General features: G+C 44.0%; 1 protein-coding gene across 1 annotated transcript; it reads right to left on the bottom strand.

Moving 5' to 3' along the window:
* Nucleotides 1–27,646: 27,646 nt before the first annotated feature.
* Nucleotides 27,647–62,495, bottom strand: LOC146188650 (uncharacterized). Its single transcript, XM_084603870.1, has 7 exons — nt 62,478–62,495; nt 56,562–56,714; nt 52,111–52,160; nt 41,470–41,651; nt 34,243–34,359; nt 32,171–32,340; nt 27,647–27,749 (listed from the first exon to the last, which is right to left on the bottom strand). The coding sequence occupies exons 1-7, from the start codon at nt 62,478–62,480 to the stop codon at nt 27,669–27,671; spliced, it is 756 nt and encodes a 251-aa protein (XP_084459996.1). The 5' UTR covers nt 62,481–62,495; the 3' UTR covers nt 27,647–27,668.
* Between the last annotated feature and the right edge of the window lie 9,594 nt (nt 62,496–72,089).

Below are 72,089 nucleotides of genomic sequence, written 5' to 3'. Positions count from 1 at the left end.
GCTAGGCGGTAGCTACCAACCGCGGCTTAACTCCCGCTCCCTCCTTGAGGGAGCGTACAGCCAAAGTTACGTCATCCCAACGGGTTGATCATGCATGCTCCAATAAATAATTTATTTCAGATACTCGCCCTAAGATAAAACCATAATCTATACCATTCTGTAGCCGAAAAAAAAGGCTGCTAACGGAAAGTAAACTTTGGAGGACACAATTATACTCCTGTTTCCAGCAGATAGCGCGACAAAGGTAATGATTTCGGTCTGAGAATCTATTTCCAAATTAACTTCGGCTTACAGTGAATTGGCACTTACCTATTAACTATTTCGTTAAATTGCAAGCCCCGTACCTGGTATGGGCACAATACGATAAGTGATAAGCTACTATTTAGGCAATACCCCCGACAATAGATAAAAACAACCACTCAACCAAACATTGCGATATTGCTTGCGTGCCTTAGGGCTAGCTTTTCTGACTAAGAATCTATCTCGATTCCCATTATACCCCTTTAAAAGGAAAGATCAACTCAAATGCTGTCTAGGCTCTCATGATGTCAAAAACCCCAAACAATCATGCCCAACGAATCAGACCCCGTCCATGTCATCTTCTATTTACCACTTGCCGGTGGTGTGCTCAGGAATTTATTGTGGTGGCACTAAGACCCCCATTGCCTCATTTCGCCAAGGTTTGGTTATATGGCGCTTCTTGACTTTTGTAAAAAATATCAAAATTGCTTCCTTGATCGCGAACCGTTTTTATTCGCGCGCCGGCGCAAGCATATCAGTCTCACTGGTCACTGCATGAGTCCACAATGCTGTCGGCGCATTTTGTCTTCAGCACAGGTTGCAGAACGTCCCGCGCATTCAACGGTCATTCTTTCTCAAACTTAGTTGTATATTTTCCTCTTTATCATCACTTATTTATGCGCAATGAACCAGAACATATTGATTGACAGGTGGGTCACCGCCGCTAGCGATGGGGGCTAGCCTGACACAGAATATTTAACTGTTGTAACTTGTAGGCCGTCATTGCACACGCCACCGCTGGTTGTGGACGACGGCTGTTGTGGTGGCGCGCGTCTTTCTTTTCCTCTTCCTTTTCTCCCTTCTCTATATTTTCTTCTATCCGCAAGAGGCAGCGGAGGTGGCTCAGCTACAGAGCCAGTAGCAGGCCCGTGCATTTTCTTTTCCTTCTTCCTACATCCAAAACAACAACAACAGAACATATCGACATAGGCTCTTGCTTTGTATTAAGCCGCCCCAAAAGGTTATAGCACACAAAACTTGGCTCTACAGTCAGTAATTTCACCCATCTTTGCCTGAAGCCTCCTTGACATTCACCACCAAGCTGAAAACCTAGAATGAAGTTAAAAGCGATGCGCTACAGAATAGCCATGCTGAATCGTATATCTTAGTTTCTCTTTTGCACACCACTGACAACTATGATGCCTGCTTTATTGGAGGACGGTGCCTTTAACGCTGTTTAGTGAGAATGCAAACTGTCTCTTGAATTCCGAATGAAGCAAGGTACGTGTATTCATTACGGTAAAGGATGAGCAATTCACCGCAACTTGTTTTCAGTCTGCCAGAGTTTTTCATCTGCATTGTGTCATAACAATAGCTAGAAGAAGACAGATCCCTGCCGACTACTGGAGTTTCGAGGATTGCAAACTGAGAAATGATCGAGATTTAAAAAAAAAGCTCAAACGTGCCAGTAATTGACAAAGGCGACAAAGGTGAAAAAGAAATGGACATGGGCAGGACATGTAGTGCGAAGAGAGGATAACCGATGGTCGCTTAGGGTAACAAACTGGATTCCAAGGGAAGGAAAGCGTAGCAGGGGGCGGCAGAAAGTTAGGTGGGCGGATGAGATTAAGAAGTTCGCAGGGGTCAAGTGGATGCAGCTAGCACAGAGCCGGGTTAATTGGAGAAATATGGGAGAGGCCTTCGCCCTGCAGTGAGTGTAGTCAGGCTGATGATTATGATGATGATGATGATGATTTCTCCTAGTTTTCATCTTTTCCTGGTCGCGCATTCAGAGCCAGTTCATTATGTGCGAAACCCACACCTGCATCAAACAACTGTGAAATTAACACCCTTTTTACAACCATTGATTTTGTTACAAGAGAGTAGTAGCTATCGCACTCTTGGTGGCTTTGCCGTAGGTATGTTTGCTTTTGTTTGCTTTTGCGGTTTAACGTCGCAAAGCAATTGAGGCTATGGGAGACGCCGTAGTGGAGGACTCCATAGATGTCTACCACCTGGGGTTTTTTAGCGTACACTGACATCGCACAGCACACGGGCGCCTTGCTTTTCGCCTCCACTGAAGAGCAGCCGCCGAGGCAGGGATTCGATCCCGCTTCCATGGGCACATTGGTCGAGCGCCACCCCGGCGGGGCTGTCGTCGATGTATGCAAATACAGCTAGACGTAAAGCCATTCCGACTAAGCAATGCCCGCACATTTTCCTGTGTGATACAGCATAGAAACAATGATCACATATGCTTTGCATACAGACTCATAGTCTTATGATATCGTTTGATCGAATATTATCATAAGCGGAACTCAGAATGAATTAGTAGCGCATAGAAGGGCCATTCTCCGCAGCGCCCGTTCCTAGACCTATCAAGGGATGAACCACAGCCATTACGGCTTCCGCAATAAGGCATATCAATATTTTTAGCGTAAGAAAACCGAATCAATATTTAGACTGTCGTCAGTGCACGTGGGAAAGATGACTTAAGTTCTTCCTATAGTTTCACTCATTATATCGGGTCTTCGCCACCTTAAAAGCGCTAAACCTGAACAACATCCATCATACCAATCTCCGAATTCATATCACTGGCTTCAGAAGTATGATGGGCCTAATCAGAAACAGCACAGATATTAAACTTATCGCAGTTTTGTGCATTTGTATTCGAGAGCCTTCCAAGTTCCTACTCCATATTCGCATCTGGAAATCTTACATCGAATTCCAGCGACTACAGATTTAGTAAATCCTTACAAAACCAGCCATAAGCTAGAGAAAAAACAACTGATCTTGATTAAAGCATTCCACTTCGTTTCTTTCTTTTTGACCTGCTGATTAGTCCGGGCTATAATAGTTTAAGCGAATTGCAATGAATTCTTCTGGCCTAGATAAAATACTGAGATAATATTTCGCCTTCCCGTGGTGGTGCAGTGTTTAAGATGCCCGACTATTGTTTTGGAGTAACCGAGTTCGATCGCGACCACCAGCGCCTGCGTTTTGATGGAGGCGGAATAGATTGGTATCTGTGTGCTGTGCGATGTCATTGCACGTTAAAGAACTCCAGGTGGTTGAAATTTCCGAAGTCCTCCACTACGGCGTCTCTCATAGGCCTGATAGATAAGATGAACTGAATTGCATGATCGTTTTCTCGTGGACCTTACTTGCGAGACAGAGCGTTTCATGTTACGCGTTCGTATTAAGGTTCTCGACCTCCACCGCCTTTCGACGATATACGGCGGAAAATAAATGGAATCTTCTGTGCCTTCATGCTCTTATGAGCTGGCTCGTATCTCGTCTGCGGTTGTATCTACACACATCCACACGATAACGGATATATTCCCAACAAAGAAATTACTGCGCTACAAGCGCGGTCATGCTATTGAGTTACTAGGGTTGCCCATCGACGCTAGGATGATGGCGAGCGCCGATCGAGAAAGCATCAACCGTGATGATTGGAGTCAGGCTCAATGTATACATCATCCACCGTTATTATTATTCTTTCGTCCTTAAGGGCTGACAGCACCTCGTATAGTTTTGTTTTTCTAGGCATTAGTGTCTTCATGTACTGCCTAATTTGGGTATTCGCTATTCGTCCAGCCTTCTCTTTTTCCGGATAAGCATATCTTTGTATAGCAAGAACGTCATTCCAACGTACTACAATACACATGGCATATATGTACCGTAGTGGTATAGCTCAAATACAGAACATATAAATCCCATAGATATCACAAACGCCAACAAATTGTGCGATGTTCTGCTGAGGCAAGGTTCCTCGTTTCAAGATATAATTGCGTTTCTGAATGTCGGTATGAAGGGGCAATGAATGCTTCACGAGTATGGGGGTCACGGTACGCAATGCTAAGGAAATATTACGGGCTTTTTGTATGACCATTTTCTGGCAGCGATATTTTTACTGCTTCGTGTTTCAATATTACGTGATATTACAGATTGGTGATACATACTTGGTAGAGCTAAGGCGGTAATTCTGAAAGACGGGTGAAAACTAGAGAAACATGGATACAAATGAAACAGATTTCAAAACTTTTTGTCTTTACGAAATGCATCCTTATGACAACTGCATTAAAGAAGCAGTGGTACTTTATTCGAATCCAGAACGCGGATAAACTGTTTTCACCAACTATACTTTCCTGTGAGCTGAATAATTTTCATTTGTAGTCGGTATAGATGTCCTTCTACAAATTCAAGTATAGGGAGTACCATCTTTAACATAGCCTTTTGAATCGGGGAAATTTTAAACCTTTATTATTTAAAATCTTTCGTTTTAGCAATAATTAATACTGAACATCAGTACAAATTTTAAACTTCGGTTATTATTTTTTTCGGACAGCAACGCTTTCATAATAGGCCCCTGTAACACGCTTGGTACCATGACCCTCCGCGGCCGAAATGAAGCGTGCCTGCCTGGCGTCGAACCACAACGGCTGGAAGTTTTTTGTTTTCAATCAGTTATATGTCTTGTGAACAGTCAATTTTATAGCAACATACTGGCCACTTTAGCTTCATTTCAGAACCTTCGTCATTTTTTTTTTTATATTTCAATAGGCGCGGCGTTAGATTCCTGTGTGGTAGAATCTGATTGTGACGTATAGATCCGTTCGACTGACCTGGATTTCTCCTGACCACCTGCGAAACGAGCTTTATACACTATAGCGTAATAAATTGCTGTTCTCCAATTTATTAGGTATACAGAATATTTGGCCATTTTTGAGGCAAACACGTGTATATTCTTGTGTCCTGTGGCGCATTTCACGCGGAAATTTTAATTTACAGCAAGTATCAATAACTATGAAAATAACTGGTATTATTGGCCAGTTGCCCGAAGAAATGTTTGCACCTTAGAGTGCTCGTTAGGCCAACGGCGCTACATCAGACTTCTGCCCGCACTGTGGGACTCTACAAAAAAAATGTACTTCTTACCACTCTCGGTTTTGTATGTATATATTGATACCAAGTTTTGTGTTCCGCTTTTAAATAGGCCCACGTCAGCGCTCACAATGAACAACCCGGTGCCGTTCACAGGATTGACAGCTTTAAATTTCTCTACTTTAGCGTTCATAACGAAGAACGCGTAGTCTTGCGGTGCTTAACCAGGTTTTGCCGTGGACGAAAGTGTTGTCGTAATTTGAGTGAGACTTCGTGTAACTCTTGAAAGCATTTTGTTTTTGTTTATGCTAAACGTTAGCTGTTCAGTTTTTGAGCCAGCTTATTCGGCATAGCTGTTCACGTAAGTGTGAGCGATTGACAAGAAACCCGCCCACAGTAAGTGAAAGAACGAATTCTATTTTTCGTCAATAAAGGGGAGCAAATTTGTGGAGTCACTTGGGCTCCTCCCAACAGTTGTTAACAAAATTTGCGTGCAATGTCTGTTGATCTAATTGGTGCGATCGAAAGAATTCGCCGCTCATTTTAAGGTTTTTAAGAAACCAGTTCTTTCTTACAAGCGTATTAAAGTCTGTGTAGTAGACGATGCGGCTCAGTTGGCAATTTACTGGTTATGATGTACGAAAAGACAGAGAACTGTAATCGAACCGACGCTTTTGCGATCGAAAAGACTTTGGATGGTGTGCAGTAAAAGGCGAAAATACTTAAAAAAATAAAAAGAAGAAAATGTGAAATGCGGGTCATAGACACCATGGGCCCGGACGTGAACAGCGCGCAATAATGCGAGCGTAGCGAAAGTTTCAGAAGTACCTAGGTATAGCGGAAAGAAAACCGAATCCCAAATTTGCAACTTGCTTTTGTCATCAGTGCTGTGAATTCGTGGGATCAGCGTTCGTGTCCGTGACAATAACCCAATGCCCTAGAGACCACAACAAGTTACCAGAATGACATAAATCTAGAGCCCGAGGGTGCAATCAGTCTGCTTATTTTCCTACGTCATTTTGAGCAATTAGTAATGGCCACCTTTTTCTAGTTTCAGTGCTAAGAGCAGCGATTTCTGGCAGGCTATTTGCGACAAGCTGCCTTGAATTATGAGATGAATATTTTGCTGCAATTCCTGTCTGCTGACCTTATATTAGAAAACTTCTTTTAAAGACCGAAATATTTTTTTTGCAGCTTCACATTAAGTATTGACACTTGAGCGCCCTTTCGTCCCGTTACACGCATTCTTATTTATACGTCGCCTTCAAGGCACACGCTGCCTTGCCAGGCTCCTGCCAGGGACACGCGGTGAATTTTATTGCATATACATATATTTTCGTACTTAAGAGGCCACGTAATGCGCTCATAATGATATCTACATGAAATGAAGTAGCAAATGCCATGCATGGCCCAAATTAGGATTCGCTGAAAAAGTGGACGGTTCTCTGAAGTCGGTCAACATAGGAAATGAATTGTTTTGTTAAAATGTCCAGAGAATAAAGCAACCAACATTTTCTTTTCGAGAAAATGCATGTGCCTATTGGCTTGCGAAACTTTATCGAGGACGAAACGACGATTTGACGCTTAACGAAATTGAAAATTGGCCGTATCTCAAACTGCCACGGTTACACGAGTGTTTCGATTGAGTTTTGTTATTAATTTGTCCATGATATATGACTCTAAATTTTTAAAATCTGCGAAAGGAATAATCAAGGTTGCTTATATAGACATACAAGCATCTCGGAATGTTTTAGAATAAATTTATATCTTTAGAAGCGCGTCAGTCGTAATAAGACAAGTTTCCGTTACTCATGGCGGTACTGCATTGGAACACGGAATTAGAACTAATTTTTGTGAAAAGAAACTTTCGGCGTGCAGCGTACAGCCTTCCCACGCAATTGCAGTGCTGTGATTCGTTAATAGATTATTCGTTTGTTTGATTGACTGAACTATGCACGTTTTTTAACAAGTGATTTCATATACGCATAGGTGGATGCTTCACGTGGGCGGACTTCGGAAGACTATGCTCCAAGGACCCGGCGAAGCAAAATATCGCAGTTCGCCGGGCTGCCGACGTCATGGACAGATTGAACATGAACGTTTGAGTGCGGTGGGGTCGTGCGGGGATCCAAGGGGTCAGGGGGCCAGGGGACCCCGAATACCCTTCCGAAAATAAATGCTTATTCCTCCTCCTCATGTGGGCCACGCAACTGTCTCTGCAGTCGAAGAGGATATTGCCCATTGCATGTTATATTGGGTTTAATGGCACATACGCAGCTCAGGCTATCGAGCGCCTAGCACAAGGCTGTAATATTGCTGATTGCAGCCGAGTGCCTGAAAGCATGCTGATTGGTTATTATACTACAATGTTATCTAGATGTGCCCAGATCATGACAAAGGCTAGCTGTGCAGCGGCATATTTCTGGAAGAAGTCAGGCGTAACCATGCGGCCGGCTTACATCGATTGCTCTCAATGACGTCTTGCATTCGCTTAACCAATTACTCTTTAAACAAGAATTATCTCCAACTTTAAAAACTATTCTCAGTTTCCTGCTCATAAACGAAACTTCTTGAAAGCTTCTAAAGAGTATGTTGTCTCTAGCTTTAAATCTGTTATGAAAGTTCTAGAAAGAGAGCCCGAGGCGCACAACAAGGGAAACAGTGCTCGCCCAAGTGCGGGATGTGTGGTGAGGCGCATCTGGCCAGGGAGTGCCGAGAACGACTCAAAAACGTCAAGCAACGGGCCCTGGTTAAGGCCGGATTTACCATCGGAGGCAGCGACAGGACAGGAATGCTACCAGCAATCCAGGTGGCGGCGGGCAGCAATGCCTACAGCAGCAGCAACGACGATACTAGCTGATCTCGGAAGGTGAGCAGACTTCACTGAGCAGATTGAGGTCCGAGTCCTACCCGCCCTACGTCTGCGGGAGACGGAACTCAGCAGCAACAAAAAAAGAAGAAACTACCGAAGAAGTTACAGTTCCAACAAAACAAAGGAAGCAAAGTGAGCTGGTAAGTGGTGGTACATGATAACATTGCTCTGCACGAAGGGAAGGGGAAGCAAGAAAAAAACAAAATGGGGTTGCGCACAGCGTCCAGGCACTCAAGTGCAAACTGGAAAAGCGCGGCAGGGTTATTGTCCGTCTGAGGGCGCAGGGGGAAAGGACGGTAGCTGCAAAGGAGCTGACACAGGCTCCAGTGAAGCAGAGGCAGGCGCAAACTTTGCCATCAACTCTAGCAAAAACATCAAAACAGACTAATCTGACGACGCTGAATGCTCCTAGTATCAATAATGACAGTTATGCTGCAATTGGAACATTAGAAATGAAGCTAGCAGAGATGATGCAGCAGATCACGCAGCAAATTGCATAGAGGGTATGCTGGACGCCACACTCGAAGCCATTGAAACAAGAGTAAATGCCAAAATGGACGTTCAGCTATCCAAACTCGATGCTGGGATGGACACGAAGCTAGCGCAGTCAAGTAATAAGTGAAGCTCTACTTTAGGAAGGAGCTCGGGATTACAAACGTTGAGGAAAAGGTAGAGATGGTCAACTATAGGCCGGGATTGGTAGCTCAAGCTAACAAGGACACAACAACACAAACGACTGTCTTAAATAACTAATTATGGATACTACAAACTGGACGGATAGAGAATGATTAGATATATGGCAGTTGAAGTGAAGAGGCTTCCGAAAAAAGCAAGCCCTCCTTAAGCAATACGTAGAAGCCATGCTGATACCTCTGGACATCATAGCATTACACACGAGACCGTCCCTCTAGGATATGAGACCTATGAGAGTCGGGGGGAAGGGAAAGCGGCCGGTTTAGTCAGCAAGGTGGTCACTGCTGTACAACATCCAAATCTAGGCGACACGGACATAGAGACGTAATCGTCGAGCTGGTGAACAAAAGGAAGAGAGGCGCTTCGACGAAGACCGTGTTCTTCGTGAACATTAACAGTCCGCCCAGACAAAAGAGGCCAAAGTTCTTCGAACTCTTCAGACACGCGATAAAGCTGGTCGGCAAGGTTACACTGGTGATCCCAGGGGATTTCAGTGCTAAACATAAGAGCTGGGGTTACCCAAAACAAGATACCAAGGGTTCAACACTACCTAAGCGAATCGAAATTTATGGACTGGAGCTGCTAACTGTAGTCCCAGAACACCGACTAGGGTAGGGAATAGCGTGAGCAGGGAGATCTGTTCGGGCCTGATGTTATCCAGAAATAGGGAGACGGACTGGATGAACATGATGGAGCACCTGGAAGTGACTACTACGTATTGAGCACAAGAGTGACAGTAGCAACCTTCAAAAGAAGAATTGACGAAGCCAGGATTCCGAGCTGGGAAGCCTTCAGAAAAGAAAGCGAAGGGAACCTGGGAAGCATAGAATTCATTGGAGATTGGCGCAAGAGGCTATGGACATCAGAAAAAATGTACGAACAAAAACGCTGGACAGGACGGTGGAAACACCGAAAGTGGGAAGCCGACTCTTAGGCCTGTAGGCAGCCAGGAGGGGTTAAACAAGCAATGGAAACAGCAAAACCACAATAGAAAGCTGAAGCTCAGGATAGCGAAAAGCACGGCGAAAGCCGAGGAGTACACTTCACAATGTACAAGGAAAAATTTGGAACAGTTTAGTAACTTGCTCAATAAGACGCTAGAAAAGAGAGCGACCATGACCTGGTCTATACTGAGGGCAATGCTAGATTTCAATAACAAGGATCAAAACTTGTAAAGTCTTGGTCAGATTGATGCACATCGTCCAAGGCACAGATTAATGTCTGACAGAGATCAAGTTCAAATACTATGGAGTCAAAGTACACTGGGGAGCCAAAGACAGGCTCTGCAGAGAAAAACACGAGAACCTAGACAAACTCATAACCAAAGAGGAGGTCTATGCAGCGGTTGGCAAGGCTGAAAAGAACACGGCTGCGGGCACGGATAAGATTAACAACGCTCTGACTCGGAACCTGAATGGCGAGGCGATACAGAAGCTCACACATCTGATAAACGAGAATTGGGTGGATTATACGGTGCTGTAGTAGTGGAGACATGCGAAAGTAGTCATGATCTCGAAGCCAGTGAATAAACTGTCCGTAAAAAATCTGAGACCGATATCGCTAATGTCTTGCCTCGGCAGACACTACGAGCTGGTGGTCACCTAAAGACTGCAGAATAACATAGAAAAGACCGAGATCTAGTTTTCCAAACCATGTTCGGCTTCCGACCTAAAATATCAATGCAAGATGTCCTGCTACAGATAAGGAAGGAAGTCATCCAGAAAGCAATGAAGGCCAACGAGGGCACCGTCATGGTCTAGAAGTAAAAGGTGCTTTCGACATTATTAGACATGGCGTGGTCCTCGAAGAACTCGAGATGCTTGGCTGTGGAAAGATCTACAATTATATTGTAGCGCCCGAAGAAGAAGAAGCGCGATCGCTTGGGAAAAGACGACGCTTCTGCCGTGACTAGTGTGCGGGCTGGTTCCGCTGCTGTTGTGCTGCACTCTGCCGCTGCCCAGTCGACCCGAGGTCTCTGCTGCCGTCGTGTCCCAGTGTCAGGACGTGACATTGGTGGAGATGCTGAGTGAGGATTCGCATGCAGTAAACCCCCAACACGAAATTCTAGCCCAGTATTAAGTCCTGGCCGCCGGATTTTCTTGGAGTCCACAGGTGCACCTGAGATCCGCTCTAGCCGACGTCAGCAAGGCAAAGCGCCGGAATTTGGACTCCTCGCCGAGCGGAACATGTCTCGGGCTTAACCATGGCCTCCCAGTCGCAACAGCCTGACAATGCGACTGCGCCACGGTTAGTCTACGTGCCTGCAACGCCAAGGACTGTCTCTCCTTTCCGTGGCGATGGCCTGGATGACATTGAAGACTGGGTAAACCATTATGAACGGGTTGCTCGCCACAACGGGTGGACACAGAACATTTACTTCTCGCTGGAGGCACCGCTGGAGGATGTGACAATATCAGGGCATTCCTGTTGGACAGGATGGCCACGCTGCAACTGGGCGTAAGCCAATCCAAAAACTTCAGGGTACCCAACAAGGGCACACCGCTGGAGTCAGTCATCTCACCGCTGCTTTTCAAAGTAATGATCATAGGGCTGGTGAGAAAATTGGAGTAAATCGAAGGAATTGGCCACGCGATATATGCGGCCAATATAACAGTTTGGTCTAACACAGGATCCCTCGGAGAGAAAGAGAGGCTGCAAGCGGCGGCCACCTGCGTGGACGAGTAAGTCCTGGCGCGAGGGCTATCGTGCTCGACAGAAACGTCTGAGCTGGTAAGACTCTGGACAGGCTGCAAAACAAAGGAGCAGATAGCAGCAGAACCGGGTCTCAAGTTATTGCTGCACGAGGCGAACATACATGAGAACATTGTGCAGGTACTAGGGATGTCGGTACAGTATTCAGCACGGTACCCATACCCTAGCGCTGCTAAAAACGGTGACGTCACAAGTATGGAAAATAATAATAAGAGTAACCGGGAAACGACAGGGGCTAAGTGAAGAAGACACCCTCAAGTGCTGAAGAGCATAGTGGTAAGTCAGGTGACCTATAGCCTGCGCTATCTGACTCTCAACCAATCTGAAACTATGCGAGTGGAGGCCATGCTAAGATCGGCGTATTAGAGTGCGTTATACGTCCCCGAAACGGCATCGACGGAGAAGCCCTTACCTCTTGAGCTGCATAACATTTTCGAATACCTTAAGGAAGCCCTGCTACACATGCAGAAAATAGGACACACGAGACGACTGGAAGGGCCCTCAAAAAGGTTAGGGTACGAGAGGCAGCTGTGAGAAGTCGATGAAATGGGGTACGTTTCAGTCGAGACACGCAGGATGATAAGGGTAGCCCTGATGCCAATAAATATAGGCCCTCGATTGCACGCGGACAGACGCGGTGATGTACGCGGACGCAACTACGTACGAGAACAACAGACAGAAGGCTGTTGCCACGGTGGTCAACTCCAGTGCAACTAGATACGGGAAAGCAAGGCGCTGTGCTTATGTACTTGAAATCTTTAATGAGTTACGGGATGAAATTTTTGCTATGTCTTTTATGCGTTACCTAAAGATGCATCTGAAAGCCCTTTGTTGATCTTTCTATTCTTTTGTTCAAATGAAATTATGCTTTAAAATATTAGGTAAATAATTTATTTTATTTTAATGTCTACTGTGAGTTAAGAGTTGAATTTCTCAATACTCATGCTGTTAACCTGTGTTAGCCATTTTGTTTTTGCTCTCGCTTGGGAGTATTGCATTTTTGTAGTCTTGGCCGCAACTGCCGGGCCCAGTCCCTCAAGCCTCTTGTTGGCTTTGACGGGCTCTTGCCATAATGTATCATCTACAAAGTGGCAACAAACATTATTATTATTATTATTATTATTATTGTTATTATAATATTATTATTATTATTATTATTATTATTATTATTATTATTATTATTATTATTATTATTATTATTATTATTATTATTATTATTATTATTATTATTATTATTATTATTATTATTATTATTATTATTATTATACTGCGATGACACGGCACGTTTTTGGACCACTCTATTAAACAAGGCATGTTAAAACTTGTCGGATAAAACACAAGGCTGTCTTTGTGTTGGACAATGTGCCTGGTAAATCTCCTCTGTAACAGATCTGGGCACTGCGGGTCAAAATAAATAAATGAATGCTACAATCCCCATCTCCTCATGCACGCAATGGCGCGAACTGATTCTGATAACGTCGTCGGTAGCCTGATTGGACCTGCTAGCGTTGCATCGCAGGGGGTGGCATATTCACAAAGCAAACTGAGCAATGGTTGAGGGAATTCTTATTGACATGGGCAAAAACAAGTTGTCTTGCCAATGCGTTGCTTGCGCACTGAGACTTCTTTGAAACCTTGTTCATTTTGCTTTTTGTTCTACAAGAATCAGATCCGCCTGCACTGTTTCTACCATGAAAGGCCGTTACAACCAGTGGCACATGCAGAGACATAATATTTTCTATTACTTTAAGGCAGCCTCATCATAATATATATGTCTCTACCAAGAGTCCTATTAAATCAAGTGTTTTATCATGGTCGAAGTGGTGCCGGGGGCTTAAAGTTGGCAGCCGTAATAGACCATCGAAAAATTCAAGGTAGGAGCTAGAATACAGCAAGCGCATACATCCATACAGAAGTCAAATAAGCCACTATTTTAAGGAACACTGCCATAAACATTTTAAATATTTAGCTGGGTTGTAATCGCCACGATGAACACAAGCTGTGCGCTAGTATTTTCTGCCATAGTTGCATACAATACTGGAAGGAAGCGGTTTGAAAAAAGAAACCTTTTCTCAACAAAGGCATTCCGATCACCTTTGTCGACCGACTCGTGTTGCATCGTTGTCAGTTGCCTTGCACCTCTCATGTAGCATCGCAGGTGACTGAAGGTTGTAAAGTTTGATCACGGTTATTGTCCTTAGGGCCTCTTTTTCAGGGGCAGTAATTGTTTCCTTTCTAAGCTCTAGCCCATGTGGTTGCGTAATTTGCTGGAACTGTCAGGATTTGTGAATTAAAGATCCCCTATATAAAGAAAACATGTCAACCTCAATTACCCTTCATTGTAAAATACAGCAAATTCGTTTACAATGCCAACAGAATACAGTGTCTACAAAACTTGCGAAACTACAATCGCGCTGAACCAGGTATCTTAATAACCACTTGCCTGCTCAAGATTAGAGCAGTGCACGGGCTTGAAACTGAAGTCTAAGCTCCGTCAGTGTCCAAAACCTAAAGACTGAACCAGGACAGGCCTGCGGCTCAAGTCCCGCCCCTGCTCTCACCAGACAAACTGTCGCTTCCCTCAGCTCGGCCTGGCCCGCAAAACGTGGGATGAAGCATAGTCCCTACCAGGCTCGTTATCACACGAACGTATAAGGTAAATTGTTCGCTGCGAGCAAGTTGACACCTACTGCATAAAGCTGAAATCTGGCCCACAAAAAAGCTCTAATCTCAGTTACGAATGAAGAAATTTGTTTCCATTTAACACATAAAGAAGTTATTATGATGCGTGTTCGCCCACTCGTCTTTTCAACAGTGATCCCTTACCTGCACCGAGATAACACAGAGGGATTCGGAAGAGTTAGGAGCCATATGAAATTCTCTCAAGATTTTTTTCGGTGGTATTTTGCAGCCCATGACGTCTATATATTAAAGCTTCCTAGCAGACAGTTAAATAATATTTGTTTCTTTAATCAACACCATTTTATGAGTCGCCTTTTATTAGAGACGAAAGGGCTGGCGTGCGTCCTATGGAGACCAAGGCTGTGATGGAGCACGCATTTGAAGGCTCCATATTATTTCGAACACCTGGGCCCGCTTGCACGATAAAGTCCGAGCTAAGTCGAGACTTAAACAGTGTCTTTAGTAAGACGAGACTTTTTCAAGACCGGAGTTTTTCAGGGCTGTCTTAACATACCCATAGAGACAGTGGATACCTAGTTTGAGGACAGCGGGTACCTATACATGGGAAATCTTGGCCCCTGCTTAGGGAACGCGCCGTGCCACCTGACGGTGCTTTCATTCTGTCACGGCGTGGTGAGGGTGAAAAACTTTATTGAAGAAAAAAAAAAGAAAGAGTGCAGGTCAAGGGTCCTTTCAATGAGTGGAATGCCTAGTATGGGAGGCCACTGGACAAAGCTATCACCATTGCCCGTTGGCCAGGGCCAGTTGGGACTCTAGCGACGAGCAGCTAAGCAAGGCCGCCTCCAAAGTCGAATTTTCATGCATGTCTAATTTCTTAGGAGGCATGATGCGAGTGCATGTTAAAGCGTGCTGCAGTCGTTGCTGCCTAAAACAGAGCTCAACTTCGCATGCATATGACGCGACGTTCACGTCTTAAGCAGCAGAAACCGTAGCCGTCGTGCGTGCTTTATTGGCAATCAGAATGTTCATTCTAGTAATGACAATTAAAATGTTAAGCCGCTAGTTTTTCTCAAGCATTTGCCTCATTTTGTTTAATTACCTCGTCTTTGCTTGGGTAATTTTTTTTCCTCTCATAAAATTCCTACAGGAACGCGCCACGCCCTTCCACAACACGTTTTCGGGATGACTTCAAAAAGCCTCCTAGGGCAGCGGTTATATGCATTTGGGTAAGCAGCGTAAGTACGTGCGCGTACTGGTGCTGGTGTGTGAGGTGGGGGGGGGGGGGGCAGACAGGCCGCGGATATCAAACTTGTGCGTAGCAGTGCTGTTAGGCAGCTTTAATTAACTGCAGTCCTCAAAAGCAAGTATTGTGCTGACGTCAGTGCCGGTTGAATCGCTACTGAGGCATATTATAAGAATCGACCAGTTACATTTAGACGCTGTCCTAACAGCTATCAAAAGCTGAGAGTTGTCCCCCACAATTTTAGAGCACTCTACGCACTGCAGCTACAATTGAGGTTATGTGCGCCGCAAATGTGACCTAAAATCAGGTTGTGACAAAAGATGCCGTATTGGAAGGCTCACAAAATTTCGACCTTTTCTCTAAAGGTCGCTCATTCACGGATCGTGCGTTTTATCTCGACGCAAGATTCACCAATCATGCATTTTATCTTGACGCGAGACTGTCGGGTCGCTCATTCACCAATATCAATCCAATATTCAATATCATTCCGTTTTTAGAAAACGCCTCACTAGCTGCCACGCTCACACATTCCAATTTTTGGAGCCGTCACCACATCCTTTCTTCGACACGGTTTCCTTACCCACTGCTGGCACAGGCTCGTCGCTCGGAACGTTGCCTGTACTATTTACCAGCGGTATACAAAACGGACCGCAATAGCACTAAAAGAATAACTTGCGCTTAGCAGCGGCACAGGTGTAAACACATGCTTGCAACACCCCTGAATAGAAAACGGGGACGTATTGACGAACTTCAAGATATGCGGTTTTCGTTTTAGAGGGGCTTCGCGAAAAAATCTGTACGATTGAAATATGCTTGTTAATCTATCCGTCTTCCGAAAAGTTGATTTGAATTTGTGACTAGTGTAAAAATACCAAATGTACCGTTAATTTCTCAATCATCTTACTTTGAATGCTTCCACGCTTCACCGGGATCGCGTGGACCATGCAGTGAAGTATTCTCAAAACGCGACGGGGCCGTTTCGTAAAGAGGGCCTTTGCGACGGTGTGCCCAATAAAGCGCTTTACGAAAACCGATAATAACGTCTTTCTCAATACGCTTTCATTTAGAAAGCAGACAAAATCGCGCAAGTGCACGTCAGGTACAAATGGTTTGTGTCAATTTATTCAGGCCCCTTAAATAAATAATGCTTTCTTATAAAGCGCAGATTTTTCTGGATCCTTAAAGGCTGATATAGGTATATGGAAGTTTACTGCATTCTACCACGATATGACAACTACCACTAGTTTTATGCAGGGCCTTATTGAAAAAAAAATTGTGTGTCCAAAGCTGTGTGACATTTGTAATGTACTTTTAGTTCTGGTGTATGCCTATGCACGATATCAGTCATGTGCAGATGTAAGGCAGCAATGTCAAAATTGTATTTTTATTAATTTTTATTATTTTTGCACCAGTTTGTAGAATATTTATTCTAATGCATTCTTCCCCACAAATGTACTCGATTTGTATATCAAAATGTCAGTACTCCACACCCCAATTTCTGAAACACAAATATGTTACAGTATTGTTGACAAATACAGCTGTTCATATGACTACAGCAGTTGCCACCATGACAGTAATGTGGTATACTTGTGCAACCACACCATTTGCTCTCACCGTTTTTTCCTGCTGATAAACAAAAACGGCCAGGTACTTTTCTTCCAGTCATATAATTCTGGCCTGTTCTGGGTGTTGGATTTGCACAGGTTACGAGTGGTATTGCGACCATATACAGATATGCAAGATCAGTAGCCCTTGAGGTGATTTAATGGAAGCATGTGACCAGCACCAGCACGACATTGAGCAAAATCATTTGCACATACTGTTCTCGCAGCATACAATTGAGGAAATGGTGGCCCCCATTGGCAAGAAATATTATCATACAAGCAAAACAACATATACTTGAGAAAAGTACAATACGACAGTTGTAGATGCCTTACACACACCAGACATGCTGATATTTGTTCTGCAGGTCACGCTACATAGTGAGCATCAGAGAATAAATAACAAACAACAGTTTGTAAGGGTTACAGGTATTGGTCTCAAAGGGTGGAATTAATACTTTTGAAGCACTTGCAAGAGTATAATGCAGAAAAGTTTAGTTGACATAAAAACTTGACACAACAAAACATGACCATGATTTCAATCACGGTGGGTGAGGAGTGCTACAAAAGGCTATAAACATTTTAATATAAGGTTAACCAAAGTGTTGTTGAATATTGTAACTGCAAATAATAACAGTTTTCTGTGGCCCTATATATACTCTTCAGTTGTCGCAACTGTAATTGCAATGTAAGCACTGCCAATAATACAGGTGTGATCACTGAAAGTTGATGGCAAAATTACACGTTACACTTTTAGCAGGTAGTTGGCATTTTATTTTTATGCCACATGGCTCGTCTGAGCATTGCTGCCATGGATGCCATATGAGACAATTTATACAAAACCTGGGGCTGTGAACACCTACCACAATATGGTAGACCGCGCTTCTACTTTTGCATACATTCACTAAGTCTTCCAGAGTTTACCATTGCACTCTGATGTCATGCAAGTATTTGACAAAATGGCAATCTTTGAGTGATGGAAAAACATATTGCATGTTTAACAATTTACTGCACAGACTGTAACAAAATATATATTGTATGTATTAAAATAACAAATTCACAGCTTAAAAACATATCTGTAATCTGTTAAGTACCATACTTTACCACATTGAACCTACTCTTGGTGTAACCGATGTTAAGGTTATGCTTGGTTTCATTTATTGGGCTTAACATCCCACAGTGACTCAAGCTATGAGAGATGCAGTAGTGGAGAGGTAGGGAAATTTCGACCACCTCGGACAATCACTGACACTGCACAGCAGACGGGCACCTATGTTTTTGCCGCCATCGAAATGTGGCCACTATGGCCAGGATTCAATCCTTCATCTTCGGGTGCAGTAGTCGAGCATCCTAACCACTGTAACTCCACTGCAGATAGACATTAAGCTTAGTGCTCAAATATAATCTCCTGTTTACATGTCTCGAATTGGATGTTACAACCAAATGAAGTAAAAAGGAGATGTTTATGCTCCATCTGTTATGCTCTATATGTACTGCAATGTTAAACAGCTCAACAGCAAATACTTCAATGCACACTCTTGCGTAGGCTTCAGGATCTCAATACAAGACTGACGTAGCACATAATAAAATAAGCACATTTGCATAGTTATCCGGTCATGAGAAGTCACCCAGTGAAAACATTAAACTGAGTGACTGGCACAGGCATAATTTATTTCACATAACTGTACGTAAAGCAGGAGAAATTTTGCTGCACCATGCCTTTGCACAGCATAGATCTATAACCCCAGTGAGGATAAGCATGTACAGACACTTCATCTTGCACTTCCATGTGCTTGCCTATGCTGCACGCATACTCCTGGGACACGTTGTGGAGTTAGCACCTCGTCATGATGCTGGTCCACACATGATCCAGTGACATGTGCTGCTGATCATGGAGGGGATGGAATCAGCGTTTCCGCTGCCCTATTGTCCTACAAAAAAAAGAAACGAAAACATCGTGAGTGGGCTATGCACTGCCACTATAAAGTTGGTGACATGCGTAACGCAAGTTGCTCCAGTAAAAGTGAATGCATATGCAGAATAATAAAAATTTTCTCTCCATCATGATGCATTTCAAATAATGCCACATCTGCTCTGAGTAACCTGTGGTTTATGGAACTGACAGCTTCGTAATATGCTGTAAATGGAATGTATGCTTTGAGCATTTGTTCTTCCAGGCTATCACACAACCTGTAAACGTGTCCGGTGCAATGTAATGCAGTAAATACCCTTGCACCATTAATGAATGGAAATATTTCGATACCTTCATTTAAGGAAATATATATCATGCTCAAATGACACAATAATGCTATGATTTTTGAACAAACCTAATTGCTAAGTAAATATTGATATGTGTCACTCAACAAATATAACTTGACTGACACCCAACTATAATTTGTTTGTTTGCTGAAAATAAAGGTATACCGCTAAATAAAGGTATACGATTTAAGCACTTTCTTCTATTTCTTCCTGCCTTGACTCTACTGGTCAAGAAACATCACAATAGGCAAAATGGGTGAAATGACAACGGCGGCTCTTACCGTGTCCAGGCTGCGGCGTTCCGTTTCAGTGCGACAACGACTCTTCTTACTGCCCGGCTTGCCGTCGACTCGTCCAGTCGTCCACGCCGACCGGTTCACTAGCCTTTATGAGAAAGCCGCCGGTAGCAAAAACTTCAACGCCAGAAGCACCAGGCAGTATGAAGTTAACGCATGACTGCGATGAGTCGGGATCGGTTAATGGATGCTGACCCTGCCGAAGCGAGATCGCAGGTGCAGCTCAAACTCGCAGGGATATTTCCTGTCCCTGAAAGCACGTTCACGACACAAGTGGAGATCTGCAACGGGCAGCACGCGATACTGACGCTCCGAAGGCATTCGACGAACGAGAAAACGTGAGCGAACGCACACTACGCCGATCAACACACAACGAGTGACCATCTGTTTAGCTTTACGGCCTCCCAAAACATGACGACGGGATTTTGTGCAGTTTCAGTTATTTTGTAAAGCTGCCGAGAAGCGGCGCGCACATCCTTATTTGACAAAACAACGCAAGAAACGCAAGGGGTTAAAACAAAAACAAAAACGCGTATATGAGCGTCAAGCCAAGCCGCTACTTCTATGGCGTTGCCACCTCTCGGTGAAATATTGCGGCAAACGTCGTGACTGTCCAGCTCGTTCATAGGCTTTGTGCAGGCATCCAGTCTATCTCGGTTGGCTCTGTATGTCCCTATGGCCAGCGTTCTTAGCTCAGATTTCCCTACGGCTTAAGTCGCTTGCACAAAACGTTCACTGCGCGTTTAAGACTGCGGTTAAGTCGGAGCTTAAAGACAGCGCTCAGGCAGTCTTACCTGCGAACTTTATTAAGATTCAAAATGGCTGCAGTGCGGCTGCTACGGCTGGATACACATGATAGACCCCTTCGAGCGTGGAAAACGTGCAACCAAGTTTTTCTGTACCCCTTCGTGTTGACGCAGAGGTGACACGCGTCCTCTCGGAGTTGTTTAGTGACTGGGAACTTGTGTCGACGTTCTTCCGTTGCTTTTTGGACTGCCATGCGAGTCGCGCTGGCTTCGTCGGATTGAGGTGAGCTTGAACATTTTCGCCATTCTTTTGCGCGGGTGCTTTGCTATGATACGTCTCTCGTGTATTAAACGGTGAATGCAGTAAAAAAAAAATAATAATAATAGTACGCGGAACGTAGTGATGCTCTTCATCACCGTTTTGTTTGTGCTATGATACCGGGCGATGCAGAATAATTGATGGTGCGTTTCCGAAGCCATTTCTTGGTTGCCGTATTTGTCGTCGTAGTTGTTGCGACGCACATTTTGTTTTCCGTTTTCCCTGTTGTGTGTACTGGCACCGTATATCCCACGGCTAAACGCGGCACGAGCTGCCGGTTTCAAACCTCGCATGAGTCTCGCTTGCTAATCGCCTTATTCTTTCCGCTCAGTGTGTAAAATGGGGCATGCAGCTCAAACATGCGTTCGTACCGCTACATGTAGGTTCCAAATCAAGAGCAATTGAAACGTGTGTCACAAGTGAAACACGTATACGTCTTGTTTCCAGCCGTCATTCTCCGGAGGATGGGCCTGGCGTGAATACATCAAAGCTTTGGAAGGCTTCCAACGCGTCGTGGGCGCCATCCATTGCACTCTCTTCAAGATCCTAGTGCTGGGCTGCATCTGAGAGCGTGCACAAACCAACTGATCGTCTTCGCATTAGTGCTTCAGTGATTTTGCGCTGTTCAAACAGCGCTTGTTCTGCCATCTCAGGTAGCAGCTCGCAAGTAGCCCGTTGATGGTTGGATGTTTATACGTCCCCGCTGCTTTTGGTGTCAATGCTGTGTGCTTATTGTGTGGAACCCTTCACAGAGTCACCAGAAGTGAGACTAGCTGCAGATTGTTTTGATTGCTCATGTGTGCTTGGTGTCAGCACTATGTGTTCAGTGTGTGCAACTTGGATGTTCACAGTGCCGCTAGAGAAGTGAGACCTGCTGCACCTGTGCTGTTGGTGTCAGCCTTGTCAGCTTTGTGTGGTGCCGAAACATTCAGTGTTAACTCATGTGAAGCTGCAGCTGCCAATGTTGGACTTCAAACATATCTAGCAAACCTTAAAGGTTGCTGTATCAGGCTCCAGCATATTTAAGCACTCACTTTTGTGGAGACAATTGGTGCAGTCCTGACCGGCCTGCTTTTAAAGTGTGATTCACAGGAATGCAGATGCTTCCAAAGTGTTTATGCAATTAAAAAAACAATTGCATTCATTTATACCAAAGTATCAATTCACTGTTTAAAACGTATTACTGCGTTTGCAACTTTTGGAACCCTTTCATTAACCCACAGAGTTCACATACTCATACTCCTGTATCCAATGTGAGCAATGTCTTTTGAATACTGATACTACCTGTTGCTGCAAGCAGGTACATTATGTGTTTGCCAAGAATGTGAGAGATGTTTCCAACTCCCTTGAATATTCTGTCCCCTGTCTCGAAGACCTTTTTCTCAGGCTGCATTACCACGATAAAAATGTGCTGTAGCAAAATCCAGCTCTGAACCATGGCTTGTCCTTTATGCATTATTTATTTATGTATTATGTTACTGTGAAAGCTACTGTGGCAATCAGAAAAAGACGCAGGCACAAAAGTTAAACTTATCCGTGACAAACTGACAGTAAATGGTGTAGCCTATACCTGGAACATGGAGACTAACAGTCGTGTTAAGCTGAGCAGCACTCGCGGCAGCTCATGTGATAAAGACCATTGACAAATATTCAATAAGGAACTCAATCTGCTAAATGTTAATGCCCGCAGTATTGTTAATAAGCCTGAACTATTCGAATTTTTGTCAGTGTTGCACGAACCGCACTTAATTGCTGGCACAGAAACTTGGTTGCACGACGACGTGCAGAACACTGAAAACCGTCTCATCTTTATCTGCCGTTGGCTCAGGCTTTTGCAGATAGTAGCATCACAATATTTTACATGACAAACTACAATCCTTCAACATTCAACCCTTTAAGGCTCATGATCTTTTTAAATTGCTTAGTTTTTCTTTAGGTTATTGAGCAGGCTGAGTGCACGGAAACAATGTGCACAACAGGCTATTTTGCTAAGATTCTGTATCATGATATACTAATTGTTTGTACACATTTCCTTGTGGTTGTGCTATGCCGCACTTCACTTCCAAATGGTCATAATTGAAATATTTGTGTGAATCACAAAAGGCCAACAATTGAGTGTAATGATTGCAATATGCGAAGTTTGAAAGCATTTTGTTCCAACACATTACTGCTTACAAAAATTTAAATATTTCAGCAGAGAAATAGCTCGATTGTGGTACAGCAGAACAAAATTGCATACTGTTCGTCACGTCAGCTCTATAAGTGCAGTATCGTCACTTGTCTAGCATCTTAATCTTTTCTTTTGCTGTTAAGTGAAAGCCTCCAACAAAGCCTCCAGGAATGAGGTTTTCAGTGGTTTTCAGCCTCCAGGCAGAGGTTTTCAGTACCTTTAATGATTACAGCAGACAAAGTAGGTCACGGTCACAACACCCAGCACCAATAAATGGTTGTTGACGTATTTATGCACTCTCCTTCCTACCTGATTTCATTAGGGACGTTAAATACCGTTAATAAAAGTATGTTCTTTGTCCTTGCTAATATCCGAACACTGTGATTATTTAACTGCATGTGCACTAGCAGCTCATATTGACAATGGTTAACCTATTATTTGAAAGTAGATGGGATGCTACAATTTTAATTGGGTGTTTGGCTGGGTTTAAACGAAACTTCAGGGAAAAAAAGGGGGGGGGGGGGGAACATGCCCACCAATATGGTATACAGAGAAATACCGTAAAGCAGTTTTTTAGGCCCCCTTTTTTTTCTCTACATTAATGATCTTGTTTCCATAGATTCATCTGCAAAACACATTATTTACGCTGATGATACAAGCGTGTTTTTCTCTGTCACTCGGGCATAAAGCTATCCAGTCCGGCTAACATAACCTTGGAAAAAAACTGAGCACTGGGCGTGTCAAAACAGTCTAAAACTCACTGACAATAAAACAAAAGCACTTCTCTTCCATCACAGAAATAAAGCAATCGAACTTTATCAATACACTCAGTGGCGCTAAAATAGAAATTGCTCACTCTGTGAAAACGTTAGGCGTGTACTTCTCAGGGCACATGACATGGGAAGTTCACATAGAATATTTAGTCAACAAACTACCACACACAATAGGTTCTCTACGCCGACATTTCCCAGCATTTCCACTTACCATTAACATTATGCTTTATAATTCACTCTTTTCGTCAGTTCTGAACTACTACTTGCTAGTATGGGCAACAACAACAGCAGAAAAACGTACAATAAGAAATATTGCTAAAGCTTCTTACCTCGAACATACAGGACCAATATTTAAGCAGCTAAAAATAGTTAAAGTAACATCTTTGAATACCTACAGGCTTTTGTGATTATATAAACAAGACATCAATAAAAAGGATAACACACTAACACTCATAGTAGCGCTTCAAGACAACACACACATACGACACCCGTAACCCGCAGCATTGGCACGTTACAGCATGCCGGATGAACTATGTCAAGCAGATGCTTCGCTTCAGGCTTCCTACCATATTAAATCAATAATTTCCTTATAGTGGTCAAGATTTCTCTCTTCCTCCCATGAAATTAATCTGTAAAATGTTTCTATGAATACATATTTTTAAATTAAGTGTTCTATCTTCCAGCATGTCTCTGTATTATTTTCATGTATTTTTCCTAATTTACCTTGTGCTTTTTTGTAATCTAATTATTTCTCCATTCATTATTTATTCATTGTGTAAGCATGACTTCCCTACTGTTAAATGCCATCACATACAGGGGCAGCCGCCCCGTCAAGCTGCTCTTCGAAGCAGCTTTTTAGTGGCTGCTCCTTTCCTTGTATTAAAGGAAAAATAAAGTATATTATATTATTATTATTAATAAATTGCTGTTTTGTATTTCACAATGTGATGCATAGTGCACTGAATCTTTCAAGAGGTACCTGTGTAACATTTGGAATATTACAATGCAATTTTTATTAAATACATTAAATATTAAATAAAATTACATAAACATGCAACATTCCTATTCAGTGGTCCTTGTTTGGAAATGCTGACATTATTAAGACTCTTTGGGGGGGGGGGGGGTTCACTGATTTCAGTCTACTGCATGTTTCCTTTTTTTCAGCCATTCTATGAACATCTTTGCCCATGTCATTGTGCAAGTGCATGCAAAATGTTTCCAGCCAGCAGCAAGAGGCTCATGCTAGTTGGTCACTGTCTAATAAGGCCAGTGCCCAGCAAGCATTTGCATGCCTGTTGCTTATGTGTTTTTTTTTTAAGAATAATTTTTCTCAGTAATTTCCTCTTGCAAAATAAACTGTTTCCTTCGTTAGTTGCCTTGTTTTCAGCCTCAATAATTTCTCATTACCAAGCCTTTGTGTTGTTCCTAGGCCCTAAATTACATCATTCACATCACAGCTTGCAGCTCGACGGCCTATGGGTACTCATGTAGTCTGAGCACAACGCAGTGGCCCAGTTTATGGAACTTGACTGTTAGATTTGGAGAACCCTACTTCGATTCTGCCTTGGTGTCTGCGTTTGGATGGTGACTAAACACGAAGCTGGCCGTGCACTGGGCAATCTCAGTGTATGTTAAAAAAAAGGCACAGTAAGCTTGTGCACATCCCGACTATGACATTGCTTAAAACTTGACATGCTAAATCTTGTAAACAAAAAGATCATGTTTTCAAAACGTATGGGCAGAGGATGTACAGACAGCATAAATGGGTGCTTGAATGAAGACATAGTCGGTTTGTTAATTTTCAGTAGGTGAGCGGCGGACCGGTCACCGGGAAGTGTCTGTCATATGAGAACAGGTGAAAGGAAAAATGATAGTGGTATTGATTATTAGAGGTTATGACTTGTGGTGACCCACATGTGTACCGACGACCTGTAATTGCAATTGATTAGAAGTGAATAAAATGACTTGTAATGACCAAATGTCTAGCAATGAGTTGTTACGACTACAATTGATCCATGAGTGCTTGGTGTTCCAGCCAAGCGGCAACAAGTCCTTTCCGCTCCGTAAGCGTCGCTTAAGCACTTGATTTTTTATGTGTATGCGCTGTTGTGTGTACGCATGTGTATGCCCTGTTCACAAATGTGGAGCACCACCAAATCGTCTGACAGCTGTTCCGATTTTTGAAGACATGTGCCACACAAAAAGTCCTGTCCGTGAAGCTTACTATATTTAATCAACATCAAGCAACACAGGTAATGAATATACCCCTTGTTAGCTATCAAACTAGACTGTTTTCTGCAGTGCAACACACCATACCGCAATTCCTATTATGTCAAAAGGTAAAAATACGGCCAGCAAAAACAAAGATAATAGCAAGGTTGAGTCTTTCCCAATCTTCATACAAAGAACATATCTGTACTAAAGCGGGGGAAAAATGGTAGCACATCTGTGGCGCACATTGCAAAAATAAAGGAATAAAATAAAATGCTGCAATAGCAGCAACTAGTGAAAACGTGGTCTGTGCGTGTCTCTTCCCGATTTTTCCCCACATCCAACTTCATAAAACCTTTCTTGCCATTTGTGCGTTAATTACAGCGCGAATGTTACTGCAATTCACTCCAATCGCAGCCCAAATGCTTTGTGAACACAAACACGACCCAAGGACGAACGTTTGTGCTGATCACCGGTCGTTTACAGTACGGAGACAGTAAAATGGAGGCATGTAGAGAGCACAGCATTGCATTAAAGCCACCGACGACTACAGACGTGACACAGGCGTGATCACGCGCACAACTCATCACTTCCTCACGAGACGTATGCACACGAGGCACAGCGCGCACACATAAGCGCGCGCACACACACACGCACACACACACATACGTCGAATACAATTATACATCACAGCATGCGCGTTGGATGCGGAAGCTCTTCGGCGATCACCGGAGACGCACTTAGTCACAAGGACGATTTCATCGCACGTTCTATTTTTATTTTCTTTTCACTGAATGCTCACTGATTCACGATGTGCTTGGCTGCCTTACTGCGCCGCGAAAGGGGCCCAAATGCTTCGTACGCTTGCAGCCGGATGCCGAAACGCAGAACCAGTGATTTCAACAGTTGCAGAGAAATAGACTGCTGGAGAACCAATGCTGACAGAGGAAAAAACCAACTAGTGAACGCACAGGCCAAACAGCAAAACACCCGACTGCAATCTTCGTTGCTCACTTCGGCTCGGCCCGTGTTCACCAGAGTGGCTTCCACGAACACCCTCAGCAACCACGTTAGTCATTTTACCTCATTACACAATCTTAAGTCGCAAAAAAGCAACGGCACGGATCTAGCACAACGCAAGAATGACAATGTTTACATCTCAAAGCTGGGACGGGGCCAGCACGTCCCTGCTTTCCCCTATTCCGCTACTTAGGTACCCGCCGTCCTTGTGTCTTAACTAAGACGGCACTAGAGTCGTAATCTTGCAAGCGACTTATTCAAGTCAAGACTGAAGCCGAGTCTTGGCTCCAGTCTTAAGCAGCCATGCTAACGGCCTATCCTTAACACTCCAGTTAAGTCTGGGCTTAGCTAAGACAGTCTTAAGATCGTTTGTGCAAGCGGGCCCCGGTGTTATTTAACGGGCATTGACACAGCACGTGACTCAGGTGCCTTCTTCTCCGCTTCAATGGAAACGCACCAACTACAGCCAGGGTCGAACGAGGGTACCCATGCTCAATAGTCGAGCGCCTTAACCACTGATACACAGCGGTGACGTAGTAATTAAATAAGCAAGTCAACAGACCACAACATTTTTCACACCACGCAGCAAGGCTTTTTTTTTATCTGTATCGCTGCTATAACGCCACAAGTGTATTTCACTCTACACTGAATAATCAAAAGTCGAACTAACTCTATATGCGGGCCCGAGTCCGACACCAGGCTCGAACCCGATTCAGGCCTGGCGAAATAGCTCTTATCCCGCGCTCAGTTCGAGCTAGCCTGAGCCCGTTATGTGCTCTACTCGAGACGCTAGTGAGTTTTAGTGGAGTTAGTGGAAATGGTAATCAGCAGGTGCAGTACTTTTTTATATTAAACAGTTGTTTTCAGACTTAGGGCCTTCTTTGTTGCCGCACGCTGTTTACGCATGCAGAAACACCGTCTGGTACAAAACATATATTCAGGTCACATCGGGCAAATGAAATGGCTTCTCTGAGTCTTTGCTTTTATTCAGCCATTAGTGTGAAATTGACGCATAGCACCTCGGGTTTGGCGCCAGAAAATCTGATTTGGAATTCAGTTGGCCCCTGCAGAGAGGAAACAAAAAAAAATGAATAGAGATGACATTTACATAATGCGGATAATTGTTTTATATCGCACGGCACATCTGAGCGCCCAGCCTTCACTAACAGAACCGAAAGAGACAGACCGATTAAGCGCAAAGTCATTTTCTTTGAAGGTGTAACATCCTACATTAGAACGCAGAGTGCTTTTGTTCTATCGTATATACGTTCGCCCAATGCTATCTATGTATTTTTCGGCTGGAAAGAAATGTCAGCGCATTGACAGCCCTTGTCATTCATTTCCGCTTCTAACGTAGATGTGTTTGTGCAATATTGAACAACGCATATGGTAATATTGTATTACGTCCAGTGATCGACATAACCTACCGCTCCAGTCAGTCTTCGTCCTCCAACCAATACCTACGGTACAATCATAACCAATACAAGCCGGGAAAGGAAATGAGGGAGCAATGTGGTTAGCCTCCGGACCACTGTACTGTAGAATCACTTCATACACAGGTTTCTCGGATATTTCAGTACAGCTTAGGTCACAAAATGTGCATATGGGAGCGTTTAGAACTACTACGAAAATATGGTAAACCATGGCTGGCCTCGAGCGGCGACAGCGTTAAACTTGTGTCATTATTTTCTTTTTGTTTTAAGATAAAAGACTTTAATTAGGCTCATATCCGCGTCGTCCTGCATCCTGCTCCACTATAGCTGTCAATAAAATGACCTCATAAACCGAAATGCGCGTTAAAAATAGGTACATCTTCTCTCCATTGAGAATTGAATCTCCATCCCATGGATCCCAAGCCGAGCGCTATATTTTTTATTGCCTGCTTTGACTCAGACATTATAAGACAAGAAAAACGACATTGACGAACAATGTACATAGAGTTAGTATGCGTTAAATATATCAGCCTTACCTAGGCTGGCGTAAAAGGGCTAAAACCACTTAATGCGCACAAGCTGCTCATTTATCGATAGCCGTTCAGTGGCCGGGTACACATTCTTGTGGGTTTCCACGAACCTCGCAATGGACTCGCAGAATTATAGGTGTGCCGGCCGTGCATGAACGTTAGCGTGTCCAGCAGCCATGCAGGCCTTCCATTGCAGTGCAATATCTCATCAGCATGACCGTGTCGAAAAGTACACGTCATCCTTTTTATGGGTAGGAAACGACTTTCTGGGGTTCTGGTCGCAGGTCTTTCTTCAGTATTCTTTGCAGTATGTCTCAAAAAACCACTCCGCCCAAACACTCCAAGAAGACGTGCTCGATGGTTTCGGGCTTCCTGCATGAAATGCTATTAAATCCCTAGGGAACGTACAGTCCCGTTTTTTCCATTCAAATTTTAAACTCTAAGTTTTCAGCGTGCAGCCTAAAGAAAACTGACTTTGCGCCTTGATCCACATGCATCCTCTTATCCTCTTCACGCGCTTTAAAACAGTTGCTGGATTAGCACTGTATACAGGGTGTACAAGTTAACTTTAGCCAAGGGTTAGAAAACGAAAGATTTGAGGTAAGCCAGAGAAACCACCTGTGTACAGTTGCGAGCCATCTGGCGCACCACAGGCAATTTTTTTCTTTGCAATTAATTTATCAGTAATAAAGATATTTTTTTAGTTTAATAACGATTGCCGTTATGCAATAAATTTGATTTGCAAAGTTGGAGAGCATCTTTTAAAACCATCATTATTTCGTTCTTTATCGAAACTAGAAGGAATTGTGGTTTTAAAAGATGCTCTCCAAGTCTGTATATCACAGTTATTGGCTGAACGCAAAAATTAGTAACTTAGAAAAATTATATTAATTTCAAACTATTGAATTTAAAAACACAACAATGACTGTGGTGCACCAAATGAATGGAAGCTCTATACAGGTGGTTTCTCTGGCCTACCTCAAATGTTTCATTTTTTAGCCCTTGGCTAAAGTTAGCTTGGACACCATATGGTGCGGTATAGTGGCACGAGGAAAACTATGTCTCCAAGGTCCTTATCTTTTTCCACTAAGCTGTTTCTTGAGAATCATGCTCTAAGAAATGACAGGCCGCCACGACCTTTTTGAGAAAATTAATTCCCGCTTTTATATATTTGGTAGGCACAACCTATTCAAAAAATGTTTGCTTAACTTGATCTCTAGCACAGTGCGTGGAAAAGAGACCTTAATTTACACCTAGAAAGAAACAAAAACAATTCACAACCTACCTCAGGTATAAATGCTACAATCCAAGGCCTCCAATACCAACGCTTCGACTTCTTCTCTCTTTTACCGATCCCCAAACAAGTACAGCAGATTTGCGGTGTAAGGTCTACAAATTCGCTCGCGAACAGCGCAGAGCGCTTATCACATACCACAATTTACTAATAAAAAAACATAAAACACATGCTGCGCACAGTGCTTCGAGCAAACATAGACAAACCTCTTACCCTCTACGTCCTTTCACCCATTTCCGTAATTTTAACCTATTTCGCCACGCCCGGGATCATGACCCGCACATCATAACTCTTCTTGTCTACCGTGATGATGATAGTAGCGATGACAATGAAGCGGCATTTAGTGATAATGACAATGATAGCATTAGCAATAATAATGACTGTGCATTTATTTGATGAAGAAAATGAGACTAAACGTGATGCACCGTGTCCAATAGCAACTCTTAGGCTTTCGCATTTCTGCAGTGTAGATTCCACAGCGCACTCGAAATTTTTGTGTTAGTAAATGTAGTGTATACAATCATAACTAAGCAATGTAAAACTGAGGAGGGTATAGGTGTAACCGCTTTGCGAAAGATGATGGAGATGACCAAAAGAGACGCTGGGCAACGGAGGCAGAACGCAAAGTATACTTTTCTATTCTGCATACGGCGAGTGTGTTTTTTTGTTAATTCTTCCGGTCAAAATAGGGTGCTACGGTAATATTATTTGTTTTTGTTTTTTACTTACTACATCCTTTGAGCCTCCACAGGAGGGTTTTGCGGTACAGGGCCAAGTTATATGAGCACAAAAAGTACAAATGAACATAGACACTCTACTGCAGAAATTACAACAGCAAACCTTGCTATGAAAAAAGGCAGTGCAATGCAATATGATAAATCACCCTGAGAGAAAACAAATAAAAACAATTCCAAAGCAGTCAGCTCATTTTCATACAATATTTCACAAGCCTTTCAAAAATTTACCTAATGGATTGTAGGCGACAGCATAGTTTATTTGGCAACTTATTTCTATCTCAGATGGCTTGATGAAAGTATGAAAATATGAATGCGTAACTATGAAATCTGTACACATTTATGTGCTTAGTATGCTTTGTTCTCCAGTTTTGGAAGTTACATGTATTTATTTCTATCTATCTTGAATGCATTGTTTAGAAGTAGAAAAGAAACTTTACCCTGATTAATTTGGCACTATTATATATTTTTAAAAGATCAGCTTTGCATGTTATAGTAGCTTTTCATTATAGCAGATGTTTTGGCAAGTACTTTAATTCCTAAATGTAAAGGGCATGAAAAAAAATATTTTAATAACAATAAAATTCACCCTATTAAGGAGTGGAATTGTCTAAATTCAATGAGTGCGTTTTAATTATTACAAGTTTGGGTCAACCTCCTGCACTCCTGTAGCACTATGTTCAGTGTGTTGTAAAGAGCTCCGGAATTCTTCGAGCTGCGCACATTTAAAGAACTTATTTTCGTTTGGTTAAAAAAAAGGTTTTAAAGTGTCACCTTGTTCATACTTTCGAATTTACCACAGACACTAGCTACCTGTACGCGGGCTCACAAAATATTTTTATCCCATTCTTATTAAGACTTCGTAACTGATTGTAATTATTACTTCAGCGACTTGTGCTAGCGCAGCTGAGTCCTTTGCTGAAAATAATTTTCACGTATTCTAAACTAAACTTATCAATATATACTTTCTGAAAATATTAACCAATATATCCGATATAATAGTTCAAATATAGATAACAGTAATATACAGTGGACTGTAATTAAAACAAAAATGCTACAAAATTTTGGCGTCACGTACAGCACATCACACAAACTAGCAGCGAAGCGACAAAATCAGCGCAAGTTAGCGCCTGTGCGCAAATAACGAAAATTCAACTTCCGAACTAAATAATCAGTATAAACCGGACAAATAAGTAAATAAGATATCCTCATCTCTCACAAAGGACCTCGAAAAAGGACCGGGAATAGGAATCTTAGGGAACAGATCCGAAGCAGTGGTCTTTTTCGCGTCCACTGTTCATTACGCCAAACCTTCAACAACTCGCCCAATTTTCTGTTTTGCTGGTATCATCTTAAAGTGACAGCTGCATTAGCGCTTGCTTTAACACAGCCCGCAACGAAGGGCAGCGGTTAGTGAAAAGGAAAAGAACTGTCCTAGAAAGGCAAGCCACTAAAGCCGCATCAACGCACACGACACCTGAACTGCATACTCACCGAAAGCGGTAACGTTGGTGCAGGTAGTGTTATGGTGGCGTTGTAAGTCGTGTTCTCCTCAATGGGGCACGGGACAGTGTCATTGCACAAGCGTTGCAATTGAGGATAGGGCATCCAAATATCGAGCCAGTCATATCTTGCATCAAGGAAAACTTCTTCGCTACGACTACCTGAGATAGACGTAAAAATGAAGTACGCTTATTTAGACACAATCGAAAGACTTCAAACTGAGAAGAGCGCTGCGGTAAGAAACATACTTCCATGTGGCATATACGCAATCCGAAACTAAGTGGCTACATAAAAGTATGTACAAAATTTTGGCAAATAGGCTTTTGTGAATCCGCTGAGAGTTGTCATCTTCGTCCGCTTCCGAAGAAGGGAAGGAGGCTGGCATGGCAGGTGTAAGCAGCCCCTGGTGGAAACAAACGTTGGAATGCAAAAGCTAAGAGAAACCCTTTCTCATTTACTCTGGCTGACTAACCATTTTGTTCTGTGTACTCAGTCTCGAAAGCTACAATAAACGTTTTACATCCCCATGGGCTCTGTTCTTAGAGAAGCAACAAGGGCAATTATTACTACGTTTGAAAAACGATTGCTGGAACAGTATATGCGAATCTGAAATGCTCCTCTTGGTTAAACCGCTCGCTTAATGGCGCTGCAATTTCGTCCATATGTGGTATACGACTATCTGTCCTTATCAATACCACGTCGGGATGAAGTAATTGCCTGACTTTCACATAATTTATCAGAAATCAGCGCCATCGGCAGCATCGGCGTCTCATAACAAGCAGTTTCGCATAACTGCTACCGGTGGCGCCACCACCTGCCTATGGCGACATAGGCGTTTTACTGCATGCGAAAATGCCCGCGGATGACGACACCTCTCTTGGTCTTTTCTAGCTTTTAAAAAGACTATCAACGGTGAGAGTGGTATGTTTATGATAAGAATGATTGAGCCAACTCACGCAAGAAAACCAAGGTTTTTCCCCGCTGTTCCTTCGACATGATGGACGACGAGAATGTATGACTAGAGAGGCAAAGTACTTATTTCTTTGAGGAGCAAGCTTTTAACATTCTTTGTTAGATTGTTGGTGTGTAGGAAAGCAAACATTAAATTATGTATTGTTTTCTGAACGAATTTTACACAACGTCGAAGAAAAACGAAAATGTCTCCGCTAAAGTAGGCAGGAATGAAATGTCTATCTGATTGCACGTATTAATAAAATGTTCTTTATTTACAACCTATGCAGCCATAAACTGACGGTTCCTTTTCACATGCCCACTCTGTAGAAGCCTTCCAGATCGACTTCTTTTGTAGCTGTCGTGGTTCCTCGTCACTCCAAATTAGTTACCTGCATATCAATTTCTCGGTGGTGCTTCTGACGCGATGGGTGAGCGGTGGTGCACACTATTGAGATTTTCTTCGTGTGGGCGTGGTGCAGCGTTTGGCATTGAACAGGAATGCTCTTGTCCATCAGTCACACGCGCTACTAATCAGACTGCCGATATATTTCAGTACTCCGCCCAAAACGGCCTTACATGTATCTCTGAATGCAATGTCATCAGTATAATAGCTATAGGGTATGCTAGTGAATCCATGATGAGGGTTATTTTGCCTAGTAACAGTGCACTATCATTTCCTACTATACGATAACACCCGCACTGGCATACCTCTGTTTTTTTCACCATAGAATTTGTTTGATTGTAACCCATTTTACTTTAGAATTGTTGTTCTGCTTAGTCATGCCTGTTAAAAATGCCGCTCTGCATGATGTAAAAATGTCGCTCCAGGTACAAAACATAATCAGGTTGTGCGTAGTATTTCGAGCAATGTTGGCCTCTGAAAGAAGGGAATCAAATAAAGCATGACATGGCCTGTAACAGACAATAAAGCTTTTAGAATTTCTTGAAATATGTCTTCAGCCAGTCACGTTCATGGCTCACTTTCTCCATCAGTCATTTGCTTGTTTGCATCCGGGGCATACAAAGTTACAGAGGAGAAAGTATGCTGTTGGGTTACCTTCAAAGTAAAGAATGGCGTTTTTTATATATATTGCGATGTTAATACCTACCTGCAGTGAAAGTAATGTTGATCATGGTGGGTGCGTCGGAGTTGAGCACGCATGAATCAGAAGAGCAGTTCTCCATTTTGATCGAGATGTCCTTGGCAGTGCAGTTCGCAGCCTTACCTGTAGAGTACCAAGCATGGGATGTATTGAAGCGCTTGTGGTGACAACAGAGCTTGTCACATGAAAAGGAAGCAAATGTTGGGTATTATCTAGGTGAAGATCAGAGGGGCTGCCGCCCTATGTAGTCCTTATGAAATCCGCGAATAGGATGAACAGGTTCTCGGAGCAGAACAGTGCATACCGAGCTGACAGATCGAGCGTGCTTGGCGACTGAGCAATGGGCATTGGTTTTGAAACAGTCGTCGAGGATAACAACTGCATGCCTTATTCGAACATCTTGCCGAAAAAGTAAAAAAAAAAACACATAGGGCCTATTTGGTTCGAATAACTTTAGGATGCGGGTATCGAACAAAATGATATTGGAATCACAATTATTTCTTTTCTCCAATAATTGCCTAACTCTTCGTTTCAGATTCGTCTTTAACGTCTTGTTCATGGCTTACGGCGTTTTAACGTCCCAGAGCAGCTCAGGTTATGACGGACGCCGTAGTTGATGGCTCCGGACAGTTTCCACCAAGTGCACTGACATACACAGTCACAGTACTCAGGTGCCTCGCACTCAGCCTCTATGCGGCCGCCACGCCAGGATCGAACCCAAATATCCCATCTGAGAGTTGAGCGCACTAGCAACAGAACCACCGCTGTGGGATCCCAAGGTCTTTACTTCAGCCTGTGGAATCGCCTTACCGTACACGTGTGGTGAGCGCAAGATACTCCTTCATCGTTCCTAACTGTGCCGTACTGTATTTGTACGCCACACGACTGTAATATGGCATAATAACGGCATAGAACATAAGCAGTCATATGGTGCGTGAAGAGAAACGTCAGGTAAGATAGGCCATCAACCCGGCGCGCGCATACGCAATTCGTAGCAAGATAAAAAAAAAATGAATGTTTGTGACCATGAGCGAACAGCACTTATAACACCTTTGGAAGTTGTTGGCAGTCAGTTTTATTATTTAAACTAATTAGGTACCGTAATGTCTCGGTGAGGATTTATAATTGTAAAAATACTCTCCATGCATTTTTTTTATGAAGGCATCAAATTTAGGTATTTTCCACCTATGTATCTCCGTAAATAGAGAAATGCCTTGCTGATTTATTTATTTATTTATTTTGTAATAGGGCGTTTATTGACGCTCAGATGGAGAGCTGTGAGGACAGGACCTTGCAACGGCGAGCCCAGCGTACTTCTTCTTTGTCTTCGTCGCACAACGCACAGGTGCATGTCGATGGCGATGACTATCACAGTACATTTTCCCCCCGGGTAAAAAAAAGCCATCCTGGCGACTTATGGCGCGGAAAGCACAGCGGGGTCATAGAATGGCTTCAATCGGTTCACGTGAACTGTTTCACGACCACGGCGACGCAAGTCCGCAGAGCGCGTGACGGGCTCAACTACGTAGTTGACTGCAGATGTTTGCTGGAGGACCCTATATGGTCCGTGGTAGCGAGCAAGAAACTTCTTTGAAAGGCCAGGGGTTGTGGAGGGCACCCAGAGCCACACCAGTGTGTCCGGGAGATATGACGAAGCTTCGCCGGTATCACGGAGGTATTTTTGTTGCCACTGATTTTCTGTTGTGAGAGAGCGGGCGAGCTGACGGCATTCTTCTGCGTACGTGACGGCATCGGATAGCGGGGAAGATTCGGAAACGTCAGGGCGGTAGGGAAAAAGTGTGTCCATAGTACATGGTGGCTCGCGCCCGTAAAGGAGAAAGAATGGAGAGAATCCAGTAGTGGCCTGTGTCGCGGTGTTATATGCGTAAGTAACAAACGGTAGAACTTGGTCCCAATTGGAATGGTCGGTGTTCACGTACATAGCCAGCATGTCACCGAGAGTGCGGTTAAAACGTTCTGTCAGTCCATTCGTCTGAGGGTGGTACGAGGTAGCGGTGCGGTGTATGATGCGGCATTCTTGCAGGACAGCCTCAAGAGCGTCTGATAAGAAAACGCGTCCGCGGTCACTGAGCAGTTCGCGAGGGGCACCATGGCGAAGTACCAGGTTTTTCAGAATAAAGGCAGCCACGTCGCGTGCGGAAGCAGAGGGCAATGATGATGTCTCAGTGTAGCGGGTTAGATGATCCACTGCCACGATAATCCAGCGGTTGCCAGCTGAAGTTGTAGGAAGGGGACCGTATAGATCTATGCCGACACGATCAAACGGACGGGCAGGACAGGGCAACGGCTGCAACGAAGCAGAGGACTTGAGAGGAGTTTTTCGGCGTTGGCAAGACTGGCAGGAGCGGACAAAATGGCGGACAAAGCGGTACATTCCACGCCAGAAGAAGCGTAGACGCAAGCGCGTGTAGGTTTTCAACACTCCGCCGTGGGCGCACTGGGGATCAGTATGGAAAGCAGCACAAATTTCGGCGCGGAGATGACGGGGGATGACTAAAAGCCACTTCCTTCCGTCGTGAAGATAATTGCGGCGATAGAGCAGCCCGTCACGAATTGAAAAATGGTGAGCTTGGCGGGCAAGCACCCGAGACAGACGACCTGGAGAGTGACTTGAAAGAAAGTCCAGAAGTGTAGATATCCACGGGTCGCGCCGCTGTTCCGTGGCCATGTCAATAGTGGCAAGCGAAGACAAATCGTAGGCGCAGATCTCATCAGGCAACGAAGAGGGAGGCAGCGGTGAGCGCGAAAGAACGTCCGCGTCAGTATGCTTGAGGCCTGAGCGATATATGACACGAATGTCATACTCTTGGAGGCGAAGAGCCCAGCGAGCAAGGCGGCCGGACGGGTCCTTGAGGGACGCCAGCCAGCACAGAGCGTGATGATCAGTGACCACATAAAATGGTCGGCCATAGACATACGGACGGAATTTGCCAATGGCCCAAATAATGGCCAAACATTCTCTTTCCGTAACAGAATAATTGGACTCTGCCTTGGTCAAGGTGCGGCTTGCGTACGCCACCACATAGTCTCGGATACCAGGTTTGCGTTGGGTGAGAACGGCGCCTATGCCAATACCGCTAGCGTCAGTGTGAATCTCAGTTGGCGCATTCGGGTCGAAGTGGCGGAGGATGGGAGGCGAAACTAAAAGACGGCGTAAAGTGTTGAAGGCGTCATCACCAGCAGGTGTCCATGCTCAGAGGTCTGAGCTGCCGGAGAGGAGCTGGATGAGAGGAGCAATGATAGAGGCGAAATTTAAGATGAAGCGGCGAAAGTAGGAGCATAGGCCAATGAAACTTCGTAGCTGCTTCAGTGATTTTGGGCGTGGGAATTCGGCAGCTGCACGAAGTTTGGTGGGATCGGAAAGAATGCCATCCTTAGAAACGACATGACCTAGAATTGTTAGTCGGCGAGCAGCAAAGCGGCACTTCTTCAGATTCAGTTGGAGGCCGGCGGTAGCGAGACAAGTGAGAACGTCCTTCAGTCGGAGCAGGTGGGATTGAAAATCGGTAGAAAAGACTACGATATCATCGAGATAGCAAAGACAGGTTCGCCACTTGAATCCACGAAGCACAGTGTCCATGAGGCGTTCAAATGTGGCCGGGGCCTTGCAAAGCCCAAAGGGCATGACGTTGAATTCATATAATCCATCTGGTGTGATGAAGGCAGTTTTAGAGCGGTCAGCGTCAGCCATTGGCACCTGCCAGTAGCCAGATCGTAAATCCAACGAGGAGAAAAACTCGGCGCCCTGCAAGCAGTCTAGTGCGTCATCGATGCGTGGCAGAGGATAGACGTCCTTGCGCGTGATCTTGTTGAGCCGGCGGTAGTCGACACAAAACCGGAAGGAGCCATCTTTCTTAGGTACCAACACAACTGGAGACGCCCAGGGACTGTGGGATGGCCGAATGACACCCCGACGGAGCATGTCGTCCACATGATCAGCAATTACTTGGCGCTCCGAAGCCGACACGCGATAGGGGCGCTGGCGCAAAGGTGCAGTTTTACCGGTGTCGATGGTGTGCTCTACGACAGACGTGCGGCCCAAGTCAGTTTGAGGAAAGTCGAATGAAGAAGCGAAGTTCTGCAAGAGGGCGACAAGTTGATCACGTTGCGCAAGTGGGAGATCAGCATCAATAGCATGTTGGAAAACGTCGGAGGGCGTCGAAGCGGTCGCAACATCGCAAGAGCACAGACTAACGTCGAAGGAGGGGGTTGAGTCAGCAAGAGTGGTGATATGACTGGGATCAAGCTCTTCAAGACGTCCAATGCATTCGCCACGGAGCAGGACTGCTGGGCAAGAAAATGGGTTCGAGGCGTAAAGTGCACTCTTGCCGTCTTGAATTTCGAGAACTGCGAACGGAAAAAGGAGGCAGGGATGACGGTAGGTGGCTTCGGAAGGTGTAAAAATCGCAGTCAAAGGAGTTGCCCACTCACAAGACAGTGGTACGAGGGCAGCAGAGAACGGAGGAATGTCGGTGTCATGGGCGACGAGAAGTTTTGCAGTGCGGGGAGGGGTATCACAGAAGGGAGCATCACAGAGGGGGGCGAAGGCAATTTGTGCACGAGCACAGTCCATAACGGCTTGATGAGTCGATAGAAAATCGTATCCGAGGATGATATCATGCGAGCAGTTCGGCAGAACAATAAACTCGATGGGGTACAAGACGTCTTGAATGAGCACACGGGCTGTGCAAGATGCGGAGGGGTGAATGTGCTGTGATGAGGCGGTGCGGAGCGAAAAGTCGGAAATCGGAGTGGTCACTTTGCGAATTCGACGGCAGAGCGCTTCACTGATGACGGAGACGGCTGCACCGGTATCGACGAGAGCGAGAACTGTGGCGCCTTCTACAGAAACTTTGATAACATTAGCGGGACGGCATGGAGGACTTGAGGAATTCGAAACAAGCGCAGTTCTCGCCCCCGGAACTGCGACTGTTAGTTTCCCTCAACGGTGCTGGTAGAACGTCGCAGCATTGGAGAAAGCGATCGGCGCCGAGGAGAATGTGATCGACGAGTGGTATAGGTTTGGCGATCTTGTGGCACAAATTGAGAACCGGGCGGAATCATTTGCGAGCGTGAGTCGGTATCGTACGGGTAAAATTGAATGTCAGGCTGTGAAGGTTGGAGGCGCTGGCGACAAAGGCGCGCAACATGGCCCGGCCGACCGCAGGCATAGCAAATCGGAAGGTTATCCGTAGTACGCCAAGGTTTCATAGGATGTGGGCGGAACCTTGAGGGTGGGGCTTGAAACGAAGGCTCAGCATGCGGCGGTGAACGGTAGGCAGGGACCTGCACATAGGAGCCAGACGTGGGCGAAGGTGGTGGCCTAACCGTTACTTGGGCATACGTGAGAGGTGCCGTCACAGGCGGCACCACGGGGTTGGACGGCAAGGCATCAGCGACGTGTTCTTGCACGACACGGCGTATAGCAGGGGCCAAAGATGGAGCCAGTTCAGGAACGAGGCGGCCCGAGTCTTGAAAATGGGGAAGGAGTGAGATTTGACGTGCGACCTCTTCACGAATAAAATCTTTGATCTTTTGATTCAGCGGGCTCCCTTCAGAAGTTGGCGAACCACCCAGGGCTAATGCGGATACGCCTTCGTCGCACACACTGGAGCGGCGCCTAGAAGCGCGCCGCTTGCGGAGCTCGTCGTAGCTCTGGCAAAGCTTCACGAGTTCACTAACGCTGGTGGGATCTTTCGCTACCAGCATCTGGAAGGCGTCCTCAGAAATGCCCTCGAGGATGTAGCGGATTTTGTTTGCTTCCGGCATGGCCGGGTCGACTCGTTTGCAGAGATCAACGACGTCTTCTATGTAGCTGGTAAAGGTCTCATCAACGCGCTGAACACGATCGTGTAAACGTTGTTCGGCACGAAGCTTACGCACTGCCGGGCGGCCGAACACTTCCGCGAAATTCTTTTTAAATATCGACCAAAATGACAGGTCAGCCTCATGGTTGCGAAACCAGAGGTTCGCCACGTCCGTCAGATAGAATATGACGTTACTGAGCTTGTATGAGTCATCCCACTTGTTGTAGGTGCTTACTCTTTCATAGGATGACAGCCAGTCGTCGACATCTTGATCGGCCGTGCCGCTGAACAGGCAAGGGTCACGCTGGCGCACGACGCCAGCACACATGATCGTGGGTGGAACGGTCGGCAGCGTCGAAGTGTCCTGCATGGCGGTCGTAGAGGGTAGTGTACGGCTTCGCAGTTCCAGTTTGGGTGGGATCGTTTCCGGCACCTCCGCCAATTGTAATAGGGCGTTTATTGACGCTCAGATGGAGAGCTGTGAGGACAGGACCTTGCAACGGCGAGCCCAGCGTACTTCTTCTTTGTCTTCGTCGCACAACGCACAGGTGCATGTCGATGGCGATGACTATCACAGTACAATTTATTTATTTATTTATAGGAAAAATGCCTTACTCCCTCGTTGAGATATTTTTAAAGAAAGCGAGGGGGGGAGGGCACTTATTACGGGATGCGTTTAGGCTCGCGCACCCCTCTGCCAGACAACAGACGACAGTGTACTTACAACAGTTTGTGCCATGCTCTCTCACCAGCATCATCATCTCCTATACACTTGTACGCGCCTGCGAATTCCAGGACAGACGCCGTCTGTTGCAAGCATGACACGGCACTTTGCCTTCACCGCGGAACTCGTGTCGTGCATATCTGGCACCGATAGCTATCGACAACATTTCAAGTTCCCGCCGAAAAAAAAAAAGAATAGATATTGTAACACACAGTGATATCGTTGCCAGTTATGCCCGCATCATGCGTGCGCCATCGTGCTCCGTGACGAAGCTGCGGACATTGACGTCACATCACTGTAACTCTTTTGACGAGCAGATATGCATTGAAGGAAGTTAGGGCGTTGGAATAATTTCTTCTTTAGAATGCGTAACGATATTTTTTAGTTTTTTTTTTGCCACAATCTCGTGCAACCACAGACAATTAACGACGTGGCCTATGAAGTAAATCTTTAAAAATGAATATTTTTTTTAGCCACGCCACTGCATAAGCACATGTGTTTAAAGTATGTCTAACACCCTCCTATCCGTTAAAAAATGCGTGAATATGGTAAATCCTATCATTTTTATGAAAATCTGGTACAGATGATAAACTAGAGCACTATGCATTATATGATCTAACAAGCATTTAAGAAAGTTTTTATAGGTCGATTTTTTTTGAAGGAGTGAAGTGCAAAAATAACCTGGATACGTTTTGCAGCACTCCTTGTATTGGACATCTCCAGCATCACCAACGGCCAATCCAGAGATAAGCACGGCTGCTGCAAAGTAGAGCACCATGGGCGACGACACTCTGGTAACCCTGTCTGCTGACAGCATGATGACCTGTGGTGTAGGCGTATAGCGTCTGGATCTGTGCCAGCCCCTGAAAGAGAAGCAGTGGCGAAAATTCGCTTGACTCTGGTGAAACGGGTGCCTATCGCTAGCGCACAGGAATACGCTCATAATGGACGTTTCATCGTCTTACTGTCATACAATTAGGTCTGAAGCTTCTCCGGAGTAAACAGCGTATTATTTTTAAATATAACTGTCACATAACGCCCGCTATGCGTTCACCTGACGCCCAAATTTGCTGTAAACTTTGTACAAATATTTATACTTGAGTATAATGCATGAAGGAAGAGGTGCAAGTAAGAGTTTGTAAACTTATAAGAGACATATTCGCGTTTTGTTTTTCATAAAGCTGATTTACCTATACCACAAAGTTCAGTTACCGATGGTATGTTCAACAATGAAACAAGAGGTCTCTAATCAGCATGCTTTACTTCAGTAATAATATGAGTGGTCCTTTAATCTGCTTTGTGCAACCAGTTTTCCCTAATGATCTGCCCAATCAAAATGTCGTTAGGAAATGTTCCGGTTTGATTAAGTGGCACGTTGTAAGTTAAATTTCTACATTAGGAGAAAAAAAAAAGGAAGCAACTTTGCATATCTCTGCGAATTCGGCAAGTTTTTCAAGCAAGATTAAGTACTCAAGTCCCACAGAGCGTTGTATTAAAATGCTACAATCACGCACTCCCTTATGAAGCGCTCTCAGAGGTTATTGAATCAAGCCAAAAGGTCCATGGAAATCTAAATCGTCGCTTTGATTTCGCAGGGTGCAGTGCCCTGCGGTGTCGCACTCAACTGTTTAAATACTGCACGAATGTCCGGGATATACGCCTGATTTTCAATAGCCGTATGAAACGGTTGGTGTGATTATATCAAGCGTTCTATATCTGATTTGGCAAAGATTAGGATGAATGAGCCAATGTAATTATCATATCTCAAAATCTAGCCTAGTTCACAAGGTTTTTCAAATATACTGTTACGGGCTGTCCGCTAATGCCGTCAACAGATGACGGTAGTGGCTGGTGTCAAGAACAAAGGAGAGGGGGGGGGGGAGGCATGATTCGAGTAAAAAATATATAGTGGTCAAATTCGCATTTAAAAATAAGAAAAGAAGCATTAACTGCTGTTTGCATTAGTGTAATGACTTCAGGCGACTATTTAAGCCGGTTCATTGGTGTCCAGTGCTAATTATTTTATTGTATGTACAGTGAAATACGAGTCACGTCAATGCATAAATGGCGTCTCTATAGCCCTCTTTTGAAAATTCGCGATGTGATTAACGTATTAGTTAAGCAGCACGAGGTCAAAATGTCTACCTTTGAGACATGCTTTAAGGAATTGAGTTTATGCGCGATGAATGATTTTCTTAACATTACGATCTGTTGGTCGTGCTCTAAATATGTTTTAATAACATGATCTCCGTTACAGCAAAAATCAGTCTTCTCAGGTATGAGCAATATGGCTTTGTAATTTGTAAAATGAAATTGTTCTGAAAAGTGCAAAAAACACCGAAGTCAGTCTCGTCTTTTCAAGAGTGTTTAAAATGTTTCTCATCATCAATGCGGCCATTTTGGTTGACTTTTTGACAAAAAAAAAATTGCAAATCTGACATCGCTTTCTGTTCGTCGCTATCATCATCATCATAATCAGCAAGATTTTACTCTCTTCAGGGCGAAGGCCTCTCATATACTCCTTCAATTGATACGGTCTTGTCCTAGCTGCATCCTTGAAGAGGAAAAGCTGTAGGGCTAGTTGATTTTCTAACGCTTTTTGCAGCGCGTAGCCGGACAAAGCACGGAGGAACAAGTAGGACACAAAAGCGCTTTCTTTTTCTTTTTTTGGTGAATATATGCATAGTCAAAAAATGAGTGCTACATGAGGAAATAGACAGTGCTGCAAATGTTCGAGCAAACTCGAAAACCAAATATTAACACGGCGCAACATAACCAAGAATGAATTAAGCAATGTTGTTGACATGGGCTTGTAGACTAAAAGAGAATGATGAAAAAAACCGGGATTAAGGAGGTCTGAATGAGAAAAGCTAGAATCTAAAAGAGCGAAAAACAATAGGCAGACAAAAAGACTGAAAGCCATATGTTCGCGATGTCCTCAGATTTTTGTAGGGATGGCCGCACTGCAGCTTGCGATTTTATACCGAATCTAACAAATAAGCATTTATCTTAAAGGTTGTTCAATCAAAGCCCAACAGTTAGCACGGGTAAAACAAAGCAAACAAACAGGAATGGGGATGAAGCTAATTAGAGAAATAAAAGCTGTTGATAAGCGAATTCCATCCAATATTTCTGACCGTTATACTGTGAAAGCGTTCAGGCACTTTGACAACTTTTTTATAATTTTTAACAAATGTCATAAAAGAAATAGTGGTGGTGTCAAAGAAATGCTGAGCATTGTTTCTGAGCTGGGAATCACTTACAGATGGTGCATTCAGTTTTTAAATATTCAATTGGATTTGGCTGATGTTACTCTGTGTGTGGACGTACAATCCAAGAACCAAAAAACGTCGGTTGGGTTTTGACAGCGCGCACTCTAAGGCTGTTAAGTTAGGGGTCGTGTCTTCGTGTCTTAACAAAATTGTAACAAAATCCTGCACGCATCGCATGGTCGCTACCATGCAAGAGCAGTTCAGGCGTCTATAAGAGGCAGGATTCCCGTAGACTATATTAGCAATGTGCTAAAAACCTCAAATAACCAATACATAGAGCAGTCCAGGTAATACCATGTATTCAAGGAACACAAGAGCTCTATATAAGACAATCAAAGATATCAAAGGAAGCTTCTGTGCTAAGATGGGCGTGATAAAGGACAAACGAGGCAAGGACCTCACTAAAGCCGCAGAGATAAAGAAGAGGTGGCAGGAATACACAGAAGAACTGTACAAGAAGGACCCGAATGTGCAAACCCAACATAAGACGGTTGTGATCACTGATCTCGAGCCGGGCATCCTGAAGAGGGAAGTTGAATGGGCCTTAGCCAGCCTTGCTAAGAACAAAGCTAGCGGAATTGATAGCATTCCAGCTGAGTTGCTTCAAAACCTCAACCATGACGCTGTTAACATTCTGCATACATTATGTCAGAAGATTTGGACAACCCTGCAGTGGCCACAGGATTGGAGGAGGTCAGTTTACATCCCCATTCCAAAGAAAGGCAGTGCCAAAGATTGTTCCAACTACCACACGATCGCGCTTATTTCGCATGCTAGCAAGGTGATGTTGAAAATCCTCCAAGGTAGGCTGCAGCAGTATGTGGATCGGGAGCTTCCGGACGTGCAAGCTGGGTTTCGCAAGGGCAGAGGAACTAGAGACCAAGTTGCCAACCTTCGCTGGATCATGGAAAATGCAAGAGAGTTCCAGAAACCCATCTACTTCTCCTTTATTGATTATGCGAAAGCGTTTGACTGCGTTGATCACAGCAGATTGTGGCAAGCTCTCCAAGAGATGGGAGTTCCAATTCACCTCATCTGTCTCCTCAGGAACCTGTATGAAGGGCAAGAGGCCACAGTCAGAACTGGGCATGGTCTTACTGATTGGTTTCCAATTGAGAAAGGAGTGAGGCAAGGCTGCATACTGTCGCCCTGCCTATTTAACCTATATGCAGAGTGCATCATGAGGAAGGCTGGTCTGGACGAGTCTTCAGCTAGAGTGAAGATTGCTGGAAAACGTATCAACAACCTTAGATATGTGGATGATACCACTTTAATGGCAGAAAGTGAAGCGGAACTCAAGAGACTTCTGATGCGCGTACAAGAAGAGAGTGAGAAGTTTGGGCTTAAACTGAACATTAAAAAGACAAAGGTCATGGCGTCTTGCCCTATCAAGTCCTGGAGCATCAAGGGACAAGAAGTGGAAGCTGTGACAGATTTTCTCTTCTTGGGCTCCAAGATTACCTCGGAAGGAGACTGCAGCCATGAAATTAGGAGACGCCTGCTTCTGGGAAAGAGAGCAATGGTTAGCCTTGACTGCCTAGTAAAGAGCAGAGACATTAGTCTGCCAACCAAGATCCGTATAACTCGTGCTATGGTCTTTCCAGTTGTGATGTATGGATGCGAGAGTTGGACTGTGAAAAAGGCTGACCGCCGAAGAATTGATGTGTTTGAATTGTGGTGCTGGCGAAGACATTTGAGAGTTCCTTAGACTGCCAGAAGATCAAATCAGTCGATATTGTTGACCATAAACCCTGACTGCTCAGTGGAGGGTCAAATTCTAAAGTTAAAACTCAGCTACTTTGGTCATCTGATGAGAAGAAAGGAGTCGCTGGAGAAAGATTTGATGTTGGGAAAGGTTGACGGTCGCCGGAGAAGGGGTAGGCAGCGAACGCGATGGTTAGATGGCATCCTCGAGGCACTGCAGATGAAGTTATGTGATGTTAGGAAGATAGCGAGAGACCGGAAAGCATGGCGTGAAATGGTCCATAGAGTCACGAAGAGTCGGACACGACTGAACGACTGAACTGAACTGATATGTTCTCACATAAATTGAAAAAGCTGGCAGTGCGTTATAACGTAAAGATTGTTTTCTCTGCCTCATGGGAACTATCCAATGCCTGCACGAACAAAGAGAAAAAAGCGAGATGACTGCATGACGAAACATAAAATGAAGTTCACAGAATACAAGGCGAACGTCGAGTAACGCTAGATAATTATCATTGGTTGGCGGGCTTGATTACATTAGGCAGCTTGGAAGATGCTTCAATGAGAGGGCGAGAGACCATAGATTATGCGCACGTAAAAAATCCGCTGAAAACCTTGAAGAGCATTACAAAGCATGTAAAACAGACCAAAGAAATGGATGCTGTCCATTCATAGATAAAAAAGATTTGTCTTTTACATCTTTCATTGTCATGTTTCTATATATAGTATATATTTTAGTACTTCTTTTTTTAATAAATATCTATTTACACCTCCTGTAGTTTGCCTTTTATCTCTTAGAACAGTTGTGATGCTTTCTTCACGAAGATTTCTCCTCGAATTTCGTCTTGTTGCTCTTCCTTCCATGGTTGCCTTAGGGTGGAGCATTGTACATTCCTGTGTTAATTAATTTTGGTCCTTCCTTTTTCCTTATAGACGGTATAGCTTGCATATTATGTTTTTTTAACTTAAGAGCTTAGCACATTCCTCACATCTTGTTCCTTTTCACTTCATCCTAATTCTTGTTTGTCTGCTTCATTTTACCCGAGTAAACTGTTAGGATTTGATGTTTTTGGACAACCTTTAATATAAAACGCTTTTAAAGTGACTCGTTTGGAAAGCCTTGCCTCTATCTTGTTTGTACCCCTCCCCCTCTCTCCTCCGTACCGTGCATCTCTTATTTCCTTTTTCACCTGGTATTTTCTTCATTGTGCTGTTTGCGCATACTCACTGACTAAAAGTGGTAATCGGCTCCTGTATATTCGACGTGGCTTTTTTTCCAAACTAAAGTTGCATGTTAGAGTCTCTCCCGTTTACACCTGGTTCGCCCGTGTCTATCGACCATGAAGACAATAGAGGGTAAATTGAACCCCGCCAAAGCATGGATGGATGGAATATAGGAGCGTCCCCTTCGAAACGGGGTGGTAGCAGTAGCTATCATGCTCATTTTTCTCCCTATATCTTATTTATTGATTTAGATTGGTTAACTAAACCATCATTCTATTTATTAAGTTTTTGTTTCTGAATTACTGACATTATGTCACTTCTCTGCTTTTCAACCACCAATCTTCCAGTCGTTTTTTGCTAGTTTCCACTGCCGGTTTATTCACCCGGCCACTGGTATCTCTAAACCCTAGAGCTTCAGGAACAGTGACTACGCCTGCATCGACTTCCGGATGGATACCATTACATTCGAGTATAATATGGTCAATTGTTTCACTGGGGTTACCACACACAGCACATGCGTCATCCTCATTGTTAAATTTCTTTTTGTAGCTGCGTGTTCTAAGGCACCCTGCTCTAGCTTCAAAAAGTAGGGCACTGCCTCTTGAGTTATCAAAGAAAGCTTTCTTCCTGATCTGCATTTTCCACTTTCGGTACAATTTTACACTCTGTTTCTTTTGCATCGAATTTATCCAATTTTTACCTTCTGTGTTTTTCACCTTTCATAGTGCTGTAGCGCCATCTACAGGCCCCGCAGCGAAACGACGCCTATGTACTGTCACGGCCTCGTGGCATACATAGGCCACATGCCACGGTTATACAGCGCGCATGGTTCTTTCCGTTCTTGACTACTGGGTGCTAGTAAAATCCTCGAAAGTTAATGCAACCTCAAGGCAAGACTGTTTTGCTCATCAAGCAATGGCAGGGGCAAGAATAGCAGTCCAGAAGTGCCGCGGGAGGTTTGGGTAAGGGCGAGCTGCTTCTTAATGCAACAGTACTTCACACGTGACTTTCCCAAATTGGAATGCAAGCCCAACAACGTGCAGTGTAGTAGCAAAGCGTTTGCAGTATGTAATATATTATACTTTTGAGTAGTAACTGCAAAAACTAGTCGCAGCCTGTACCTCACAAACGCAAAGCATGAAGTGCGAATAAAAACATCGTATTTGCCCTCTTTCACTGATTTCTCTGTTTTTATTTCAACAGAGAAAACGAAGCAGGTAGCATTAAACCAGCTGAGCTGGAGCTACTAGAAAGTGTCATCTTTTGAACAACAGCCGGCGGCGTGACATTTCGAGTCTGTCATGGTAAGCAAAACCAGCCAGTCACAAAGTTTAACCTCCCGGTTCGAGGTTGTTTGTCATAACAGAGTCGGAATGCAGCGGCGGCAACCGCTGATCAAAACCGACACTTCTTTGCAGCTCCAACTCAGCTGATCTAATACTAATTCCTTATTCTTCTCTGCTGAAGGAAAAATGGAGACACAATCATTAAATTAGTGCAAAGGTGACGTTTTTATTCGCACTTGCGGCATTGATTTGATCTATGAGGTGCAGGCTGTTACAGATTTTTGCAGACATTAGCGAAGGTATAATATTTTACGCACGGCAAGGGGTTTGCTGGTACATGGCATATTATTGGGCATGCATAGCAAATTGGAAAATCAGAGCAGCAGTAGTTTTGCCTAGAAAGGTACCATGCCCTTATCTGAGTCATCTGCTCCACGTCTTGACACTCGCATGCCTTTGTCGTCGTGAGATGTGCAGAACAGTCTTACCCTGAGGCTGAAATGAACTTTAGACAATTTTACGAGCAGCCAGTCGCGGAAACTTCAAAGGAATGTAAAAGCACCAACGCGACGTATATTTGCGGCCGCCGTGGATGCGATAGAGGCGCGACAGTGTAATAAAAATGGCGGCGCCCAATTGAACCTCCTCGCTCTGGTCCATATTTATGCTATGCAATCGAGAAAGTGATAAGGAGTGTATTTTGAAACTTCCCATAAAAGGCAAAGGCAGGTAGGCAGTGCAGCTACCCTTCTCAATCCTAAAAGCGATAATACTATAAATGCACCTGTTTATTTTGTACTTCAACTAGTCCCTTAGCTTTCATCAAGCGTCGTCTTTAAGATATTATCATCTCCCCACGACTTTCCGCAAAGAACCACACCAATAAAATTCAGTTCTCATATTAAGCAACCAGTGATAATAAAACCTCTGTGGTCTTTAAGCGTGGAAACATAGAACAAAGCTTCTGAAACCGAGGACTAAAAACGATTACATGAGCACCTTATTACCTTAGGACTTTATTACAACCGATGGTCGCTGGGTGGAACAGAGCGGATTCCGAGAGAAGGTAAATGTAGCATGGGGCGGCGGGAAGACAGGTGAGCGTATAAGATTAGCAAGTTTGCGGGAAGGTGGAGGCAGCTTGCGCTGGACATTTAATTGGAGATATGTGCGAAAGTTGTTTGCCTTGCCGCGGGTATCATAAGGCTGCTGATAAGGATGATGATATGGTTTAGGAAATACAACTTATCCCAGTCTCCATTCTTCAGGTCTCGCCAAACCTTCCTTATTCTACGATAAGCATGCTCTTCCTCAAGGTAGCAACCCTCTGGTTGCATCGTCTTCTCTTCCTTTTCCTCCTCCTCCTTCTCCTCCTCCTCCTCCTACTACTAATACTAATAATAATACTTGTTTATATTTACTACCACACCGGACTTCAATGCAAAAGTGAAGAATTAGACTGCCATGAAAGCCCATAATAGTCATCAGGTATAGAAGAAAAACTGTCAGAAATATTTTCTCTTATATCATGTTTAGAAAATATCGCAAGCCGATTCCCGCCTTGCAGAACCGATTAAGAAAAGATTGTTCGCGTCTTTGGCATATTAACCACATTGCACTGGGTATATTGTCATGTTTGCATACTAACGAATGATCGGAAAATTGTACTTCATCGACCCGAATAAATTCGCTCCCTTGCTTAGTGAATTGATCGCGTCAATGAAGGTCCCATTCATTTTTGTTAAATAAAATATCTAGCTTGTACGCTTAGAAAATTGTCTTGTTGAACTCGGTGGGATTCCAATTCAGCAGCACGCCAAATATTGCCGCCTTACGCCCCCTTGACAATCTCTGGTGCTATGCCGACAGACAGCGGAAGACGGGAAGGAAACATCGCAAGCATGGTGTTCCAACATGCAAGGCGCTGCCATACGTCGAGGCTCCAGTTCCCTAGCGGAGGAACCTTCTCGACCCGCCACAGATTTGAAGTGGGCCACCAGTACCACGGCCGCTCGATGGAACCGCACTGGGCTTACATCGAGCGGCCGTGCCAGTACGCTGTCTGTTTTGATCTCTAGGCCTGCCGACAACTGCTGCCTTATGATTGGATTCTTTCGGCCCTTGGTCCGATCGTGTTACGTACAATACCCTGTAAATAGTGTATAAAAACACCTATTGTTCATCCCGGCAATGCCTGATTCGGAGACATTGCTACCCCCAAGAGAGCTAGCAGCATTCGGTCACAAAGCGAGCGACGAACGCTGCGCGACCATCTCCATGGCAAAACAGACACTAATAAGTTAAATATTACACTGTTCAGATTCTCATTTAATTAGCAACGGGAAACTTTCAATATGGTCATTGCTTCCTGTCAACCTTTCAGTGCAGGCGTGCTGGATTACTCACCTGCAGCTGGATTTGTGCAGTTGTACTTGCTCTGCACTTTTATAACACTGCAAGTGCTACGCTATTCGAACGCCCACGCAGCTGAATCAAGGCCAATTAGCAGAATAATTGGCTCACCAGCAAGCCACATAAATATATGAGCCTCATCAATCATACGGAGGCCGATAATTGCTTGGAGGCAAATAATACTCAAATTCTCAAGATCTTAAGTGCACGATTATGAATCTACAACGGGACTTCGCGAAGAATACCAGCATTTTCATGCATCCTTCTCGTATTCGCCCTTCTAGTCCTCCTGCTGCCATAATGCGTCGTTTATTGTGAAGTGGTTAAAGCTTGCTCTCAACACGGTCCGCTCTTTCCTGCCAGTTGCCGCACATTATATATTGGGTTTGTGATCAATTTAAAATTTATTAGATTTATATCAATATTGCTGATTGCATTTCTTATAAACATATGCTGCGTCTTCCGACTGATTGACATACAACGTGTTTTCTTTCTTTCTTTACTTCTGTGTTTTTCAGTCTTTCTTCCTTTCCTTCCTTCTTTTTCTGTCTTAACTCTTTCTTTCCTTCTGCTTTCTTCATTTTTTCTTTTTTCTTTTTTATCTTTCCTTCATGCTTTGTTTCTTTCTTACTCCATTTTTTTCGTTTTTTTTTCTTTTTCTTTCCTTTCCTTTTTTCTTTATTCCTTTGTGTTTCTTTTTTTCTCTCATTTATCTTTTCTTCCCTCTTTCTTTCTTTCTTTCCTTCTTCCTTTCTCTCTTTCTTTCTTTTTTCCTTCTTATTTCTTTCTTCTTTTCTTCCTTCTTTCCTTCCTTCTTTTTTTCATTCTTTGCTGGTTCCTTTCTTTTTTCCCCGCTTGCTTTCTTTGTCTCTGTTTTCCTTAGTTTTTTATTTTTTTTGTTTTCGTTTCTTGATTGCTTACTTATTCCTTTTTTTTCAATCTTTATTGCTTTTTTTCTTTCTTTCCTTCTTTCTTTCTCGAGCTCGAACCATTCCGTATTTCTGCGAAGAAAAGAAAAAGAAAAAAATCTGAGATCACTGCGGCCCCCGCATCGGGGGAATGTAAGCATTCTTTGTGGAAGAAATTTCGGGCTTGTGACTTGATACTATGAGGCAAAACCCCATGGAAGTTGGGACCCTGTAACTCTCCTAGGCAACTTAGACATCTGATTGACCTAATTGGATCTAATATTAACCTTATTACTCTGCATGAACCAAATTTTCCCTAACAAGATGCTTTCATCCTCTTGTAGTGTAACCATTTTTTTCCTTGTAACTCATTTCATTCGATCGTATTCCTGCCAAAAAACTTCGCGTGACATGGCCTTGCGATTATACTCACTTATTGCTTACGCAATAAAACCAGAAGATATGTCAATATTCTTCACCTCTTTGCACGTTAAGAAGCTAGTGAATTAAACTTACCGAGCCTCACTCTGCATCCTTCCGCAGTGCCGCAGACACTCGAGGCTCTTCTGGAAATGATCACAGTAGGAGGCGTGTTCTTGAGGAAGGCCCATGTTAGGCTTTATGGGGTATGTAATGTTTCATATGGGATAATATAGTGCAATATGGGATTTTTTCTGTATGCATGTGGACGTTTTCGGCGGCTACATTACTTGTTCGAGCTAGGGTTAGGAAGATGACTCTCTACCTCTCAACATCAGCAGCAGTTTAATGTGATAGTATTTAGCTACTACCATAGGTCGGCAAACTCACTCATGAGTCGGCGCACTCGGGCACGCTCAGGCTCACACTCAGATCATGATCTGAGTCGTGAGTGAGTCACACACAAATTATGATCTGAGTTTGAGTGAGTCCAAATTCACATTCAGACCATGATCTGAGTCGTGAGTGAATCTAGATAACACCCAGATCGTGATCTGAGTTGTGAGTGAATCTAGATAATACCCAGATCGTGATGTGAGTCGTGAGTGAGTCCGGACTCGCATTCAGATTATGATCTGAGTCGTGCTGAGTCCGATCTAGAAAGTTCCTATGAAATCAAATGAATTCTTGCTCAGAGGTTGAAGAATCATGATCTGAAGTGATCGAGTGAGTAATGGGTACAAGTCGCTAATTACATCCTAGCGGACTGGAATTGCCCGTGTAATTCTAATAATGAGTAAGCTTCTTGGTGAGCTGATGATGTAGATCAATTTTGTTGTTTTTTATCACGCAATTATTTTGACTATGGCGGTTATTGCAGGTTAATCGAACATTTGTTCTCGTTGGCGTGTTGTATTGCGGTGGCTATATAGTTCTTTCTTTGCTGTTTATTTATTTCGAAATATCTCGCAAATGATTTCATGGGTTAGCTGCTCATTGTTGCACAGCGATGCGAACGAGCCAGGCTTGCCGTGCATAGCTAATAATATCAGGCTAATGAAGTTCGAAGAGACCATTGTGTAAACACATTTTTTACGTTCTTTCTTATTGCGAAAAAAGTCGTAGGCTCACCACCGCAGACCAATAATCTTGTACAATACTTCCTTTTGTGTGCCATTGCTCTAATTAGGCAGGCTGTTTAAGGAGGTCACAAATGCGTGGCTGCGCACGCGGATAATTTAAACACAATCCCGTATAGCTGAACTTTTGCTTCGGTCGATTTGGTCCAAACCCTGTCCAACATAATTCGACTACGTCGACCACGATGGTGACCTCCAGGGCCGCCTTACATTTTGTCCACCCACCGCCGAAATTGGACCTCGACTGATTTGGGTAAAAATCTGTCCAATTTAATATGACTACGGCGAACAAGATGGTGATCTCTAAATTTGACCGGGCCCACCCTCACATATGGTCCACTAACCGCAGTATATTGACCTAGGCCGATTTCGGACCAAAATGAACGTACAACATAATTTGATTGCGGCTAACACGTTGGTGACCTCCAAAATTTGGTTCGAGTCACACACGGTTTACCAACCCTCGAAATTTGATTTTGGCCAATTAGCATCAAAAGCGATCAGTTCCTAATTGTACTGACCATCCTCAACACTATGGTTACCTATAAAGTTGGGCATGACCATTACCAGAATTTGGCCCTTTCACCTTAACAATTTGTATACAACCTTTATTGACTGTGCCCGACAAAACGGCAACCACAAAATCTGCCAAAGCGATTTCTGAAATTTGGCCCGTGCTATAGCTAAAGCGGGCGTGACATGGTCCATAGGGTCACGAAGAGTCGGACACGACTGAACGACTGAACTGAACTGATAGCTAAAACGACCGTGCTTTCGTACTATAATCAGCTTAAAAGAGATAATTCCTGCCATATTTTTTTTCTTTTCCTGTAACCTTTCAACTCGTTGATTACTGAAGAAAACAGACTAATCATGTAATGTTACACTTTTTTTTCTACTTATTTCCCGCGTTTTTCTCTGTACTGCCTTCCGCCTAGCTAAACCAGATTTAGGAATGTAACTCGTTGCTTGTCGAGAGTGGAAATGAGTGAGTTCATGATGACGGAGTCCCGATGAGTCGAAATGAGTGAGTTTAAATGGGTCGCGAGTTGAAATGGGTAAGTCCAGGTATGTCTAAGTTCCGATGAGTCGTGAGTCGAGGTTAGTGAGCGCAGTTGAGTCGTGAGTCAAAAATGAGTGAGTCGAGATGAGTGAGTTCAGATGAGTCGTGAGTTTAAATGAGTGCGTCCATAATGCGTCTGAGTTCAGATGAGTCGTGAGTGGACGTGAGTGAGTGCAGATGAGTCACGAGTCAAAAATGAGTCAGTCGAAATGAGTGATTTGAAATGAGTGAGTGAGCGCGATTAGTTATTATTCTGAGTTAGCCCGAGTGAGTCGTCATCATGCGTGAGTTTGGGCTCATGAGTCTAAGTGAACCCGAATGAGTCGCCAGCTTGTGTGAGTTGCAGTTCATGAGTGTGAGTGAGTCAGGGCCTTGTGAGTCTTAGTGAGAGTGAGCTCGCAGATTGACCAAAATTTTCTGAGTGAGCCTGAGTGAGCACAGATGAGTTTGCCGACCTATTCCTACTACATCCAGCGACAATGTCAATAACGCTTCACATCGAGCTAAATATTACAAATTAGCTACCATTGCCAACAAGATTGCAATAAATATGGTTTGCACTTCTTAAGGCTTAAATCTCGATGTACTTAGCTGATAACGTAATTTTAAGGGTTTATTGAGCAATTGTTTTAGAAAAGGAACGACACACTTGAATCCCCCTTTTTCGTACAGCCGCACTGCGTATGCGCGCCTGTCCTCCCACAGCTTCAATGGTCCGATGTCGTAGGCGCTTGCGACAGATGACCGCAGCCGTCAACCACATACATGCTGATCCGTAGGCGCAGTTGTTGCCTCATAGAATGGCATTACAGCCTTGTGTCCCAAGGGCGTTTGCTTTCAACCAGTAGCAGAGAGAATTGTCGGCCCATCTCAGAGGGCATGAAAAAAAAATTTCGGCGATTACATTACATAATAAGGTCAAATTTGAGCGCAGCTCATCAGCTGCTTCAGCATTTCAATAGATTGAGACAAAGAATTTGAGCAAGACGTGTGTGTACAATTACAGGCAAATATTTATTTTTCATACATATTCCTTTTTCAAGAAACACGCCACTAACAGTTTTTGATTGTCATGAAGGAAGCTTTGTGGTCGGAAATTTAGATGGATATATACTCGACCAGCGGCACCAATGCCTTGTTATCAAAGACGAAGTCTGTGCAAGTATTTCGCGAACATGTCACAGCTGTGGGAGGCGTTATGAGCGAGAGGAACGGGATATTCTCTCGCATAAATGGTACGAAATTTCTTTTTGTCTTTACATCTGCCTTACTGTCGGCCACTGCTAACACTGGTGTGTATCGGTGGGCGGTTAATGCGAGTGGCAAGAAGTGCGGTTCTCAGTTTCCTAACGGTGACGACAATGCGTTCCGGCTCGGGCGGTGCATATATCGAGATCCGCCGCCATCGATCCGGGCCTCTGATTGCCGCCGCACAGGGGTGGCAATGGAACAAGAGCAAAGAGGGAAATTAAATTATCGGTAGGTTTTGGGATGCAGCGCGTGGGCCCATAGGAACGTTGCACGGCGTAGAGATAGCAGCGGCTGAGGGACGCCGCTTACGCTGCAAGCTAGTGAAGTGAACGTGGCTCGGCGTGTTGTTGTTGTTGTTGTTGTTGTTGTTGTTGTGGCTGTAGAAACAAAGAAAAGAAAATGCACGGGCCTGTACCGGCTCTGTAGCTGAGCCACCTCCGTTGCCTCGTGGAGAAAGGAGAGAAAATAAAGGAAAGAAAACAGAAGAGGCAGAGAAAGACGCACGCCGCAACAACAGCCGTCGTCCACCACCGAAGCGGTGGTGGGTGCAATGACGACCTACAACAAATAAAAATTCGGTGGCAGGCTAGCCCCCGCCGCAAGCGGCAGTGACCTACCTGCCCCAGCCTCAACCTTACTGAACCTTGAACTCCCCTGATGGGGCTGGGGCAGGTAGGTCACTGCCGCTTGCGGCGGGGGCTAGCCTGCCACCGAATTTTTATTTGTTGTAGGTCGTCATTGCACCCACCACCGCTTCGGTGGTGGACGATGGCTGTTGTTGCGGCGCGCGTGTTTCTTTCCCTCGTCCTTTTCTTTCTTCTCTGTTTTCTCTTCTGTCTGCACGAGGCAGCGGAAGTGGCTCAGCTGCAGAGCCAGTAGCAGGCCCGTGCATTTTCTTTTTCTTCTTTCTACAGCCACAACGACAACAACAACATCGCACAGCGCACGGACGCCTCTTCATTTCGCCTCCATCGAAACGCAGCCGCCGAGGTCGGGTTAGAACTCAGGTTCTTCGCCACAGTAGTCAGGCGCCTTACCACTGCATCATCCCGGCAGGGTCCACAAAAATTTGCATTGAAAGAAAAGAGTAGTACCTGACTGCATGTATTTCTCTGGACACCTGAATGGCGCCAGGAGAGCGAGCAGCTATGCAGCGCGCTTCTCCGACTGCGGAGCTGGTTACCAGGAACAACGATGACGGCCAGCGTGACGCCGCGAAACGCAGGAAAGGGCGCCAGAAAGCTGCGCTATAAAAACAATAATTGTAGAAAACACCTATACGAACGTTCGGCCTAAATGCGTAAATAAAGGAGAGGGAATTATTTACTCTAAATTAAAGTACAGTAACTTTGGGTTTGGTTTGTCTATGGTGTCAAAGTCTAAGAGCGACACAGGCTATGAGATACCTCGTAGAGGACCCCGGAAATATCGCCCCATAGGGTTTCTTAACGTGCACTGACATCGCAGAGCAAGCGGGCACCTAGCATTTTGCTACAATCGAAAAGTGGCCGCCGCGACGAGAATTCGATGCCGCATCCTTGGGCACAGAGGTCGAGTGCCCTAACCATGCACATTTGAGGCGGGACATCAACTTCAGGAGAAAGAAAAATTAGAAATTTGGTTTGATTTGGTTTGGTTTATGAGGTTTAACGTCTCAAAGCGACTCAGGCTATGATAGACGCCGTAGTGGAGGACTCCGGAAATTTCGACCACCTGGGGTTCTTTAACGTGCACTGACATCGCACACCACACGGGCGTTTTGCTTTCGCCTCCATCGAAAAGAGTCAGCCACAGCCGTGAATGAGGGGGGGGGGGGGATTCAGAGGTAAGGAACTGCCTACTTAAAGCCAGTATCGCACCAAATTGAAAAATACACAATCCATTCACCAGCTCTGTAAAAAATACCCCTGCTCTTTGCGTATGCACTGGATTCGCGGTCATGCTCACGAACTGCATAATATTAATGTGGATAAAATGACACAGCTTCACACATCAGACATCCCGCCACCTTCACCTCTCCCCCCAGATCCGCTCATGTCCCATGTTTCCGAGAAATAATCTTTGCGTTAGCAAACACACGCAGGCATCTATCGAGGCATCATGTGAGGCATCTATCGTGGACCTGCCCAGCTACGGCATCCGTAAGACAGTGCTACCTACGGAAAGTAGGCCTGCGGTTGGACCTTGAGTGTGATTACAGGAAGCGGAGGCTAAACAATCTGTTTATCGGCAACCTGTGGGATTTTAAGGGAGACCTGTTTACACTTCTAGCTTCCTCTTACTCCCCGTTCCCTTTTCGCTATGTCTGATGGTAAACTTCTAGAATAAAAAAAATAAAAAACTTCTTAGAAACGCTGTGACAGCTTTGGATGTCTTCTTAATTTTGTGCCTTGTCTCTGTCGTAAAAACTGAAACTTCGAAAGGGGAGAAGCAAAACAAATCTGCTCACCGGCTCACGTGAACCGTCCACCATATTGCTGCGTACTCAAGTGTGGGCGGGCTACTCTCGGCGTAATGCCTGCATGGATGGGTCATTTCCCTTGACGGTGTCTTCGTCGATGCTTAAATGTTAAAGCGTGTTCCTAAGACATCGCAGGAACGTATTTGCTGGTACAGAAGAAGTATATGCACAGATGGACAGTTTTTGCTGACTGGGCCTAGTTGTTAGCTCCTGCGAAGGGGTGTCCATCTCTGGCCCAGCAATTCAAACGCAGCCATTGGACTGTGCTTTGGTAGTCGCTGGAAAGCAACAGCTTCCGACCACAGCACGTAACTGGGAGCCGACTCGTAACTATGATGTACTCGTTTTAAACCCTCTAATGCTGACGTTATAACCCCCGCCACCTGTGGTTTCAGAACCGTCGGTGGCGCAAACTGGTTGTGGCAGTGTTGCAGACATCAGGATTTCCTGTGGGTCTCTTGGCAAGTTTCGACTATCTTTGCACTGAAATAAAGTGACTTATCAAGATCATTTAACGTGTCTTTATACTTAAAGAATTTCAGAGCAAGCTAAACAGCTTCATTTTGTGCAGTTCAGCCCGTCCGCGCTTTCTCGAGGATGAGTTTCGTTTTCGTAACCCAATTTCCGCTTGCGCATAACCACGGTGACAGAACTCCATTAGCAGCGCTAACAAAAGTCGCACCACCCAAGGGCACAAGGAGCGTCATTACGGAAATTTTGTGACGGATTCTATTACCACAGCAGTCTTGCGCTCTTGTCTGAAGCACGTGAGGGTTCGAACGCCAGCGTGTATGACCGTGTTAACCATTTTAATCAGGAAGGTAATTTTATGTGAAACTTCAACGAACATTCAAAGTAAAGTTATTACACGAAATCAGTTTCTCGTGTGCTTTTGAGTAAATAATTTGATATTTTTAATTGAATTTTATTTTTGAATATGTTGTGCCCGTATAGTGCTCAGTGTGTCAACAGTGCTATTATTCTTTTCATGACTTAATATTAAGGGAGAAAAAAATACAAGCTATTGCACGCCACAGGAAGACTTATTGTACACCTCGATGTGTCCGGATTTTGCAATGGCATAAATAAGTGGATTCAGTCAAGCCATGGTTCATATATATTTCGTGCAGTCAAACTTTAGGTGGTAAATAGCAAGTGAGGTATGTTTCAACCATTCTAACGAAGATATTTCTTCCAAGAAAAAGAATTCAAAAAGTAAATTTTGAGAAAAAAAGTCCTGTGACTGAATTATTTTCTCTGCGAGTAGATGCCGCTCCTTTTTCAAATTTTTTGAACTAATAGGCACGTCTTCAGTAATGATGTGCACTGACTGTCATTTTTATAAATCAAAGTGAAGTGCATGAAATATTCGCCAAATATTGAATTTTTGACTTTATGAGTTCTTTTCAGAAATGAATTATACCAAAACTCCATTCCTAATTTTGCTCAAAGATTTTCAAACAATGCTCAAGGAGCAGGCAAAAACGGATAAGACATATTGCAATATTTTGTTCCTTAGGAAGTTATGAGAGCCTAGCACTGGCAAAAACTCGTCAATGGCGGTGGTGAAGTAGCTGCTATTCGACCCCTTGTTTTCAATTTTCTTAATTTTCAGGACAGATATTTTACTCAGTGGAGGGTATAAACTAATGTATTTCTAATAGGCAGCATAAATCTGTGACCTAAGTACGAAGAATTTGCGCAGCTGTCACCGAATGAGAATAACAGCGGAAGGAACTGGCCATAAAAATTCATGCAGAGAAATGTTTCTCTTTTTGTGATGCTGTGCATGTGTTTTCTTTTTTTGTCGTTTCCTCATAAAATCCATGACGGTTACAATATAATATATGATATAAAAGAAAATGTATTTCGAAAACATCCACTGTGTGTCGCCCCGCCGGGGTGGTGTAGTGGTAAGACGCCTGACTACTGTGCCGGAGTACCCGGGTTCGAACCCGACCTTGGCGGCTGCATTTCGATGGAGGCGAGACGGAGTGGCGTCCATGTGCTGTGCGATGTCAGCGCACGTTAAAATCCCCAGGTGGTCGAAATTTCCGGAGACCTCTACTACGGCGTCTCTCATAGCCTTAGTCGCTTTGGGACGTTAAACCCCACAAAACCAAACCTAAAACATCCACTGTGTATTCCACGTGGAGGTGTAGGCCACTGCAAACGCATGCTAACATACTTCCAATACATTGCTCTTTTTCCGCATTCAACCAATAAAGACAGCTTTGGATCACTTTATGGGCAGCGAATTTAAGAACATCATAAGAAGTGTACCCAAAGTGAAAATATTTTTAATTGTGAAAAATGTGTCTACTGACGCCACCTCTTTTTGCACCTAATGTGTACTGATATAGCTGTGTGTTACTCCGAATCGGAATAGTGTCTCGTCTATTCATACATCCTACTTTCTGCTCTGCCTTTGGTCGCATATAAATCCACGAAGATTCGACAGCCTAGACAACTTGAGTCGAAGGTAGTTCTCAACCGGCTTCATAGCTAACCACACATTGTGGCAGTCCACGTTGTCAGTGGCTAATGGATGGATGGACGGACGGACGGACGGACGGACGGACGGACGGACGGACGGACGGACGGACGGACGGACGGACGGACGGATGGACGGATGGATGGATGGATGGATGGATGGACGGATGGATGGACGGACGGATGGATGGATGGATGGATGGATGGATGGATGGATGGATGGATGGATGGATGGATGGATGGATGGATGGATGGATGGATGGATGGATGGATGGATGGATGGATGGATGGATGGATGGATGGATGGATGGATGGATGGATGGATGGATGGATGGATGGATGGATGGATGGATGGATGGATGGATGGATGGATGGATGGATGGATGGATGTAATATAGGAGCGTCCCCTTTGAAACGGGGTGGTAGCAGTAGCTATCATGCTCATTTTTCTCCCTACATCTTAACTATTGATTTAGAATGGTTAACTAAACCATCATTCTATTTATTAAATTTTTGTTCCTACATTAGTAACATTATGTCACTTCTCTGCTTTTAAGCCACCAATCTTCCAGTCGTTTTTGGCTAGTTTCCACCACCGGTTTATTCACCCGGCCACGGTTATCTCTAAGCCCCAGAGCTTCAGGAACAGTGACTACGCCTGCATCGACTTCCGGATGGATACCATTACATTCGAGTATAATATGGTCAATTGTTTCACTGGAGTTACCACATACAGCACATGCGTCATCTCCATTGTTAAATTTCTTTTTGTAGCTGCGTGTTCTAAGGCACCCTGATCTAGCTTCAAAAAGTAAGGCACAGCCTTTTGAGTTATCAAAGAAATCTTCCTTCCTGATCTGCATTTTCCACTTTCGGTATAATTCCACACTCTGTTTCTTTTCCATCGAATTTATCCAATTTTTACCTTCTGTGTTTTTCACCTGTTGCTTAATGCTCTCTATTTCTCCGTCCTTGTGACTAGCATACTTACTAGTTAGTTTCCTAGTTCTTTTCCTCCATTGTGAGTCAACGCTTTTTAAGTACAGGTATTTAAATACTTTAGCTGCCCATCTGTTACTGTCCAATTTCCTCAGGCATTCCTCATATAATATCTTACTCGGCGCTTCCCGTACTTCGAAAGATGTCCAGCTCATATCTCCCTGTACCGCCTCATTTGTAGTTTTGCCGTGGGCACCTAGTGCTAATCGTCCAACGGATCTCTGATTTATTTCTAATGTCGACTGTACCTCTGATTTTAGGCACAAAACCACATTTCCGAAAGTAAGTCCGGGAACCATAATTCCTTTCCAAATACCCCTCAAAATCTCACACCTATTGTATCCCCGCAATGCCTTATGCTTTGCTATCCCGGCATTCCTTCGCCCTTTGGCCTTAAGTGATTGCTCATGCTTTCCAATGTATGCCGATCCTTCGTTTACCCATACGCCCAAATATTTATATTTTGCTACTCAAGGTATCTCATGGCCTTGTATTTTAAGACCCTGATCAGTTGAGCCTCTAAACATCATCAGACCCTACTTAACTGCGCTGAAACTGAAGCCTAGAGCGTCCCCTTCGTCTCGGCAATAGTTAACTAGAGTTTGCAATTCTTCCAGACTCTCAACTAGCAGCACAATATCGTCTGCATACATCAAACCGGGGAGGCGCTGCTCTGCCTCCTTTCCACCTAATTTATATGACAGGTTAAAACCTAGGTTACTGTCTTGTATCCTCCGTTCCAGGTTTATCATATAAAACATGAACAGCACCGGTGATAGAGGACAACCTTGTCTTAATCCTTTGCATACTTTGACATCCTCCGTACTTCTTATCCCTTCCCACGTAATTTCTACTTTGTTATCCCGGTATATTTCCTGTAGGAACTCTATTATCTCATAACCGATACCTTCTTTTAAAATGTTCCACAGGCGTTCCCTGCTTACGTTGTCATACGCCCTGTTTATGTCCAGGAAGGCCAAATACAAAGGTCTATTTTCCACTCTAGATATTTCGATGCATTGGGTAAGCACGAACAGGCTATCATCTAAGCACCTACCATTTCTAAAGCCGTTCTGAAGTTCTCCAAGTATCTTGTTACTTTCTGCCCATGCTTGCACCTTTAATTTCACCGCCTGCATGGCTAACCTGTACATAACAGATTTTATGGTAATCGGCCTGTAGGATTTTATGTGCATCCTGCCTCATTTCCCTTTATAAATCCAATTCATTTTACTCTGCCGCCAGCTGTCTGGAATTTGCTTATTCGTTATGACGGTTTCCAGAGCTTTTAACAACGTTTCCTTACTTTTTGGACCGAGTTCATTATTCTGCTAGATCGGAATTCCATCTATTCCTGTAGTTGTGTTTTCAGGAATATCTTTTTCTGCCTTTTACCAGTTTAGATTGGTCAGTTCTAAGCTGCTTTGTATTCTGCTACCTTGGGTTGCTTCCTAATTTGCGGCTGTTGCCCTATCGTCGCTCTTAAATGACTCGGCTATAACTGATGTAATGTAGTTCACTGCGTTGTCTCCCTTTAAACAATTTCCCTCGTTATCTTGAATGCGATTCTGCTTTCTTTGATTCTTCTTCCCTAGCCAGCTTTTATGGTTCCAGAGTTTTCTTGCTCCTCCTCTAGAGGCATCGTGTATGTCAGCCATCCAGCGATCAGTGGACTGCCTTATTTTACTTTGGACGAGGGCCTGCACCTGAAGTTTCTTCCCATTTTCCCATTTTTGGTCGATTTCCTCCTGAGATACCTGTGCTTTCTTTGCCATTCGTTGTTCCCTAGAAGCAGCCCGTCGTTGTTCAATAGCTTCCCTGATTTCCTTATTCCACCAGCTCCGTGGCTTCCTCTTTCCATTCCAGCGGATTGCTACTTTAACCTCCTGAATGTTCCTCCTTATGAGTAGTTCTACCTGTTCATAATCCCAGTCTTCCATGGGGCTTTTCTCTATTGCTTCCTCTGTGTCTGCTGCTATCTGCGCTATTTGATCGTCGCTTAATTTTGCGTTTACGTTTTGTCTAAGTTCCATTTCTATTTTAATCAAGGGCCCCATCTGCAGACTAATACGTTTATGATCACTTCCCAGACTACACTCCCCTTCTTCGTCTATTTCCATTTTTCTGACCTTGCTATAAATTTCCTGCGACATTAGACAATAGTAAATGGTCGTCTGCCTGTTGCGGAATTCTCACGCGATTTGGCCTTCACCATTTTGTTTCTCTATTTACTATAACTAGATCGTGTCGCTCACAGAAATCTAGCATTAGCTTCCCGTTACAATCCGTGTATCCATCCAGATCGTCGATGTGGCCGTTCATGTCCCCCAGTAGAATAATATTGGCCCCGTTTCCAAACTGGCTTATATCGTCACTGAGACATTCAACAAGATTCCTGTTTTCTTGCCTGCATTGATGTCCTGTTCCTAAATAAACTACCCCTAGCAATGTCCTTATGCCGGCAATTGTTCCTGAGACATATATGTGTTCTTTACAAGATGATTTAATTATTTGCCAATTTGTTCTCTGGTGTATCAACATACCGACCCCTCCATCCTTTTTTTCCGTTCTCGTTTTGTTGCACCCTTCCCAGATGTAGCCTTCTATAAACGGCGGATCTTCTAGATCCCTGAGATGAGTCTCGCAAAGAGCGTACACACCTATTTCGTCATTCTTCAACTGCTGTTCTGTCTCTAGCCATTTCGCTCTTTTTCTACCTCCTTGCATGTTTATGTAGCTGTTCCTAATGTTAAATTTTTTTTTGTACTTTTCTTTTTCGACCTACTCTTTGCCATTTTTGGGGCTCAGCCTCCATTATTACAATTTCTTCGGCTTCACTTCTAACTACCTCTGTGCACGGAGTCCTCGCGGACCCCCTAAAAAAGCTACATCCCTGCCTGCCAGGCGCCAGCCGATCTCTGCTCCCACCCTTCTTTTAAAATGAATGCCATCTCGCTGGAAAGCCCTACCAAAACCTGCTTTATGTACCTCCCTGTTTACCTTAATCACTTCGAAACGCTTCTCTAGGCTTAAGTTTCTTATGTCCTGCTTATGTCCTGATTTCTTATGTCCTGGAAATTCCGGTGACTGCGAGCTCTACCTGTTAGTCTTTTGCGAAACTAACGATCGTGCCAAAACAAAGACCTCCTTCTTGAAGACCATGTCACATGCGTGAGCAACAAGGCTGCAAGGCTTTTAAAAACAACTATCGATTGCGCGAAGTGTGGCCTAACAAGTGTCCATGAGGTGGTCTTCTTGCAACAGTAGATGGGGAAAACGCAATTGCATTTGCGGGTCAGTAAAACACAAGTCGTCAATTAACAACCAGGAAAACCGGCAGTACTAAAGTGATACAACCAGCGTCTGAAACGGTCTCTTATCGGAAAGGCTGAAGACCGTGCAAATGGTTCTTGAGCTTAGGGACAAACCACAACAATTACTTGACCAGAAAAAAAAGGTGAGTGTAAAGATTTGCGACCGATTCCATGAATACATTCATGAACATGAAGATATGTGAACAAGACACCGTAGATGCCAAGAAGGATTTATCTTCGATCCACAGAAAAAATAATTTTGAAGTTGTTTCACGCTTCCAACTCGGATTCTGCAGTATCAATAGTCATTATCCACCTCAGCTCCAAATATTTATGAATTAAATTCGTTATTTGTTCAGAAACAAAAGTTACATCCTCGAAATGTTCAATGTATAAAAGCTGATACGAACAGATTGGCAAGGACCCAAGAACCTCTGAGACTGGCAGTAAGTGACAGAACACACATGAACCGGTTTACACAGGTACAAAAAGAGAATACTGACATTAACCACGGATGTTGAGAGTGTAGTTAGCGGTACAAAGCAAGGGTGATCACAAGTTGCGTTGAATATCTGCAGTTGAAAAAAGATCAAAATCTACATTTAGAAAGCATTTACTAATACATATCCTGGCACCTTTATGTTACCAGTTCACAGGTATAAAAAAAAACAACCACGAGAATGTCCTGAAAGTGTTTTGTACTGTTGTTTCATTTCCTGTCAGTTCGTTTTGGACGTCAAAATTCTAACTATGAGCCGCGCAAAAAAAAAAAAAAACACAGTTTGCTTTTCTACTCATGACCTCGACTATTTGTCAAACATATTTCGCGAATTTATTACAACTACGAAAGGAATAGAAGTTGCTTCACGACCCTAATTGAGCGGTTTGTGCCCATACTGGAGAAATCAGCTCTTGGAACTTGCAACATGCAACAATAATGAAAATTGCAACTTGCAGCAATAATACAACATGACTTTTCATATTTTTTCTTATCTGCGTTCTGAGCAATGTTTCAAAAATTTTGAGCGAAATTAGGAAATACTTTTATTTTACACTTCATTCTTGAAAAGCATTTATACAGCCAAAAATGCAATACTTTGCATAAAAGTTCTCAGTCTTCGTTTTAATTTATGAGAATAAAGTTTCGTGAGCATAATTAATACACAAGTGCTTATTAGGTTGGAGAATTTGAAAAAGAAGGCTTCTAGTCGCGGAGAAAATGTCATAAGCAATGCTTATTTTCTCAAAAAAAAATTTATGAATTTTTCCTTTGAAGTATAAACTTCCTCAGAATGGCAGAAGTACGCCTAACCTACTCTCTGCCAACTACTTTGACTGTACAAAATATATTAACCCTGGCTTGAATGACTCCACTTGATTACGACATTTCAAAATCTAGAGACAGCGATATATGCGAAAAGTTTGCTTGTGGCATGACATCTTTTGTATATTTTCCACAGAATACCGTTACGAGCAAATAATTTCCACTATTGATATACTGCGTAATACGCTCGCAATATAATCAAAAAGAAAAAAAAAAGTAAATGAAAAAAAATTACGCATTTTGATAACTCGTGGAATCACTCAAACTTGATGTAAAAAGCTTATTTGAGTCGGGTGTTTTTACGCTTCTGCATGAGAGTGGCCATACGTATAGTAAACGTACGGCCTTGTCTATTGCAAGAGCCGAATATTTCACTTAGTCTCTTCATCTGCATGTCGCAAAATTGTATAAGTGCACAGCTATTTGCTTCCGACGATGGGTGACACATCTGCTGAAATTTACCATTTTACGTCACAAAACCTGCAATTACTGCTGTAATTTGCAAAATAAATTTATTATGTAACAAAAACTAATGCAAAAATCGGTTTAGTAGCTCCACAGTTATTAGCTGATAAAAATCTAACTGAATATCTTGTAAAATGAGACTAAGCAGAAAAGGAAATTAAAACTTTCTCTTGAGTTTGGTTCTGATAGTGATTGCAAGTTTTTAAATGGCGTTATTATGAGTGGAAGTGTCACATTGTCTTGACGGCGGGTAGATAAATGGTTCGCAAGAGAACTATAAAATAATTTTTATGACGCGAAATTTCTCTCCTCAGTAAACTTTTACACCAGGCGAGGGAGTTGTCTAAAAATCTTCTCTAGTCGGTTGTAAACCGCTTTCGGTGCAGCTGCCGTTGTGCTAGCCACAGGTTCACACGACAGCGCAGTGAACAAGGAGGCAACGCCTAAGGAGCCCTCAATGCTGAGATATGAACATTTAGCGGAACTTTAGGAGCGTGAAACTGACGTGGGTCTTTGAGAATCGTCATCAACAACTGTCCCTTATACGCTCTTTAAAACTGCTTACAATACTCTTTAAGCGATAGCTTATGCAGCTTGTTCCGTCGAAAAGCCGTCGGCGTAGTAATCGGCACAGTGTGTCGGAAATAATTGGGGGCTGCGTAACAAAAATGGTATCATGCTAACTTGCCGTTCCAGTGATTCATGATTAATTGCTGTCTGAAAGCTGACGACGAGCTAATGAATCAATGGGATTAATTAAAGCACAAAATATATAAAAAAATTAAAAAAGAGGGAAACGTGTCCAGTTGCTCAGAACGAAAACCTAATGCATGATGATGCTAATTAAGAAATTTCAGATTGCTTAATAGATTACTAACTACTTAATATAATTGAAAAACAGAAAAACGCGTTTATAGGTGCGTACTGCTCAGCTGGAAAGCCTATATTTTAAGGTAAATTAACTTTGTATAAAAATACCAGTAATGAACGTGACAAGAAATAAAGTTAAAAAATAAAAACATCGTCTATGTATGTGAACCGCTATCGCGTTATGCCTTTAATGACATAGCTTAAGCGTCCTCCTATTTCTTTTATCTCGATGCTTTGATAATGTTTGCTGGACTTATGTTGCCAAAAAAATTGTCATGTTGGCTACGCGAGTAGTCGATGAAAAAGAAACAACACCTGCCCAAAGTACAAATGCTAAACAAAGGTGACATGTTCAAGAGCAGCATGGTGGCTGACTGTGTGTCTGCTTAGCAGGTGCGTTGACCTCGGGAGAGAATTTTTGGCGTTCCATCGCGGCCCTGCGGTGTCGCGCATAGCTTTGACGACCTGACTGACAGGCCATTAGTGATTCAAGAATTCAAAGGGGCGAGACGGCATAGCCTTCCGGGGTGCTTGCGCCGTTATAAACGTTACGTAATAAAGTGCTCCGCACAAAGTAAAGGTAAGTATTCAACCCTTAACTTTCAAACTTTCGTCTCTTTCCTGCTGCGTTCATAGTTATGCCCTTTTTGGCACCGAATGGAAAGATGAGTGAGAGGATGGTAATATGTAGTCGTAGTTTGTGTAGTGTGCTACGGCGACCACAAACAAGTAGAAGCGCAATAAATTGTATTTAAGGATTACCCGCATAGCAGAATGTGGCCGGAAAAGTACTTATGCCGCGGATGCTTTTTAACTCCGCGTGGAACACGAGAACATTTTCTCTTGACTTGGAGGATAAAGATATTTGACATTTGTTCCATGAAATAGATTGAAAGTACCATTCTCATCTGTCTCTAATTGTCTATGCATGAATAAAGTACATGTGCGCGCATATTTTATAGCAGTGCACCTGGCATTCCCATACTACGCATGAGCAGTACAAACGTGGATCACTGCAGGAATAGCACAGCTTTTTTTTTCTTCAGGACGTTTCGTAGTAGCTTCATTCCAGAGTCCAAGAGCAGAAAGACGAGGAAACGAAAAACAGTTTAGAGAAGTATGAGGACTCACCCAATGTTTTACAGTTAAGGACAATTTATGGTACGCTCGAACCTCCTGCTGCGTTTTTTGGCGTTAGAAACTTATTTCGGAGTGTTACGATGGCTTGCACAGACACTCCATATTTGATTGGTAACTCAGTAGTTGAAAACAAAAAACTGCGTTAAAAGTGCCTTAAAATATTGCCACACCGCTGTCCATCTTCTGGCGCCACCAAGTGGTCGAGCCATGTCTTGGCACGTGGCTGAGCGTCGTCCTCGTCTCTCGCTCGAGCTTCGCTTGATTAAAAGGGGGCAGCTCGGTTGTTGTGCTGCTTGCTACGTTTGTTGGTGACATTTGGTGGATGTGCGGGGTAAAATCCCTTGTACGTTGCCCCGGAAGACGTCAGTGACGCTGCTCATTGACGCGCGGATGCCACCCCTGCCCATTAGGCTAGCCGTCGCCTCAGAGGCCTTCAACCCGAGTTTGAACCACTGACCACACCGCAGCGTGCCATGACATCCACGACGAGCAGCCAGACAAGCCAGCATTCCAGCAATGCCCTACCGTACGTCCTTCTCGCATCTCGATCACCACCATCATTTCACGGTGACCGATTCGAGGATGTGCAAGACTGGTTGGCCAGTTTAGTGTTTATATAGGTTAGATACTCAACAAAGCACCTCTAGTACGGTCCTATAAGCAGCGTCACCTGGCAAAAAATAGCAGAAATATTGTTAAAACAAAAAGAAAAGAGCAATTAGTCCACCCTTCAGGTCGATTTTGTGGCGCAATGGATTAACGCTGCGTTTTCGAACACCGAAACAATGATTGGAATCCACTGCATGCCATATATTTGTTTTCTGCACTCCTTTTTTACAATTCACAGCGATAAAATAAATTACAAACATTTCAAGGAGGTATTCTCTTCTACAGAAAACCAGCCCTTTACAAGCCGAGAGGCAGCATCAAGTGCTATGATATGGCAGCACTTATGGTACTTATTTCCGTATTGATTTCGGCGCTTAATTCCCGCCTTTAGTGGGCATATGTTACATTTAGGTTACGCTCAGAGACTTGTATGCACCGAAATAACCGTTTAACTGACTGAAATAAAGCCAGGGAAGAGGAAGAAGTTCCTAGATCAGGCCAACAACAACTACCGTTGAGAGATCGAAATTAAGCGTATGTTGGACAAAATTGACTCGAACGGAAACTTAAGTTATAGAAGGTATTTTGTCCGAGGTTGAAATTTTGAATTAAATGCTTTAGGTTATAGCGTGAGGAACACATATATTGTTAGAAGTTAGCGTATATTCAAACGTATTTCGCTATTATACCAATATTCTCGTTGAATTGTTTTAGTAATGTGACCAAGGGTAGTATAAGAATATCCGTAGATTTTATATGAAGGGTTTATTCTTTCTCAAAATATAGGGCAGAAGTGGAATTGGTGCGCCGTCCCGCGCCATGTGTATTTTCCGGCACCCTCCTGCTCCGTAAACGGCAAATTCCGCCTTGTATAATGGCTGGCGCAATTCTGCGCCAGGCAAAAAACGTGGCGGTCACCAAATCTTAAAACCTGCTTTGGTTCCTGTTTATCCTTGAGCGTTTTGAGCCGTGTCACTAGATGCAGCCCGCAAACTTCCATCAGCGGCCAGTGGCACCAGGGGCGCGTTCGTGTCTGTCCGTGCATGCATAGCCAACATATCACGACAATCCGACGGGCATCATAGCGCGGGCGGTGGCATCACTAGCCTAAGTACTGGTGGCAACTAAAACAGGTCTCGAGGTGTCGAAGGGCAGTAACGGGTGTCGGCCAAATAGGAAGTAAAAGGGAGAGTATCCAACGGTAAAATGGAGAGACGAGGTGAACGTCACAAAGGGTAGATAAGCGTCTTAATCCTGGTGGTCGTCAGACAGACACATGGAGTTCTTGCCTGTGAGTATCCGGTTTAAACGTTCCGTGAGCCCGTTAGTCAGGCGGTGAAAGGCGGTGAAAGGCGGTGAAAGGCGGTGGTGAATTTGTGGCAAGCGCCGTGCGAATGGAGAATTTCGTCAACCACTCGTGAGAGGAAGCAGCGGCCACGGTCAGTTAGTAGTTCAAGAGTGCCCACCATGAGGAAGAATCACGCTTTTTAGGTCGGAATGGCTCGGGTAATAATAGCGTACCGCGTAGCGTAATCAGTGGCGACGTCGATCTGTTTGTTCCCCGAGGCGAAAACTCAGAAGGGCCCGAGAAGGTCAAAGCCAACACGGGGAAACGGCTGAGTCGGTATGGGGGTGGTGGTGGTGAAAACTTTTATTAAAAAGAGAGAGGTACACGGAGGTTGCTTTGAGGTCAGGCTTAGCGCCCTTCCCCTCACAAACACTAGGTGGAGTCCCTAGTACGGGACCCCAGTGGCTTCCGCTGCCGCCATTGCTCGTTTGAATAACGCCTTTTGGGCTTTTAGGTAGGAGCAGGCGAGTAGGGTCACCTCCCAGTCCAGCGAATACTGCTAAGTAACAATATAATTATGATAACGTGTGTAATGAGCTAGGGCAACTGTTATTCAGCACGTAAACTTGAGGAATTGCTTTATTCATCGGTGGTAAATGAGCAGGAGGGAACCAAATAGTGGTGATGTTATGAAGGAGTAAAATTACAACCCGCACGAACCTCGGCGGTTTATTTTCCGCTACCCCTTTAATCCTTTACCATCTTCGTAAGATGGAATATTAACCACAGAGAAAAGGAAAGAAATGTGCGAAGGAAACGCTGGGCTACAGGCTAGAATGGGAAACCAGTCTAGAGGGCGCGCTGGTGCACCACGAAGCGTGGTTTCGTTTTAGCGGCTCGCGGTAGCGCTTTGTGACTGTAGCGTTTTTCGTACCGCTCTCGTGTCGCGAGTCACCACGCGGCATCGGACAAGGAAGCAGCGGGCACTTGTAGCCGCAGCGTGCGAAGAACAAATCAAAAATATGGTCTAATATGTGCTACAGTTAGATTATTCCACTGCAGCAATAAGCATGTGGGCTGTCCCTTGTTCGCTTCGCATACACAAAGTAAATATTGTGCGGAAACTTAGCTTTATTTAATTGTGTGCTGCTGTGCTATAGCTCAGGGTGGCGAGTAGCGGCACGTGATCAGTGAAGTGACACGGAGGATAATTTATGCTGGTTAGACCTACTTGTCGTGCAAATATATATTCAATACAAGATACACTTCTGGGTAGGGGCTTGAAGTGAGTTAATTAGAGTTGTGACCCCAAGTAGTTCGAGCATGAAGACTGGCAACCACTACGATTTCTAAGCGTCGATAATAAAGCCGCCGTAGATGAGGGGAGCATCCGGGCTTCCTCTGTGGTTAGCATCCTCGACTGTTGCTTCCAAAAGCGGTGGCGTTCTCATCGAAAGCATCCTTGGCGGTCGGCAGAGGCACTCGTGGAAGTGGAAAACAGGTGTAATCACTCACAAAAAGAAAGTCTTACCCTTAGATTATTGTATTAACGGTATGACACTAACTGAAGTGACAGAATATAAATATCTAGGACTCTGGGTCAGTAACAATCTTAGTTCGAATAAACATGTTGATCTCATAACGTGTAACGCTTTCCGT

This window comes from Amblyomma maculatum, chromosome 5 (genome assembly GCF_055883805.1).
Source record: "Amblyomma maculatum isolate TAMU_Amacu chromosome 5, ASM5588380v1, whole genome shotgun sequence".
Lineage (NCBI taxonomy): Eukaryota > Metazoa > Arthropoda > Arachnida > Ixodida > Ixodidae > Amblyomma > Amblyomma maculatum.
This window is presented reverse-complemented; position numbering and strand designations above follow the sequence as displayed.

What these genes read in the sequence shown, in the direction of transcription:
- LOC146188650 (XM_084603870.1), bottom strand. An exon ending in AGGATGCAGAGTGAGGCTCG is followed by an intron (nt 41,652 to 52,110) that starts GTAAGTTTAATT and finishes CTTCTCTTTCAG; the next exon opens with GGGCTGGCACAGATCCAGAC. An exon ending in GTGCTGCAAAACGTATCCAG is followed by an intron (nt 34,360 to 41,469) that starts GTTATTTTTGCA and finishes GGTACTCTACAG; the next exon opens with GTAAGGCTGCGAACTGCACT.